A 72,089-nucleotide genomic window follows, 5' to 3' on the forward strand; every position below is an offset into this window, starting at 1 on the left:
ATCACACAGGTTTCGTGTACAAATGAGCTGAGACGTGGTTTGCAAAAAAACAGACAAGGCTTTATTATAATTGAAGGAAATGCATCTAGACAGAAAGGAATCCAGGCAGTTACGAATTTAAATTAACTAAACTCAGAAAAAGGAAAACAAATTTATAAGTAATCTACCAAGACCAAAAAGACACAAGGGGGGGGAAGCACCGTTCGACACAAACAACGTACGAACAAGGGGGGGAAACTTAAACCATAAATATCAAAGCAAATGAGCGAATCAACTTCTGAAACTCAAAAAAAAAGGAAAGGATCTTCAAAATAAAGGAGGCCAATGATTCAAATAAGGGGGGAGAGATGGGTCAAACAAAAGCAGGACAGGCTGACACCACACGGGGAGGGGGGGGGGCAACAGAAACAAGACGACTCACGGGATGTGATGATGGTGTTCAGGGCTGAGGCCACCTAGATATAGCGGAGCAGGTTGGAATGGGACGGAAGCCCAAGGGAGTCACCCCAATCACACGTGCACATCCCAGTGCGCAGTCAAAATTGGGTGGCGACGACACAGAAAACTAAAACCCAAAAAAAAAAGAGGGATACCACCACCCGTCCACACCTGTCGACCTCAGCCTCTGAATCACAAAAGAAAAGAAAACAATTAGGAGGGATCACGAGCGCGTATGCGAACTCAATGGTTAAGCTCACACCACCACACACACACACACAAATCAGGATTAGATCGACATTTAAATAAACCAAAAATACAATTAAATCAACAATACAACAAACGAAAATTGAACAAACAAACAAAACAATTAGAAGTGGTTAGTGGCCACTACGCGCCGACTGTCACACGTCGAACGGCCGCGTATTTCAGGTCTTAATAGACGACGTGATCGGACACTTTCGGCGTCAGCAAAGCAGCAGTAAGTTGACTGGTTTTTAGAGGCTGTCAGTGCAGCGGCAAAGCCATGTTTCTTGGCGGTATCTACAAAAAAAACCAACGATGCCATTAAGTGGTTTGGTCAGCTGTTAGATGCTAGTGACGAAAACTAAAGAAAGTAAAAGACTCACCGGGAGTTGCAATAGGTGGTACATGCCGAAAGCGCCACGGCGCACTACATGTCAGACCCTAAAAATAAACCACAGTCTAAAACCAGTACTCCAAAACAATGAAAAACAAAGTCGGCAGAGGCAACCATACCTGAGGCAGACGCGGACAGGCGCACGGAAACGTGACGACGGCAACGGAAGTGACGTGACGGGGCGTCAAAGTGCAGTAATAGCCAACTGTTTCCACCCCTGTCTTTATAGCACCCCACCCCCTAATCATTGGTTGACGGGCCAGGCAATCAGTGCGTCGGGCGTGACTATGATGCCACATAATGATAGAGAATCACTCTATTTATACTGATGTGCAGAACCACTAGAGTGTCATTTCTTCACTGCTGTCAGCAACAAGCATTTGGTGTCACACTGGTGTACAACACTTATGGGCTAATTAATAAGAAATGACATATTTATGAATCACCCGCAATGCCCAGATTGTTGCTGCTTATCTGCTGATATGAGCCGTCAACTGTTGCAATATAGAACCACGGGCAGGAAATTACAATTAGTGTAGAGCGTATTATAATTTAAAAGTTTACTAACGGTAGTTCTTTAAAGAATTTAGCAGGGATGGAACAGGCTAACGTGACGACGTCACTTGTAAAACGGTAGGAGCTCAACCTGCTGTCACGGTGAAAACTCTGTGTTACGTTCCGTCCCCCACTCCCAAGGCTCATTAATTTCTCACGGCAGTTGGCGGTTTTCAACAAAAACATTTATGAATCAGTAAATGAAATAAACAAAACAACTTAACCGGTGGGCAGCAAAGGCTTCAGGGTGGGCCCAGGCCAAAATAATAAACCAAACTCCAACTAGCTCGCCTTAAGAACTAACTAAAGAAAGAAAGAGAACCCAAATACAGAAAGGCTAACCTCCCTACATACTTAATAAACAGGAGAAAAGAGGGGACAAAGAAAATGGCAGCCCACCCCTACGGCTGCGTGCTCTAACACCATTTCAGAAGTGACTAACTGCAGACTTGGGAGCGGAGGAGGGATGACCGTCAGGCTGGCTCGACTGCTCCTCCTTCTCAGCCGTGGCGCGTCCAATCAGCAGCCGACATCCAGGACCGCACCTGCAAGGCGTGATCCACTCTCACACACAGACACACACACACACACAGACACAAAGATAGAGGCACCTAGACCCACGTGTGGGTCATAACACCCCCTCCCTTAAGAACTAAACCCTATTAACATACCTACAAACAAAACTAAACAAGAAAAACCTCAGTTCCCCCGAAATTCTTTCGCAGCTAGTCCACATGTACACGTGATAATGCATCTGCCAACACAATATCAACCCCCCTTCTTGTGGCAAATCTGGAGGTTGAAGTCTTGCAGGAGCAGAGACCACCGCATGTACGGCTGGTTTGATTGCGCATCCTATCCAGGACCACGAGGGCATTATAGTCTGTAAAAACCTGACCTCAAATAAACATCAAGATGGGCACTGTCAGAAAGAGAGCCAAGGTTGCTTTCTCAACTCCAACATTGGCTCTATGTGCGTACTGCTTAGTTGTGACATGTCCCTCTACTTCTATGTCATGGTGCAAAACTGACGTACGGCGGGGGTGGTCAGAAAACAATAGTGGGTGGCTCTCAATTAATTTAACAATATCATGACGGGCTGATGCAGGCAAATGGGACAAAAACAAGCTTAAGTTATTCATAATTTCAGAGTTTCCCAGGCGCGCCGAAGGAACACCGTTTTTTTTTTTTTTCAATGAGCCCTCCCTCCGCCAATGGGCACAGAGGGGGCGGAGGCTCACCCCTGTTTTACACCAGAAGCGTTTGCAGAGCGTCAGCAGAGCGTCCGTGTCGACGCAGTGAAACGCGGCCACTAAAGTCAATGAGCAGGTTTACACCAGGCGCAGAGCGTCCGTGTTTCAGAAGCGTCCCAGAAGCAGTAAAACGCGACCCGCTGGAAAAGAACGCCAGAATTTATTCTTTGACGCTTGCTGCGTCAATCGCAGCAGGTAGGATCGTTCGGACAGGAAGTCAATGGTGTAAAAACACGGTGGATCCGGTTGATTTTCATCAAAACACAATGTGCTGGATTTTGTACTTATGTGCTGTACTTTACTGTGAAACATCAACGTGACGCATCGGCTTCAACGCTGTTCAGGTCGGCCGTCAAACAAAAACAGATTTCACTTTGAATCTCAAACTATGATGAACAAAATGCATCTATACTTTAAATACCTGCATTTTGTATGATGCCAGCAGTTCGCTTTATTATTATTTTTCTTTTTTACACACATCGATACTTCGAGACACTGTTGGGACAGTGTCTCGAAGTATCGATGTTTTGTTTCATTGTTGTTTTCTTTAAAAACACGCGAAAACTACCTGGGTTGTCGCGCGATCTTGCAATCCTCGCGTGAACTGATCGAGCCGCTGCACGAGACGCTCTGCTCGTAAAACGCGTCCTGTGTGGGAGGGTGCTGGAGCGTGAGCAGAGCGTCAACGCGGTCGCTCTGCAGACGCTCTGCAGACAGATACTTCGAGACACTGTTGGGACAGTGTCTCGAAGTATCGATGTGTGTAAAAAAGAAAAATAATAATAAACCGAACTGCTGGCATCATACAAAATGCAGGTATTTAAAGTATAGATGCATTTTGTTCATCATAGTTTGAGATTCAAAGTGAAATCTGTTTTTGTTTGACGGCCGACCTGAACAGCGATGAAGCCGATGCGTCACGTTGATGTTTCACAGTAAAGTACAGCACATATAAATACAAAATCCAGCACATTGTGTGTTATGATGAAAATCAACCGGATCCACCGTGTTTTTACACCATTGACTTCCTGTCCGAACGATCCCACCTGCTACGATTGACGCAGGCGGGACGCGGCAAGTGTCAAAGAATAAATTCTGGCGTTCTTTTCCAGCGGCTCGCGTTTTACTGCTTCTGGGACGCTTCTGAAACGCGGACGCTCTGCGCCTGGTGTAAACCTGCTCATTGACTTTAGTGGCCGCGTTTCACTGCGTCGACGCAGACGCTCTGCTGACACTCTGCAAACGCTTCTGGTGTAAAACAGGGGTAACTTTTCAACATTTTGACGTGGCAGACTGGCTGCTAATAGGAGTCAATACGCCAAGAGCCATGGAACCATGGAAGGTAATCAGCAGCCAGGGTAGTGGGCCTGCTGTGAAAACCTTGCTTGGATGGGTCATCAATGGGCCTCTCAGTGATGATGGGAATGATGGATCTCTGCAGTGTAACAGAATATCAATTGAAGAGCTGCTGGTTCAACAATACAACCAAGATTTTATTGAGCAACACTACGAAGAAAAAAAGAAAATGTCTATTGAAGACCTTGAGTTTATGAAAATAGCCTCAAGCTCCGCTGTTTTGAAAAATGGACATTACAGCCTAAGGCTGCCCTTTCGTAAAGCTGATGTACAACAAAGCTGTGGCCCAGCAAAGAGCACATCATCTTCTGAAAAGGTTCAAGAGGAAGGACAAGTTCTTCAGTGAGTACAAAGATTGCATGAAAGATGTTTTTGCAAAGAATTATGCAGAAATTGTGCCAATAGATGAATTGGATCATGAAAGTGGAAAGGTGTGGTTTATACCACACCATGGCGTCTATCACCCACGCAAAAAAAAACTTGCGTGTGGTATTTGACTGTACTGTCACCTACTGTGGAACATCATTAAATAAAGAGCTCCTGCAGGGTCCCAATTTGACAAGTACACTGCTAGGTGTGCTGCTTCGTTTTCGCCAAGGCCCTGTAGCATTCATGACTGACATTGAGGGAACGTTTCATCAAGTAAGAGTTTTCAACCAGGAGGTAAACTTCTTACGCTTCCTCTGGTGGCCAGATGGGGACATTACAAAGGACCTACAAGAGCACAGGATGCTAGTCCACATCTTTGGGGCAGTGTCATCTCCAAGCTGTGCTTCATTCGCCCTGCTGAAAGCAACCGACAACAATCAGCATGACTTCCCAGCCGAGGTTATAAACACTGTTCGTCAAAATTTCTATGTGGATGATTGTCTAAAGGCCGTCAGCACGGTGGAACAAGCAATACATCTGTACCAGCAGCTAACAGACCTGTGCGGTAGAGGTGGATTTAAGCTCAATAAGTGGGTGAGCAATCATCGCTCGGTGCTGGCCGCCATTCCTGAAGAGCAGAGAGCTAAAGAGGTAAAAACACTTAACCTTGACAGAGACCAGCTCCCTATGGAGAGGGCCCTTGGAGCTCAGTGGGATGTTCAGCAAGATACATTCACATTCAGCATCAGAACCAAGCTGGGATGGGATGAGGAAATCCCTCAGGTCATGGTACATCCCATATATAGTTTTTCAAGCGCCAAACTACAACAAAGGAACTCATCTATAACAAATCTACAACCTTGTAAGGGCAAAACCTACTTATTTTAATTCTGATTAATAAACTAAAGCTTATTCGATTTATTTGATTATCATTATGTTATTGTTTTTTTTAAACGCTCATACAAAACAAAAAAAGTGGAGGGAGAGTAGTCTGAATCATTGCTCCACCTTATCCATCGCACTCATTTGCCAGCCGCAAGCGATTCCAAGTTAGTTAGCGTCACATCCACTTGTAGTGCATCATTTCCGCCAGCAAGTTTCTCCGGTTACGACTGCCCACGCTGACCCATATTTTCCATATACTCACTCACCTGTATCAGGTACCCTGCAAGGGCAACGATTAGGCTCTTGTCTCAGACCTTCCCCGAGGTGATTGGTGGAGTGACGCGCAACCAGCACGTGACCTCTACGACGAGGTTCCTCCCACGGAAGTGCCATAGGAGGACACGGATTAAATAGTATGGCTTGTCCACCAGAAGGCTGTGTTGTGGTGTACATAATATAAAACTTCGGCCCAGTTCTGCTTGTATTGCAATGGGTGGTGTTCCTGAAGTTTCATTTTTTGTCCCTTTTTATTTTTTACATCCATGTTTGTGATGAAATAGTATTGTGAATCGCTAGCTCGCATTGCATGTGTAAAGGGTTATAATTGAAGAGTCATGTAATTGATCACAATACTGCGTTAATGTTAAAAAAGATGAAAAGTGTTAAAAAGAAATGTTAGAAATGGTTAAATTGAATAAGATTTAATTCATTCATTTAGTATTTTATCTTTTATATTTTTTTGTTGTTGGTGTTAAAAAGTAATGTTAACAGTGATCCGCACGGCGATCTGAATCCAGGAGTCTGTGATCGATTGTGTTTGCCTCCACACCGTACCCCACGGGAGTTGCAGTGTCTTCCTCATTGCAATAAACACTCTGATGAGGAAGCACTGTCGTCACCCTGTGTGATAACTTCTCCCTGTTTTCAGGTGTGTCGTGAGCAGGAAAGCAGTAAAGGGGGTGTGGGAATATTATAAAAATGTTTTGGACGCTAAGAGCGTGTTATGGAATATTTTCGGTTTGATCGAAAGTAATTTTGCTGCGTGCGCGTGTGCGTGCGTGTGTAAGCGATTAATAATAAATAAATAAATAAATCTCATTGCAATAAACACTCTGATGTGGAAGCACTGTCATCACCCTGTGTGATAACTTCTCCCTGCTTTCAGGGGCGCAAAATTTTGGAGGCACCGCTGGGATGAGCGCTACGTGGGCTAACTTTTATTACGAAACACGCCCCGTTGTCGTACAGCCTACCCAAATCACCCAGTCCAGCGACATCTGGTAGTGAAGTAACTGCAGTGAACTGCGGGATCCCTGATACAGCCTGCTTGCAATCTGAGGTACAATAAAGTTACCAGGAGAGCTGACGCCGCTAACTCGGAGCTAACGCTATCACGGCCAACTTATTACCTCGTCACTACGCGGAATATGGAGTCACCAGAGCTAGAGAAACTACAGCTTGAGGTAATACAAGGATTGTGCACACTGTCAAAGGACCACCTTGTGAACTTGTGTGATTTCTTGACAATCTCCGGTCCAGAATTTGAGCATGTAAGTGGCAAGAACAAAACATCACTGATTTCAATGATAAGCAACCATTTGCAACGAGAGGAGTTAAGAGAATTAGAGGATGATGGTATGGCTGAACTCCTCCCCCTAATGGATAAAATAATTCAGTGCCAGGCTGTTAGTGAGAAAACTCTAACTGGGAATGTATCTCAACCCACTGAACAAGTTAACATGTCTCAGAAACAAGATGAACGCCAGCAAAGTCAAGCAAATGAAAAAAATGAGGAACAGATGCGGTTGTCTAAGGGAATTGAGGCACTGCAACTTCGATCGTCGTTGATGAAGAGACAAAGTGAGTGTGAAAAACCATCAAGGGGAGTCACCACACACAACAGATTGTCAGCCCCCCATACCACCCTCTCTCAAGCTCCACATTCATGGCATAAAGATTTTAAAATATCTGGCCAAATTGGTGAGCCCGGACAGAAAGATCGCCTTACCTTTTCCAGTCTTGCACGCCAAATAGAGCATGGTTTGAGCAAGGGCTTCCCCGAGGTGGAGATATTGGATGCTGTGATAAGGGCTATTGCTCCTGGGATGCAACTCCGCAGTTATCTAGAGGGTAAAACTAATCTGACATTGCCCACACTGAGACGTATCCTCAGGTGCCACTATCAGGAGAAAAGTGCAACAGATCTTTACAAGCAGTTAAGTTCTGAGGTTCAAGGTGCTAAAGAGACCCCTCAAAATGTTGTTATTCGTGCATTGGACCTGAGACAAAAGATTTTATTTGCATCACAAGAATCTGAGTCTGGATTAAAATATGACCCTGGTCTTGTCCAAAACATGTTCCTGCACACAGTATTAACTGGTTTGCAAAGCGACAACATTAAACGTGATCTTCAACCATATCTTAAGCAGCCAAATGTTTCTGATGAGCTGCTATTGGAAAAATTAAACACTTCTTGTGCCTATGAAAATGAGAGACAGGACAAGAGGAGAATGCTAACGCCACACCGTTCTGCAGCCATCCATTCTGCACAGACCTGCGACAGTCCTGGAGAAAAGAAAGAGAAAACAACAGTCCAGCAGACCAGCAGTAAGATGCAACCAGACATCCTGTCTGAGCTCAAGGAAATGCGGTCCAACATGGCTCTTCTGAACGACCTGAAAGCAGAAGTTTCTGAAATCAAAGAGTTCATACAGAAACCTCAGTGCTCACCTTCGCCAAACACCAACCAAGTAGGAGGTCCACAAGATAATGTTATTCAGCAGATGACAGTCTCTTCCCCATCACAGATGCCACCGCCAGGACAATGGTCTCTGCCAGGCTATGGTCAACGAGGCAGTCACAATCGGTATAACCACATGGTCGTCCCCCAGCCCGCATTCCCAACGGCAGCCCCTCGACGCCGTAGGAGATGCTTCGCTTGTCAGCAAAACAACACTGAAGACTGTATGCATTGCTATGGCTGTGGCAGCAGCGAGCACTTCCTGGCCGGCTGCAGGATGAGGGAAGCAAGGCAGGTGAGGAGCAATCCTTTAAACGGAGTCGGGTCACTCCAGCGAGACAGGGAGTGACTCATCCAACAACATTGTCCCAGTTCTGTGTACACTGTGGCAGAAAGGGTAATAACATGAAACTCAGACAATGCACGTCATGCAAAAAAGTGCTGTACTGTTCCAAGTTCTGCCAGGCTGAAAACTGGACTGTTCATAAAAACCATTGTGCACAAACATCATGTGAGACGGTCCAAGCAAAGTCATCAAAGCAAAAGACACAAGTAAAAATGGCTCCACTAATTGGAAAAAAGTATCTGATCGACTGTTACATCCAAAACAAAATGACTAGAGCTCTATGGGATTCGGGGTCTCAGGTAACAATAATCGACGAGAAATGGAGGAGGGAAAACTTGCCAAATGTGGTGCCCAGAGACATTAATGAAATACTGGAAGCTGACAACAGCCTAGATATCACTGCAGCTAATGGAGAAAGTATGCCATATGTTGGCTGGGTTGAAATTACATTCAAGTTAGCTACTGATGGAGCTCCAGTGACAGAGGTTATCGTCCCCACACTTGTCATGAAAGGCACCAGTCTGGCCCGGCCCATCATCGGTTCCAATGTAATAGGGCTCATTGTTGACACTGAGTTAAAACAGTCTAACACAGCCAACAAGCATCAGTTGATTCAGTGTGTCGTGGCAGCATTTCCTGGATTTGAAACAAGTGGTGTTCAAACCTGTGTGGAACAAGTGAGCACAGAACAGACATATGAGTACATGGTAAAAACAACAAAAGAGAGACTAAATGTGCCTAAACACACTTCTATTAAGGTAGAATGCCGTGTACAAACATCTCCCTTTCAAGAGGAAATCACCCTCATATTTGAGCCTGATGTAAACCCACAGTGGGCAGAGGGGCTCGAGTTCTGCGACACCCTTGTGAAACTAAAAAAAGGAGTGAAGCCATTCATTATCATTGATGTACTGAACCCCACGGACCATGATATTGTGTTGGCTGGGAGAACAGTTGTAGGAACAGTGTAACCAATTCAAGCTGTTTACCCTGCCTCAGTCTTCGCAAATTTCCACCTGTCTCTACAGCCGTGGTGAGTCAAGTGGATGTGGAAAAGGATGAAGCCTCCAGTGATGCTTGGGACCCCCCAATTGACCTAAATCATCTTACTGAGCCTGAAAAAGCAGTGGTACAAAAAATGTTGAGAGATGAATCAGCTTCCTTCTCCAAATCAGAGAATGATATTGGGTGTATAGACAAGCTACAGCTCTCTATCTCATTAACAGACACTGAGCCTGTTGCAAAAACTTACCTGTCTGTTCCCCAGCCATTGTACAGAGAAATGAAGGACTATCTGCATGACCTGATTGCACAGGGATGGATAAGAAAATCGAACTCACCGTATGCATCTGCAGTCGTCTGTGTCCGCAAGAAGTGTGGTGGCTTGCGGTTGTGCATAGACTACCGTGAGCTTAACAAAAAGACAATCCCTGACCGCCAGCCAATTCCAAGAGTGCAAGACATCATGGATGGCCTGGGAGGCCACTCTTGGTTCTCCTTGTTAGATCAAGGTAAAGCATACCATCATGGCTTTATGGCTGAAAAGAGTAGACCTCACTGCTTTTGTGACCCCCTGGGGTCTGTATGAGTGGATCAGGATACCATTCGGCCTGATGAATGCACCCGCTGCCTTCCAGCGATGTATGGAGGACTGTCTGGAGGGTCTAAGGGATGAAATTTGTATCCCATATCTCGATGACACAATAGTGTTCAGCAAAGCATTTTTAGCCCACGTGGAGGATGTCAGAACAGTACTAAGGCGGCTCCGACACCATGGCATTAAATTGAAGCCCAGCAAATGTGAGCTCTTCAGGCGGGAAGTGCGCTACCTGGGACGCATAGTATCAGCAGAGGGCAGTAAAATGGATCCGGCTGACACTATTGCAGTGAGAGTCCTGAAAGAGAAAAGACCTCGCACAGTAGGAGAGCTTCGAACCATTATGGGCCTCCTTAGCTACTACAGACAGTATATTAGAGGCTTCTCCTGCATTGCCAGCCCCCTCTACAACCTCCTAAAAGCATCCCCAGATACGCAACAGTCTGAAAACAAACCAAGAGGCACAAAGAGAACACAGATGAAAGTAAAATGCAAAGGGGTTCCCTCAAATCAGCCCATTACATGGACTGACAAACATCAAGAACTACTGGAGAAGTTGATAGACTGTTTAGTAGAGCCACCCATTCTTGCATTTCCCGATTTTAGTAAACCTTTTGTTCTACACACAGATGCCTCCAATCAAGGACTCGGTGCAGTTTTATATCAAGAGCAAGCTGGAAAGATGCGAGTCATTGCATATGCATCACGCACACTTACCGAGTCTGAGAAGAACTATCATCTTCACTCAGGGAAACTGGAGTTCCTGGCTCTAAAGTGGTCTGTCTGTGAAAAATTCAGAGACTATTTGATCAGCTCCTCTTGCACTGTCTATACAGACAATAATCCGCTCACTTATGTGTTGTCAACAGCCAAACTGAATGCGACTGGATGTCGGTGGGTAGCTGAGCTGGCAGATTTTCACATCACTATCAAGTACCGTCCAGGCAGAGAGAATACAGATGCTGACACTCTTTCCAGGATGCCTGTTGATATTGAGACTCTGATGGAGGAGTGTACAGAGGAACTCTCATCTCGATCAGTACAAGCCACAGTACAGTCTGTTGAGGAGCAGGGCACCATTCTATGGCCTATGACCCTGTCAGCACAGTGTACAGCAATAGGTGACTCAGCGCATCAGCCTATCCCTCCTGAAGAGATCCGTCTGGCCCAAAGAGAGGATCAGCACATTGGCCCTGCGGTTGAGTCTATGATGTCTGGTATCAAGCCCACAATTCAACAGTTGAAGTCATTCAGTATGCAGTCTAAACGGCTGATGCGTGAATGGGAGAGGCTGATGCTGGATGATGATGGCATTCTGCGTCGCAAAACAGCTGTAAGAACACAAATGGTCCTTCCTGAAAAGTACAAAGACACAGTATTAAAAGCACTACATAATGAGATGGGACATCAAGGAGCAGAAAGAACAACCTCGTTGGTAAGAGACAGATTCTTCTGGCCACAGATGCAGAGAGAGATTGAACATTATGTGTCTTCAAGTTGCTCCTGTCTGAAAAGCAAGAAGCCCAGTAGAGAAACGAGAACACCTCTCACCAGCATTATCACTACTCAGCCTTTTGAATTAGTGTCTGTTGATTTCCTGCATCTAGATAGATGTTCGGGGGGATATGAGTATATATTGGTAATAATTGATCATTTTACAAGGTTTGCACAAGCCTACGCGACCACATCAAAGTCTGGCAAAACAGTAGCTGACAAAATATTTAACGACTATGCCCTGAAGTTCGGATTCCCCTTGAGAATACATCACGATCAAGGAGGCGAGTTCGAAAATCAACTGTTTGCTCAGTTGACGAAAAACTGTGGCATTGTAGGCTCAAGAACGACACCATATCATCCAGAAGGCAATGGTCAAGTTGAGCGCTTTAACAGAACGCTCCTACAGATGCTGAAAACGCTCACAGAGAGGGAGAAAGCTAACTGGAAGGAGTCATTAAACAAGCTCATCTACTCATACAACTGTACGAGGAGTGACGTCACGGGATTCTCCCCCTTCTATTTGTTGTTTGGAAGAGCTCCACGACTTCCTATTGACTTCCTATTTAGACTAACACCAGAGACTGGAACCTCAGACCACCAGCAATATATGAAAAAATGGAAGAGTGGGATGCAAGAAGCATATGAGATTGCCAGAGAAAGGGCACAAAAATCTGCAGATAGAGGAAAAAGGAATTACAACAAAGTCAGGAGCTCTGTGTTGGAAGAGGGTGACCACGTCCTTGTCAGAAACATGACTCCCAGGGGTGGGACAGGCAAACTCCGCAGTCACTGGGAAGACTGTATCTACAAAGTTGTGTGTCACGTAAACAAAGAGCTTCCAATCTACGAAGTTGTGCCTGAGCAAGGGAGAAAAAGAGACAGCAGGATCCTGCATCGGAACCTTCTTCTTCCCTGTAATTACTTACCATTGGAAATCCCACTTAAAGTTGTTAAACCGCCAAAGAAAAAGAGCATCAGTGATGACAAAGGTGACAACACAGTACAATCTGAAAATAGCAGTGACGATGAGGATGAGGATGATTGGTATTGCTACTTGCCAGTACAACCTCCACCAGCAATGCAGTCTCAGGCTGATGACAACACAGTCCTAACCGAAACCGAATCTGTGAATGATACTATGAACGCTGACTCCAGGGAGGAACCGATGGAACGGATAAATGACAATCAAAGTGAATCACACTTGCTGGATCAAAGCTGTGCACCAAACCAGGTAGAAATTGTCTGTCCAGAGGAGGTTCCTGCAGAGGACAGTACACCAGCACCTGCATCACCTGGTCCAAGTGGAAATCCCAGTGAGGCTCTGCAGCTTTCCAGAAGGCCGATGAGAGAGAGATAGGCACCAAGAGTCTTCACCTACAATGAACTGGGTAAACCAGTTTGTTACAGCGTCGGGCCACCAGCTCATCCTCAATATTTACACCAAGTTCTGCCTCATGAACGAGAAATAGCAGGGATGCAATGGAGGTATGCTGTGCCGGTTCCCCACCATCAACCGGTACTCCTACATGGGTACTGACCACAAAGCACTCACACTCATACATTTCATGGACTGTTGAGAACACAGAACACACACTCATACATTTCATGGACTGTTGAGAACACAGAACACACACTCATACATTTCATGGACTGTTATACACACACATGCACTCTCATGGACTTTTCCAGAAGCTGAGTGCTACCACATACATTCATGGACTGTGTAAAAGCCGAGTGTGACAAACACACACACACATCCCATACACGCATGGACTTTTGAGAAAGCAGAGTGTTAATACACACAAATACACTCACAATGGACTGTTGAAGCAGCTTGATCTGCGCTACACACATATTGCAAACACTTAAGGACTTGAAGTAGGCCAAATGTCTGCATACGAACTGTTTGAATATTTTGATTGGATGATATGCATCTGCCCTAATCGTTTCATGTCGAGGACGACATCTTTGTTGAGGGGGAGTGTGTAAAGGGTTATAATTGAAGAGTCATGTAATTGATCACAATACTGCGTTAATGTTAAAAAAGATGAAAAGTGTTAAAAAGAAATGTTAGAAATGGTTAAATTGAATAAGATTTAATTCATTCATTTAGTATTTTATCTTTTATATTTTTTTGTTGTTGGTGTTAAAAAGTGATGTTAACAGTGATCCGCACGGCGATCTGAATCCAGGAGTCTGTGATCGATTGTGTTTGCCTCCACACCGTACCCCACGGGAGTCGCGCAACACATGGTGGGAAACAGCGTCACTCAAGGAAGTTTTGGCTTCGCTGACACGGTCCTGAAGGGAAGTGGGTTTTCGTGCACTGGAACGGGATGAATGTGTTCAATCAAGCAGTACAAACCTGATTAATTGTCTTAATACTTCACTTGGAATGGCCATATTGTTTAGGATTAGAATTAGATGACAACTTCTTCACAATATTTGCAACTATTCAATTTGACCAGCAGGTGTCAGTAGAAGACGAAATTTCATGATGACTATTTCCTAATGGAAGTGCTCTCTTTACGTTGGATTTTTCTCATAATTATTTGAAGTGTAGGCCTGTAGTTGATGAGGAATCACGGTGTGCTAACGCTACTCAAACAGCTTAGATGAAAAAAGGGAGTGTGATTTGGGTTTGTGGTACATTATGACAATCTTGGACTTGCAAGACTGAGGCGACGGTTCAATTCCCATCAATGTGTATTATATATGTGTTATTTAGCTCATCTATTCTACATTTTAAATAGATCACATTTGACATCTGACACACTGAACACTTACTATTGAACATATTTTTAAACTATGGGCTATTTAGCCTTGTTTTAGGATATAATATAATTCATTGCACAAACTGTCAGGCTAAGTATAGAGCTATAGTCTACTACAATCAGTCGTGCCAAAAAAGAGACATTGTCTTTATTTTTCATTTTTATTTTAATTGTGTCAGCATTGAACCATACAAGCATGTAGTGTTGTCCAACAAGAATGCATGGCGAATCAAATCCCAAACAACCTATGAAACAATGAACACGTTTCCATTGCACTTCATTTTATTGAGCACTAGATGACCTCCTCGAGCACTGTGTCATTGAAGCCTCGAGTAATGAACCATTTTTTGACCTAGACCCACCCGTGGGTCATAACACTCCGTGTGGATCTTTTCACTCTGGCATTGAAAGGGGGTGCTAGCGCTAGCCGTTTGCTAAGCTATGTACAGACAGCACCATCGCTTGCCGAACCACATAGTCACACCGTTTATATACAACAACTCGTCATCAATATCTCTAAAGTAGAAGTCAAGAACTTCTTTCAAAAACGATAACTAACTCAAACTTTTTTGTGTGTTTATAAAAACAAACTAAAACAAACTTAAATTGAAGTCATATTTCACTTCGTTTACGTCTGTCAAATGAATATTTGCACAGGAAAATCTTTTAGTTTTACGCAGCAGCACCTAAATGCACCTCGCTTTCTGTGACGTCACTCCTCTTTCACAGCAGTATGTTGACGAGCGACTCGCGGCGGGAAAGTCCGATATGCCACTTTTTCCCAATACGACGAAGAGAGTGACAAAAGCCAATGTCTTGTGGTGGAAAGACACAATATGTGGCTTGCTTCTAAAAAGGGAAAAACCCCGACAAACCTCCATTTAAGAAGCTCGCACAAAGCAGTAGTGAACATTTTTATTGAGACTGGGAAGTAGACACGACAGTTTGACTCAGTTGACTCAAATATCCTGTGGCAATGAGAGTGGTTATGGCTATCTGATAAAGCAAGATTTAATATTGGGAATTTAACAAAATGAAAAGGAACCGACAACGCCACCCTGGGAATTTCACCCAGGGAGTTCGACTAAACACAAAACTAATAATTAGGCACACAGGTAAGTTCTACGAGGAAGGAGTAGGAGACGTGGTTCAGAATGTTTAAAATATCAAACCAACTTTTATTCAACATTTAAAAATAAAAGGAACAAACAGCCCAACACTTAAAACGGAGCTACTGAGCTCCTTATTCTTGGTGTAGAAACTGAGGCTTACCGATGAGGGGGCCAAACGGGGGAGGAACCAAAGAAAACAAGGAACACCCCACTCACACGTGACACACCTGCAAAGAAAGTGAAGTGCAAAAAAAGAAGAAGAAAACAACCACAATCCCGGGTCACAGCACTCGAAGGGGCCCACCACCCGGGACACCGCCACCACCAGCAGCTCTCAGCGACTACAAAAGAAAAGATAAACAGTTGGTTACTAAAAGTTCCCTAAAATCTGTCACATGTACTGAAATAGCAAGAAAAACAAACAAACAATGCAATCACACACACACACACACACGTTCCCACCAACCGCATACACGCACGCACACCACTGTAGCTGGACCGGCGACTTGATAGTGTAACGTCTGCTGTCTGAGGGTCAGCAGTGGCGACGTAAGCAAACGAAGAAAAACAACGCGAGAACGGAAAAACAACAAGTAAAACCAAGGCGGGACGGAAGCAACATGCACCGTCCACCGTCTGTACGGGGCGGCTAGCACAATCAAGTGCGGGCGAAGCAGCAGTGTTCCTGCACTTATCTTATAGGACCGAGTTTTGGGCCACAGGTCTTGATCATCAAGCGTCCTCCAGGTGAGGAGAACAACGAGGAGGCTCTGCGCAGCTTTGTGCTAGCAGGCGGCTGTAGTGTGCCGGTGAGGTGTTGAGGAAGCACTGTAAAAAGAACGGACAGGTGAGGTACTACGTACCTATGCTAATAAGCCATAATAATTTAAATGCTAAAATGTCCGCAACTGATCCTCTTAAAACTCGGGCACACAAAGCGGATGTTCAGTGTCCCATTGACCACAATGGACCACTAAACAAAGCTTTTAAGAAAAATGCGAAATGAAGCAACTGAGAGCTAAAACAACATGCAAACAATGCCACAGTGCATGACTCCAAGGTCTCTCACCCTGGCCAGCGAATTGGTGCGGATCGTTATAGAGCCAGCTCAAACTACTACAAGCCTGACTCCAGGAGACAAGGTGCAACATGGCCCAGCCTTTTCGATAGGTAGACCTTGGAGTCACGTCAATTTTCAAATCATTTTAATCAACTCTGTCTTCATTGATCAGAGGGTTTTTGCAGATTTGGAATTAAAAAAAATTTAACTGCAGGAATCATAAAATCGTCTCATCAGTGACGTTTATAGAGCCATTAAAAAATTAAATATGTGCTGAACAGACGAACGGAGGTGTAAGAGGCCTGTGTGACCAGCAGGGGGCAGCAGAGGACCGACAGCCGCAAGTTCCTCCTCAGAGAGGCCTGAGAAGGTTCTGCACCTTCAGCTCCTCCAGGAGGTCCTCAGCAAAGTGTCAGAGTTTGTTGGTTTTTTACCTCGGTCGGCAGAGTCACAGTATGAAGCTTGCAGCCAGGGGGCACTGCAGCTCACTCAACACCTACAAGGTTTGAAAAGGAAATTGAGTGGAATTCATCTGGAATGAAAAGACTACAGCAGAAAAACTGAACACAAAGACGCACAAAGTTTGAACTACACACTGATTTTCTTCTTCTGTTGATTCAAATGAATTTGACAGAAATAATATCTGAAAAAATAGAAACCAAATGTTAAATTTCGACATTTAAAAAATGGACAGATTCATTTACACCCAGTAAGATAAGAAGATATTTAGCTCTCAACCAATTAGAGCTGCTGCTCCTGTGTGTGTGTGTGTGTGTGTGTGTGTGTGTGTGTGTGTGTGTGTGTGTGTGTGTGTAGCTGCTCTCAGGGGTAGATCCTCAAAAAACTTACCTTGAGGCAATCAGATGTAAAACACAATATTTATGAGTGTTTTAACTTGTACATCAATCAGATTTGACCCAAACACGACAGGAAGGTGAAGAGGAGGTGAAAGTGAAAGTACAGCCACCACCAGTGGACACACAGACCTGGAGAGAATTCTTGGTCAACTCCACAGTGTTGTTCCTCCAACAATGATTCTCACCTGCTTTGTGGTGCTTCTTCCCTGGTTGTGCAGCTCAGCACCAAGTAAGTTTCTAATGGCTTCACAATGCTGTCCAATATTCCTGCCGTTTGGTACAATCTGCCACTTATCAGATTCACCCACTAATTATGTTTGAAGGCTCTTCTATGACAATAAACAACCTACTGCTGTGTAGAACCAATATATGAACGCAAGAAGGTGAAAATGAGGAGATGATGAGTGTGTGTGTGCGCGTGCGCTCTTGGTGTTAGCCACTCTGCTATATCAGCAGCTCCTCCAGTCACAGGGTGGATCAACATCAGCAGATCCACTTGTGGCTGCAGGTCTCCAAGAAAACAATGAGGGAAACATTGAGTGGTGACTTATAGCAGCAGGCTGTCAACACAGGGTTAACTCAGCTGCTTTGTGTTGGATGGTGAGTGCAGTGAAGCTGCTCCACTGGAGTCTAGGATGGAGATGAAGATGTGACAGTGGCAGAATGAGGAGCTTTGTTCAGTGTGAATGATTCATGCAGACAGTCAATCAACACATTGAACACACAAACACATCACATCCTTCCTTCATTTGGCAGCAGACAATAAAACAGCAGTTGGATCAAAGATGCACTGGAGTCCGAAGAGACGCCAGTGAAGGATCTCTGATCCAGTGGAGCTCCAAGCTGCAGTGACTTTACACACAACTAAGCATCATGTTGAGTTGAAGCAGCAGATCAGAGCAGCACTGTCAGTCACAACAGGACATGTTGACACTCAGTGGCTGGAACACACTGGAGTGTGAAGCTGCACTGAGGACACTGTAGTGGAGACACTGAGGACCTGGGGCTTCATTTACAAAAACGTACATGGATTTCATCCTGAAACAAAAAAATCTGGATGTTCAAAATGTTGCGAACGCACAAACGCACACCCATTTCCTTTGAGCGTCCCAATCCTCGTGGAATTGATCGCACATGAGCACGAGCCCTGCTCCTCCCTCGGAACATCTCCACATACAAAGCGTTGTCCCCCCTTGTTGGAAATCCAACATGCTGGTGGACTTTTGGAAGGACAGTCTTGAGGTCAGCATGACTAAAATCTCCAGTGAGGATGGTAAAGCTTTTGGGTTTGCTGTCTGTTGATCACTGATGGCCTGGTACAGTTCATTGAGTGCAGCGTTCCTCTCACTGCTGTTGTTGGTGGGAGGGATGTAAACTGCAACTAGCAAAATGGCAGTAAACTGCCAGGGCAGATAGAATGGACGGCACTTTATGATCATCAACTGTGCCAGTGGTGAACAGTGTTTGCATACCACTGCAGTGTCCCGGCACCACGCACCACAGATGTAAACACATGCTGCACCACCGCGGGACTTCCCTCCATTTACATGGTGATGGTGATGATGATGATGATGATGATCAGACATTAATGAGTCTTGATTCACTTTCACTGTCTGTAGAATCTCACATGTCGACCACAACTTCTCTCTCTGCTCTCCTTCATCCAGTGAACTCTCAGAGCTTCAGTGTGCAGACACTTGGACCTGAGTTGGAACCACCTTCAGGATTCAACAGTGAAGGAGCTTGTAACGAGACTCTGATGACTGAAAACAGCCACAAGCACACAAAGGACTCACTGATTATTTTCCATCTTGCTGATTGGCTGCACACTGACTGACACACTGCTGTTGTTATTGTGTTGACAACCCACTGGCACAATGACTCCTTTGAGGGAATGACTCAGTGATCCCAACAGCTACACATCTGGATCATCAACAGGGAGAAATGACTCTGAATATGACATTTGCACCATGGAAGAAATCAAATATTGATTCTTTATTCAGGCTGGAGAACTGCTGGTTGACAAAGCTCAGCTGTGATTGGCTGCTCTCAGCTCTGAAGTCCAACCCCTCCCACCTCAGAGAGCTGAACCTGAGTTGGAACCACCTTAAGGATTCATCAGTGAAGGAGCTGAGTGGTTTTCTGCAGAGTCCAGACTGTAAACTGGAGACTCTTGAGGTCAGTTCACCCTCTTCACTCTACAACTTCTATCACTCTTGTTGTTGTTGTCATGATTTTCACTTCACTGCTGTTGGAAATTCAATTTGCAGTCATTTTTTTTTTGATAATGAATGAAAGGGCGTGTTTTCATTGCCTCACCTCGCCTCGCCACGGTATGGTGTTAGGGTGTTTGCACTGGCTGCTACACAGTTGTAGGGGGCGCTGTTTTGGTACCTCAATCCCCCAGGGTCCGAGCAAGACGAAGCGAGTTTAGTGGTGACGTAGTGACGAGCAGGGCCCTGGATTGGCTCCGTGTCCGCGTCGATGTTCCCGGTCAGAGCGGACATCCACGCCAACTCCTTTGACACAAAACTTCCGTGTCAGGTACATTTTACCGTGAATACAAGTAGCTACTATTGGTGTTGTACAAATACATTTATGTGTATACAGTTTTTGAAAACAGCTTTTTCAATACATGTTTACTTTTGTCTTTTGGGGAGAGGCAGGCGAACCGGGAATGCCCTCGACGTCGCGAGTGTGTTCAACCATATTTGCGAAAACGACAAAGGGCAAATGGCGAAGCGCTCGGTAAAGAAAACAAATCGAGTTGCTCCTGCGTGAGGCGCGGTAAGCTAGGGAACCCCAGGAGTCTTGAGGAGAGAAGAAATACTGATTCGTCGAGAGGACGTGGCTCTTGGCCGCGAGGAAGCCTCAAACACCGCGGCATATAACAAAGTCGTCCTTGGCTCGCGAGGGCAGCTATTTCAAATAAGGAGGCGTGTTTACTGTCTGTTTTTCTGTTTGTTTGTTTTTAAATAAACGCTATTTCCCGTTGTATGCGTCTCGTGTTTACTTTTGGTGAAAATATGAAGGTTGAACTACACATTTGCTCGCATGGAAAACGAAACAATAAATTATAAATGTTGCTGCATAAACGATCAACTGTGACTTCAGTGAGGGAAAGTGTTCTTTCTTGAACAGAAAAGCAACCACAGACAGAGCAGCAGGTATGAAACAACTTCTACTTTGTCCATCGCTGCGCTGTTGTGTATCGCACAGAAGTGATGCTGGGGAAAACATTGTCCCGCTTTACCGTGTCGACTCCGCCCACGGTCTCGTAATCACAGAGCCAATGAAAACGCAATCGTACCGAGGCGAACCGTGTTGAGGCGAGGCAATGAAAACACGCCCTAAACTGGGCTTGAAGGTACAGTGGGTAAAATCCTCCCATCTAGTGGTCAGATTGCAGACTGCTTTTGTTGCAGATTCTGAAGTCGACGTTTCACTTTGATGTTCAGAGTGATGACACCCTGGAAAAACTCCATCGTTATAAACTCTCCATCATTTCTTCTCTATTCTCTATTCAGGTTGGAGTACTGCTGGTTGTCAAAGCTCAGCTGTGATTGGCTGCTCTCAGCTCTGAAATCCAACCCCTCCCACCTCAGACACCTGGACCTGAGTCAGAACCAGCTGCAGGATTCATGAGTGAAGGTTCATAGTGGTTTTCTGCAGAGTCCAGATTGTAAACTGGAGACTCTGAGGTCAGTTCACCCTCTTCACTCTACAACTTCTATCACTCTTGTTGTTGTCGTCATGATTTGCACTTGACTGCTGTTGGAAATTCAATTTGCAGACACTGGTTTGTGTTTGAAATGAGTGGAACTGGGTTTGAAGCAGGGGTGTCCATTAGGTCAATCGTGTGGAGTCCTCGTCACTTCCAGCAGGTAGAATGGTTCAGGCAGGAACTCAGTGATCTTGGTCATAATGTACGATGTGCTGGATTTTGTTTTTATATGTGCTGGATTTTACAGTCAAAGGTAAATGAGACGAATCGGCTTCTGCACCGCTCAGATCAAATAAAGGAGACATAAAGCAGATTTCATTTTAAATCTGAAACTATAATAATTGTTAAAATCAATGTATACTTCAGATACCTGCATTCTGTATGAGAGCAGACAGGGACAGCAAAAAGAGTTTGGCTGTTGTTTTCTTTAAATACACGCCAAACTACCGGGCTTGTCGCGTGAGCCTGCAATCCTGGCGTAAACTGATGGAGACGCCTCGCTCGCAAAATACGCTTCAAAGTCACGCACAGCAGAAGCACCGGAGATCCTGGGAGATGCTGCTAGCAAAACATCTGCGTTCCACACACACACACACACACACACACACACACACACACACACACACACACACCGATTGTATAGTAGGTAGATCTTTTTGACTTGGTCATTTTAAAAGTAGCTTGCATGTTGAAAAAGTGTGAGCACCCCTGGTTTAAAGGTACAGAGTGTAAAATCCTGCCATCTGGTGGTCAGATTTCAGATTGCAGCGCTCATTCACTCACCCTCTCTCCTTTGTTGAGTGTCAGATTCTAAAGTCGACATTTGACTTTGATTCTAAACTCTCCCATCATTTCTTCTCTATTCAGGTTGGAGGGCTGCAGGTTGTCAGAGCTCAGCTGTGATTGGCTGCTCTCAGCTCTGAAGTCCAACGACTCCCACCTCAGACACCTGGACCTGGGTCAGAACCAACTGCAGGATTCATCAGTGAAGGAGCTGAGTGGTTTTCTGCAGAGTCCAGACTGTAAACTGGAGACTCTGAGGTCAGTTCACCCTCTTCACTCTACAACTTCTATCACTCTTGTTATTGTTGTCATGATTTTCACTTCACTGCTGTTAGAAATTCAATTTGCAGTCACTGGTTTGTGTTTGAAATGAGTGAAACTGGGTTTGAAACAGGGGTGCCCATTAGGTCGAAGAGAGAGAGAGAGGGAGAGAGAGAGAGAGAGAGAGAGAGTGAGAGAGAGAGAGAGAGTGAGAGAGAGAGAGAGCTTTAAGAGTGGAGTCCTCGTCAATTACAGCAGGTAGAATGGTTCAGGCAGGAAGTCAATGATTAGAAAACACGGTGGTTGTGGTTGATCTTGGGGTGAATTCCAATTCCTCCCTTAACCCTCAATCTCAACCCTCAATCTCAAAAATGCGCGCTCTCTGCTAGGTGCAAATGCTGTCCCGATTCTAAGAACGTCCAGTTGAGGGAGGAGATTAAGGGCTGTATCGCCCTCAATATTGAGATTCTCCGGGACCACCCTTGGCAGTGAGGGCTACCCAGAAGGCATTGTGTATTTTCGCCAAGACATCTTCGAAAAAGATGGCGACGAAAAAGCGAGCTACAAATGGAAGTATTTTCTTAGTTAATAAAGATATAAATATTACGAAACCATTTTATTGTCTTAGTTTAAGAGTTTTTTATGGATTATTGACATCGTTGTTGCGTAACATTTTTATTTTTTTTACTTTACGATGTTTGTCAGCCGGACCGGCGGTCCCGGCTTCACGTTACTTGTGTACCTCGTTGTGTAGCGACGGAGGACTTCTTCTTTTTCATTGTCTTTTTCTTCTTCTCCTTCTTCTTCGTCGTTGTCGTCTTCTTGACAGACTGGACTTAGCTTTGGCGTAAGGCAGCCCCCCACAGTCTGAAGACGTAACTGCACTTAAGGGGTGTCCCATTTCTAAGCCCTTACACTTATTTTTGAGGGCCAAGATTGAGGGCAAAAGATTGAGGGTTAAGGGCGAGGGTTGAGATTGAGGAGTTAAGGGAGGAATTGGAATTGGCCCTTGGTCATAATGTCCGATGTGCTGAATTTTGTTTTGACGCCTCGCTCGGAAAATACGCTTCAAAGTCACGCACAGCAGAAGCACCGGAGATCCTGGGAGATGCTGCTAGCAAAACATGTGCGTTACACACACACACACACACACACACACACACACACACACACACACACCGATTGTATAGTAGGTAGATCTTTTTGACTTGGTCATTTTAAAAGTAGCTCGCATGTTGAAAAAGTGTGAGCACCCCTGGTTTAAAGGTACAGAGTGTAAAATCCTGCCATCTGGTGGTCAGATTTCAGCGCTCATTCACTCACCCTCTCTCCTTTGTTGAGTGTCAGATTCTAAAGTCGACTTTTGACTTCGATTCTCAGAGTGATGACACCCTGGAAAAACTCTCCATCATTATAAACTCTCCTTCATTTCTTCTTTATTCAGGTTGTGGAGGTGCAGTTTGTCAAAGCTCAGCTGTGATTGGCTGCTCTCAGCTCTGAAGTCCAACCCCTCCCACCTCAGACACTTGGACCTGAGTTGGAACCACCTTCAGGATTCAACAGTGAAGGAGCTGAGTGGTTTTCTGCAGGGTCCAGACTGTAAACTGGAGACTCTGAGGTCAGTTCACCCTCTTCACTCTACAACTTCTATCACTCTTGTTGTTGTTGTCATGATTTTCACTTCACTGCTGTTGGAAATTCAATTTGCAGTCACTGCTTTGTGTTTGAAGCATATGAAATTGGGTGGAAAGGTACAGTGTGTAAAATCCTACCATCTAGTGGTCAGATTTCAGATTGCTTTAGTGTCAGATTCTGAAGTCAACATTTCACTTTCATTTTCAGAGTGATGACACCCTGGAAAAACTCTCCATCATTTCTTCTCTATTCAGGTTGTGGAGATGTAGTTTGTTAGAGCTCAGCTGTGATTGGCTGCTCTCAGCTCTGAAGTCCAACCCCTCCCAACTCAGACACCTGGAGCTGAGTTGGAACTGCCTTCTGGATTCAACAGTGAAGGTGCTGAGTGGTTTTCTGCAGAGTCCAGACTGTAAACTGGAGGCTCTGAGGTCAGTTCACCCTCTTCACTCTACAACTGCTGCAGTTATTGTTGTCATGACTTTGAATTGAGTTTGTTGGAATTCACTTTGATTCCATTAGAAATGTGTAAAACTGGTTTTAAATTACACACACACACACACACACACGTATGCGCACATACGCACTCACGCACGCACACACACACACGCGCGGATGCGCGCGCACACCCAACTGTGAATGACACTCTCCATCATTTATTCCGTATTCAGGTTGGAGAGGTGCAGGTTGTCATAGATCAGCTGTGATTGGCTGCTCTCAGCTCTGAAGTCCAACCCCTCCCACCTCAGAGAGCTGGACCTGGCTGAGAACTATCTTCAGGATTCATCAGTTAAGGAGCTGAGTGGTTTTCTGCAGAGTCCAGACTGTAAACTGGAGACTCTGAGGTCAGTTCACCCTCTTCACTCTACAACTTCTATCACTCTTGTTGTTGTCGTCATGATTTTCACTTCACTGCTGTTGGAAATTCAATTTGCAGACACTGGTTTGTGATAGTAATGAATGAAACTGTGCTTGAAGGTACAGTGGGTAAAATCCTCTCATCTAGTGGTCAGATTGCAGATTGCAGATGCTGAAGTGGACATTTCACTTTGATTTTCAGAGTGATGACACCCAGGAAAAACTCTCTATCATTATAAACTCCATCATTTATTCTCTGTTCAGGTTGTGGGGCTGCAATTTGTCAGAGCTCAGCTGTGATTGGCTGCTCTCAGCTCTGAAGTCCAACCCCTCCCACCTCAGAGAGCTGGACCTGAATATGAACCCCCTGAAGGAGTCATCAGTGAAGGAGCCACTGATGGATCTTGTCTACAGCAGTGACCATCAACTGAAGAGTGTGAGGTTAGTACTGGTTTGGAACCAGTGGATGATGGTTCCAGCACCAAAGCCAGTTGATCCCACAGCAGAGGTCCAGTGTTCCCAGTCACAGTGTGAGAGGAGGATGGTGACGTCCAGCTGCTCCTCATTCATCCAACATCTGCTGCCAAACTGCTTCTTCTCTCAGTTCACCACTCAATTATTGATCAGTTCATCTTCATCAGGCCTCAGTATCAGTCCAACACTCCATGGTCACATGACCTTCTGATGTTCCACACTTGACATGTGACTGAGAGTCTGCTTCTTCTCACCAGTCACTCCATCATCTCCATCAACAGTCAACGTCTCTGTGATGATGCGTTCAAGGACCGTGAGTCCTGACTCCTGCAGTCTCTTCTTATCTTTGCAGGTGGTGGTGAGGATGAGGAGAGTGAAGAGGAGCGCTCCATCTACTGGTGGCTGACAGAACTACAACCAGTGGAGCTAAACAGCAAGCTGCACGCACCAACGCTGTGTGGGCGTGTCACGACCTTTGACCCCAGTGCAGCCTGGTGGCTGGCGGACTGCTTCTCCCTACAAGCTGCTGTGGTTACTGGGAGAGACGTCCCAGAAGCCACTGGTGGAGCTGAATCCTCAGTGGAAGAAGCAGGACTTGGAGAAGCTGCTCAGTGAAGGCAGCAGCAACACAACCACTGCTTCTGCTCTCATCATCCACGGCTGGAACATTTCAGCATGAAGGTTCCACACATCAACAACACACTGCTCTGCTCTCACTTCAGACTTCTATAACATCTTCATTTTGGAGGTGAAAAATACTTTTCAAGAGACTTTATTTCTGCTTCATGATCTTAAATAAGGAAATCATGTGGAAAAGATAAAGTGATTCACAACACCTGTGATGGGAACTCAAATCATAATTGAATTATAAGTAAGACAAAAGAAGTTTCCCTCAAAATAATTCATGGTTTTGATGCTTGCCAGATGTTTGTGTGGAGATTTCAGAAGGACGTCAATGAATCAGAAGGAAACCAGATCATTTATTTTATGTGATTATGTTATATCATCCTAACTTTGTTCAGCTCAAACATTATATTTCAATGATTCAATATTCTGACAATAGAAGCCATCACAACCTCTGACCTGTGTGACCTTGACCTCAATTGACGTTTCATTTCTGCTGCTTTAACACTTTGATTATATATCTCCTGAAGTCCTGCCATGGGGATTCTCCATATCTGAATAACTTGTGTACTCAAACCTTCTGTAGGCCATACCCACTTCTCCACTCGGTCTCAACATAAACCACATGAATCAATGAAAATAAATCTCACTTTTAAAAACAAATCCAATTCAGTTCAAATATAATTTAAATAAAATAAATGATACATTATAATTAATCACCAAAAGATAAATCAATGCTGGATATGAGGTGGTTTGCCCTCTCTGGGTCGGTGGGGAGGCCCTGCCTCAGAGGGAGGAGTTCCAGCATCTCGGGGTCTTGTTTGGGACGCCTCCCTGGGGAGGTGTCCAGGCATGTCCCACCAGGAGGAGACCCTGCTGGAGGGACCAGGTCTCTGGGCTGGACTGGGAAGCCTTGGGGTCCCACTGGAGGAGCTGGAGGAGGTGACTGGGTCCAGGGAAGTCTGGGGGTCTCTGCTGAGGCTGCTGCCCCCGAGACCTGACTCCGGATACGGCAGTAGAAGATGGATGGATGGATGGATGCCAGGTGATAGAACATTTCATAAAAACAGACTCTGCATTATAACTTCTATTACACTAAAAATAACTCACTCCAATATAACTGCACTCGTCCTTCTCTCACATTACATTGGATCACAATGACCAAACAACACAACAAAGACAATGATCCAACTGTACTGCCACGTCCAGACTCAGTGTAGGTCTGTAGGCCTCTTGGACCTTCATGTGAACCACTGCGTGTTGACTGGAGGTGAAACATGGCTGACTGCTGTCCTCCTACCTGGACAATGCAATCTCACTTTCAATCTCACAGCCACTAAAAAACCTGATTGTGATTGAGAGGTCCTCAGCAGCCAATCACTGTTGGGAGTCCAGCCTTCAAACACTCCTCCTGAATCCACAGTCACATCTGTGAGCATCTGGAACTTTGGCCCTGATCCTCCACACCACACAACTTGGGATGACAGCGCCACCTACCTGTATCCTTTCAGCAGCCAGTCCATGCTCTGACCCGTTTCCACTGTGGCCTGTTGTGTCATCTGGACCGGAGTCTGGATCATCAGTGTCCAGGTTCATGGAATCTGTCAGAGTGCCGCCGTCCTGTCATGTAATGATAGAGAATCACTCTATTTATACTAATGTGCAGAACCACTAGAGTGTCATTTCTTCACTGCTGTCAGCAACAAGCATTTGGTGCCACACTGGTGTACAACACTTATGGGCTAATTAATAAGAAATGACATATTTATGAATCACCCGCAATGCCCAGATTGTTGCTGCTTATCTGCTGATATGAGCCGTCAACTGTTGCAATATAGAACCACGGGCAGGAAATTACAATTAGTGTAGAGTGTATTATAATTTAAAAGTTTACTAACGGTAGTTCTTTAAAGAATTTAGCAGGGATGGAACAGGCTAACGTGACGACGTCACCTCTAAAACGGTAGGAGCTCAACCTGCTGTCACGGTGAAAACTCCGTGTTACGTCCCGTCTCGGGGGACCGAGACGCAACATGTGGGACACCTTCCCCCACTCCCAAGCCTCATTAATTTCTCACGGCAGTTGGCGGTTTTCAACAAAAACATTTATGAATCAGTAAATGAAATAAACAAAACAACTTAACCGGTGGGCAGCAAAGGCTTCAGGGTGGGCCCAGGCCAAAATAATAAACCAAACTCCAACTAGCTCGCATTAAGAACTAACTAAAGAAAGAAAGAGAAGCCAAATACAGAAAGGCTAACCTCCCTACATCCTTAATAAACAGGAGAAAAGAGGGGACAAAGAAAATGGCAGCCCACCCCTACGGCTGCGTGCTCTAACACCATTTCAGAAGTGACTAACTGCAGACTTGGGAGTGGAGGAGGGATGACCGTCAGGCTGGCTCGACTGCTCCTCCTTCTCAGCCATGGCGCGTCCAATCAGCAGCCAACATCCAGGACCGCACCTGCAAGGCATCATCCACTCTCTCACACACACACAGACACAAACATAGAGGCACCTAGACCCACCCGTGGGTCATAACACCCCCTCCCTTAAGAACCAAACCCTATTAACATACCGACAAACAAAACTAAACAAGAAAAACCTCAGTTCCCCCGAAATAAGAATTTCGCAGCTAGTCCACATGTACACGTGATAATGCATCTGCCAACACAATATCAAGATCCCTAGATAGTAAGTTTGATAGATGGATAGAAATAGATAAGTTAGTTAAAGTTACACACACCATATATATATATATATATATATATATATATATATATATATATATATATATATATATATATGTATACATTATATTTTTATATATATATATATATATATATATATATGTATATATATATATATATATATATATATATATATATATATATATATATATATATATATATATATATATATACATATATATATATATATATATATATACACACACATATATATATATACATACATATACATATATATATAATATATATATCTGCAATTTATATTTTAACAGTTTATATAGACCCCTCAGGCTCCATTCAAAATGGGTGTTATTGTAGGAGAGTTGCAGTCAACTGAGATTTGGAGAGAGTTTGGATTACTAGATTTTTGATAGCGTTTATAGTTTGGAGTGTTTGAGACTAGATAGCGTTTAGTTTGGAGATAGTTTTGAGAGCTTAGTGAGGAGAGGAGAGGTGATAGGATGGAGCCCCCTGTCCTGTACATCAATGTCCATGTTACACAAGCATCTATGCCAGGGGTGCCCATTACGTCCATCGCGATCTACTGGTCAATTGCGAAGGGAGTTTGGGTGATCGCATGGAGAGAGAGAGGGAGAGAGAGAGTGAGTGTGTGTGTGTGTGTGAGAGAGAGAGAGAGAGAGAGAGAGAGAGAGAGAGAGAGAGAGAGAGAGAGAGAGAGATCCGCGTCAATTACAGCAGGTAGAATCGTTCAGGCAGGATTAGAAAACACGGTGGATCTGGTTGATTTTGGTCATAATGTACGATGTGCTGGATTTTGTTCTTATATGTGCTGTGCTTTACAGTGAAACGTAAATGTGACGTACCGGCTTCGGCACTATTCAGATCAAATAAAGACCAGACAGGGACAGGAAAAAGAGTTTCGCTGTTGTTTTACACGCAAAACTAACGGGGTTGTCGCGTGAGCTTGCAATCCTGGCGTAAACTGATGGAGACGCCTCGCTCGGAAAATGCGCTTCAAAGTGCGCACGCACTGCAGACGCGCCGGAGATCCTGGGAGATGCTGCTGGCAAAACGTCTGCATCACACACACACACACACACACACACACACACACACACACACACACACCAATTATCCCTAACCTATGCGCTGGAAAACACAAAAATATACAGCAAAACATCTTAACGTAAACACACTTTTATTGATAAAATCAAACATAGGCAGATATCACCTAAACAATTTTAAACCATGAGTTTTCTGTGCAATGATGAGCATAAATGCACATGGGAACATGTTGACCCATTTAATCCTCTTTCTTTCTTTATCATTGGACTACAAATATATTTCTGAATGAATATGTTTTCCTGTTTTATAGGAAGTGGATCTTTTTGACTTGCTCATTTTAAAAGTAGCTTGCATGTTGAAAAAGTGTGAGCACCCCTGATCTATGCCCTTTTCCAAGTCCCACAATCACTTTCACTGTCATCTGCCTGATTACACCCATGCCATTTTCAGAAAAAAATTGCACAAACAGAATACATTCAAAAAATGTATCATACACATAGTTATCAAGTCAAGTTATTTATTTATTGTCATTGTTGAACAAAGTTAACAACAAAATTATTTTGGAGCATCCCCATAACCACTGGCATCAGTACCGATAAAATAATCATAAATAAGTGAGAAAAAAAAATATATATATATATATAATTTATGTACAGAAATTATTTGGTCATTCATTTTTTGCAATTCATAGTCATTCCCAACAGACATAACAGACACAAAAATTCAATGCATCACACGTGGTTCAGACACAGCTTGCCTGTGATTGTACATTTGGCCAGTAGGTGGTTTCGTGTGCACATGAAACTTCGAGAAATGAACCGTTTCTCGAACCAGTTGGCTCAAGTGGTTCAATGCCTCATGAGGCTTCACCTCACCATCACTACAGTCACTGCATCCTGAATCAGTCACACTCAAAGTCGCACACCACCTCTGCTTTGTTCTGGACTGTGGAATGGGCAATATTAATTTAATCTAATTACATTCTGTTTCATTACTTTATGTCTATTTTAATGCTCTTTATTGGTGCTGAATGGAAGTGTGGTTGTTGTTTTATGAGCTAATGGATAGACAAGTGGCCTATAACATAAGACATAAGACGCTTAAATGAAGTGAATAGGATATGTCCACAATGTCAAGAAAGGAAGCAGGGTGTCTTTAAAATCGATAACATTTGAATAAGTATTAAAAGTTGAGTTGATGTTATACTTTTGAGTAATTTATACAACTTTTCCCAGGAACTTTTCCCAATGATGAGGTTGAGGGCCCATCATCTGCAATTCAGCATTCTGCAGGTAGTCAACACCAAAACAAGCGTATTCAGCTGTCATAATCCTGTTTGTAAATAATACATATAAACTGTGTACTTGTAATATAAGTCAAACTTTGGTAACTTGAATATAATTCTCACAAAGGGATTTTTCATGTGTATGCACTTTGTATCTGTTATGAATTAAAAAAAAAAAAACATTCATAACTAAACTCAGTTGTTGGTTTCCATCTCTATAAGTTAACAAAGATACATAGATACCTATGAAACACTTGTTTATCTTGCTGAAACTAATACTAGGTTACTAGTACTAGATACACCAGTATACTCTCCCGGAGCACAGATCAACCCACTCAAACAAACAAAAAGCATTTTACTCAGTCAGATAAGATTACTAAATGCTGGATGATACACTGTTTTGTGCATTATTTGGGTAAATAAAATAGTTATATTATTCATACCTCCGCCTACCATTTATTATTACCTAAGGCATAGGGCATTTAAAAAAACAAAACAAATGTCATTCTGGTGTGCCACCCGTCTGTGCCCCGAGCTTGCCCCCCCAAGAAAAAAATTCTAGGACCGCCCCTGTTTCCAACACTGTGGATGCTCGGTTGTTTATTGCAGCAGACAGATAAACAATTAAACGGCTAAAGCCATCTATTCCACCGTGAATGACAAATCTCCAGCTTTTGGTAAAAAAGGGAGAGAAGATGGAAAGAGAAATCTAAAATATATAAGGCATCAGATAGCTAATTGAAAAAGGTTCATGCACAGCTTATTTGACACAAAAAAGGTATGGTACAAAGATGAAAAGATTTGGAGTGGGTAGAAAATCTCAATGTTTCATTTGTTCAAGTATTTAAAAACAGTTTTGAAAAATACCGTATTAATTTGTGGTTTCCATCTATGTGCCACATTGCATTTGGTGCAGGAACAGAATACTGCCTCTGTCTTAGTGTGCGATTGGCCAAGGCTCGCACTTCAGTCCCAATTGGGTCCACTCTTCTTAAGGAATCACGTACTCTTTGAACTACAACAACAGCAAAAAAAAAAAAAAGAAAGACAAACTACATAAAATATTAAAGGCACAAATCCGTGTTAACACAGATAATGCTGACAAAAGGTATGATTTCATTTATTAAATACCCCCACTTTCTTTTTTTAAATATACCGCCATTCTTTTTTTAATCATCCATGTAAGCACTTTTAGCTACATTTTGTACGGAAAGCGTTATACAAATAAAGCTAATTATATTTGTTTGTTTCGGTTAAACTGATGCACAATACAGATTACTGAATACATTCATGTGGGGATCAACTTCATATCAAACTTACTTTGCACTCGTAATCCCCTGGCATGAAGGAATGCTCTCATCATTCTGTACCCTGTGTTTGGGTGACTGAGTTGGATTTCTGCAATGACGGCATCCAGCTCTTCATCACAAAGCGCTGAATACATGTCCGACATTCTAAACAAACAAAGAATAATTCCTGAAATTTTACTTGGCAAGAGCCAAAACATATATGATTAAAAGCGTCCATTTTCACTGCAACCATTTTGACGTGTATTTGTTGTATCATTAATGTTATTAGGTACAAGTGTTGCTGCGTTCATTGCAAGGTTAACGTCATTTGCGTCAATAGATATGGAAAACAACTACACTTAAGTTTAAAAAAAATGTGCACGTTTTGTAAATGGCAATTTCTTCTTCTTCTTCTTCTCCTTCTTCTTCTTCTTCTTCTTCTTCTTCTTCTTATTATTATTATTATTATTATTATTATTATTATTATTATTATTACTATTATTATTAGTGTTCTGTTAAGGTGAAACAACAAAGAAGCCTTTAAGTCTAAATTGTTTAATAAATAGGTTAAGAACAGTTGGTGTAAGTATGAAAGTCGTTTCATTTATTTGTTGCGTTAAGAGAAGCATTTATAGAGCGTCGTTGCCACCTACTGGCATCTTTCGGTAATATTTCTGTTGTAATTTTGAAGCGAACTTTATACCGGAAGTAAGACACGGGAAACACACTGCCAGCGTTTTCTGATACGCACCCGTTCCTGTAAACCAGTGTTTGTGTGCCGTGAGATATTGTCAGGTGTACCGTGGGAAATTATCCCATTTGTGTGCCTGTGCAGTCTTAGCGCCTGGCAGAGTAATCGTGTAGTACTCTTCCATACCAGTAGGTGGCAGCAGCAGGTAGCTAATTGCCTTGCGCCTGGAGACAAGCGAATTAGTGACGCATGGATGCAGCGACAGGTGTGTGGATTGTGGATAGCGGGACGACGGTTGAAAGTGATGGATAAGTTTTTGAAGAGGAAAAATGCTGACTCTGAACTGGACCCTGGACAAAATCCGGACCCAGATGAAGGGCCTAGTATGAGTGGAGGCAAAGACGGTGACTTCGAGCAAAGTTTCTGGCGTGAGGCAATACAATGAAAGCTATCTTTCATTTGGATTTACTTTTACCGGAGATGCAACGGCACCGACTCCGTTGTGCTTGGTATGTGGTGAAAAGCTCTCCAACAGTGCTATGGTCCCAAGTAAGCTTAAACGCCATCTCCAAACGAAACAGCCCTCAGTTCAAAAGAAAAATGTGGAGTATTTTGTTCGCCTGCGTGAACACACGGAGAAACAGGCAACTTTCATGAGAAAAACCGCAAAAGTAAACGAGAGAGCCCTTAAATCAAGTCTGTCGACGGGGGGGGGGGTCACCGAAATATACGGGACACAAAGTGAAGTGCGTCCTGTATCAGTTCATTACGGGACAGGTTTTTTAGTTGCCAAGTACGGGACAATCGCGTATTTTACGGGAGTAGACCACAGGCAGAAATCAAATGAGGTTTTGTCATTTCCCCTTAAAAACGGGACAAATTGTGTCCCGGGAGAGATTTTATTTTTCCCGGGACAGGTGGTGAAAAAAGAGAACAATTCTGGGAAAAACGGGACGGGTGGCAACACTACGCTGAACTTGTGGCTAAATCAAAAAAGTCCCACACTGTGGCAGAGCAATTAATACTTCCCGCCTGCAAAGCCATTGTAAATGAGACGCTCGGACCCGAAGCGGCTAAAGAAATAGCCAAAGCCCCTCTCTCAGATAACACAATCTCCAGACGTATTAATGAGATGTCTGCAGACATCGAAAGTGTGGTTTTGGACAAGATCCCTATCAGTAAGAAATTTGCCTTGCAACTTGATGAGTCTACTGATATAAGTGTTGTTGCAGATTCTGAAGTCGACATTTCACTTTGATTTTCAGAGTGATGACACCCTGGAAAAACTCTCCATCATTATAAACTCTCCATCATTTATGCTCTCTTCAGGTTGGAGTATTGCAGGTTGTCAAAGCTCTGAAGTCCAACCCCTCCCACCTCAGAGAGCTGCACCTGAGTGAGAACCTGCTGCAGGATTCAGCAGTGAAGGAGCTGAGTGGTTTTCTGCAGAGTCCAGACTGTAAACTGGAGACTCTGAGGTCAGTTCACCCTCTTCACTCTACAACTTCTATCACTCTTGTTGTTGTTGTCATGATTTGCACTTGACTGCTGTTGGAAATTCAATTTGCAGACACTGGTTTGTGTTTGAAATGAGTGAAACTGGGTTTGAAGCAGGGGTGCCCATTAGGTCGAGGGGGTGGGGGGGGTAGAGAGACGAACCGCTCTCTCAGTCATTAGAAAACACGGTGGTTGTGGTTGATCTTGGTCATAATGTACGATGTGCTGGAGTTTGTTTCTATATGTGCTGTGTTTTACAGTCAAAGGTAAATGTGATGAATCGGCTTCTGCACTGCTCAGATCAAATAAAGGAGATATAAAGCAGGTTTCATTTTAAATCTGCAACTATAATGAACAAAATCAAGGTATACTTCAGATACCTGCATTCTGTTTGAGAGCAGACAGGGACAGCAAAAAGAGTTTGGCTGTTGTTTTCTTTAACTACACGCCAAACTACCGGGGTTGTTGCGTGAGCTTGCAATCCTGGCGTAAACTGACGGAGACGCCTCGCTCGCAAAATACGCTTCAAAGTCACGCACAGCAGAAGCACTGGACATCCTGGGAGATGCTGCTAGCAAAACATCTGCGTTCCACACACACACACACACACACACACACACACACACACACACCGATTGTATAGTAGGTAGATCTTTTTGACTTGCTCATTTTAAAAGTAGCTCGCATGTTGAAATAGTGTGAGCACCCCTGGTTTAAAGGTGCAGTGTGTAAAATCCTGCCATCTGGTGGTCAGATTTCAGATTGCAGCGCTCATTCACTCACCCTCTCTCCTTTGATGAGTGTCAGATTCTAAAGTCGACTTTTGACTTTGATTCTCAGAGTGAAGACACCCTGGAAAAACTCTCCATCATTTCTTCTCTATTCAGGTTGTAGAGGTGCAGGTTGTCAAAGCTCAGCTGTGATTGGCTGCTCTCAGCTCTGAAGTCCAACCCCTCCCAACTCAGACACCTGGAGCTGAGTTGGAACTGCCTTCTGGATTCAACAGTGAAGGTGCTGAGTGGTTTTCTGCAGAGTCCAGACTGTAAACTGGAGACTCTGAGGTCAGTTCACCCTCTTCACTCTACAACTTCTATCACTCTTGTTATTGTTGTCATGATTTTCACTTGACTGCTGTTGGAAATTCAATTTGCAGACACTGGTTTGTGTTTGAAATGAATGAAACTGGGTTTAAAGGTACAGTGTGTAAAATCCTCCCATCTAGTGGTCAGCTTTCAGATTACAGATCCTGAAGTGGACATTTCACTTTGATTTTCAGAGTGATGATACCCAGGAAAAACTCGATCATTATAAACTCCATCATTTATTCTCTGTTCAGGTTGTGGGGCTGCAATTTGTCAGAGCTCAGCTGTGATTGGCTGCTCTCAGCTCTGAAGTCCAACCCCTCCCACCTCAGAGAGCTGGACCTGAATATGAACCCCCTGAAGGAGTCATCAGTGAAGGAGCCACTGGTGGATCTTGTCTACAGCAGTGACCATCAACTGAAGAGTGTGAGGTTAGTACTGGTTAGGAACCAGTGGATGATGGTTCCAGCACCAAAGCCAGTTGATCCCACAGCAGAGGTCCAGTGTTCCCAGTCACAGTGTGAGAGGAGGATGGTGTCGTCCAGCTGCTCCTCATTCATCCAACATCTGCTGCCAAACTGCTTCTTCTCTCAGTTCACCACCCAATTATTGATCAGTTCATCTTCATCAGGCCTCAGTATCAGTCCAACACTCCATGGTCACATGACCTTCACATGTTCCACACTAGACATGTGACTGAGAGTCTGCTTCTTCTCACCAGTCACTCCACCATCTCCATCAACAGTCAGCGTCTCTGTGATGATGCGTTCAAGGACCGTGAGTCCTGACTCCTGCTGTCTCTTCTTCTCTCTACAGGTGGAGGTGAGGGAGGATGAGGAGGAGAGTGAAGAGGAGCGCTCCATCTAGTGGTGGCTGACAGAACTACAACAAGTGGAGCCAAACAGCAAGCTGTGTGTCATGACTAGTGATGGTGAGGTGAAACCTCATGAGGCATTGAACCGCTTGAGCCAAATGGTTCGAGAAACGGAAACCACCTACTGGCCAAATGTACAATCACAGGCAAGCTGTGTCTGAACCACGTGTGATGCATTGAATTTTTGTGTCTGTTATGTCTGTTGGGAATGACTATGAATTGCAAAAAATGAATGACCAAATAATTTCTGTACATAAATTATATATATATATATTTTTGGTTTTTTTTCTCACTTATTTATGATTGTTTTTATTGGTACTGATGCCAGTGGTTATGGGGATGCTCCAAACAAATTTTGTTGTTAACTTTGTTCAACAATGACAATAAATAAATAACTTGACTTGATAACTATGTGTATGATACATTTTTTGAATGTATTCTGTTTGTGCAATTTTTTTCTGAAAATGGCATGGGTGTAATCAGGCAGATGACAGTGAAAGTGATTGTGGGACTTGGAAAAGGGCATAGATCAGGGGTGCTCACACTTTTTCAACATGCAAGCTACTTTTAAAATGAGCAAGTCAAAAAGATCCACCTACTATAAAACAGGAAAAGTCATTCAGCAATATATTTGTAGTCCAATGATAAAGAAAGAAAGGATTAAATGGGTCAACATGTTCCCATGTGCATTTATGCTCATCATTGCACAGAAAACTCATGGTTTAAAATTGTTTAGGTTATATCTGCTTATGTTTGATTTTATCAATAAAAGTGTGTTTACGTTAAGATGTTTTGCTGTATAGTTTTGTGTTTTCCAGCGCATAGGTTAGGGATAATTGGTGTGTGTGTGTGTGTGTGTGTGTGTGTGTGTGATGCAGACGTTCTGCCAGCAGCATCTGAAACGGGGCGTGGTGTGAACCCAAATGCAGCACAAACAGCGTAGTAGAAATTGCAATGAGGGGGTAGGTGTTGGATCAGTAGCAAGCCCGAACCAACAAGGGCCAGGGAACAGGCAGACAGACACCAGAGACGCAGAGGTTGTAGACGTGGTCGGGGGCAGAAGGCTGGTCGGGTTGCCGGGGAGCTGGCGGACGAGGCAGGTCGGGGACTGAAGGCTGGTCGGGTTGCTGGGAGGCAGGACGTCAGGGAAAAACGGGGTCGGAACCGAGAAGGCAGGAGGCGGATTACCAAGAGCGGAAGCGGGCAGGTCAGAACACCAGGGAAATCCAAGCTGGATCGGGTCAGGGACAGGCTCGGTCGACACCGGGTGATCAGGCAGAGAACCGCTGGAAGGTCTTGCATGGGGACAAAGAACAATCTGGCAAAGAATGGGTGTGGAGCAGGAGCATATATACTGAGCTGATTGCAGATGAAGAGCAGCTGTGAGCACAGGTGAGTGGAGTGGCTGATGAGGTGGGAGTGGCTGGCATGCTGAATGGAAAAGTACTGTGACAGAACCCCCCCCTCAAGGGACGGCCCCTGACGTCCCAAAAAACAAAAACAAAAAAACAGAAAACATAACAAAAACAGCTAGCCGGGCACAAGGGAGAACCCCTACAACTCTTCAGAGCTGGACCACGTCACATGTCCAGCCGGGCGGGAGGAGGGGGCCTGGGGGAGGAAACCCTCGTCAGAAGAGGAATCCCCTGAGACAGAAAGGGAGCCGTCCACATCTGGAGAAGGGGGCACAGGATCAGGGGGGAGAGGATCAGGGGGGACACCATGTTGGGAGTCCCTGGAGGAGACAGACGCCTTGGTGGGTTGGTCCGGGTGTTGCCGATGGAAATCAGCAATGAGTTGGGGATCAAGGATGAATCTGGCAGGAACCCACTGCCTCTCCTCTGGACCGTACCCCTCCCAGTCGACCAAATATTGGAGACCTCGTCCACGACGCCGGGAACGGAGTAGACGCCGCACGGTGTAGATGGGGTCCCCATCCAGCAAACGAGGAGGTGGTGGCGGAGGAATGGCAGGGACCAAGGGACTCTCCCGGACTGGCTTGACCTTGGACACATGGAATGTGGGATGGACCTTCATGGAACGCGGTAGCTTGAGCCGGACTGCTGCTGGGTTGACAACACTTTGGACTTCAAAGGGCCCAATAAACTTGGGCGCCAGTTTCTTGGATTCGACACGTAGAGGGAGATCCTGGGTTGACAACCAAACCCTTTGGCCGACTTGATAGGTGGGAGCCCTACTGCGTCGGCGATTGGCAGTTGATGTGTAGCGGCTCACAGACCTCAGGAGAATGGTACGGGCCCGGGCCCAGGTGCGGCGACAGTGACGTACAAAGGCCTGGACGGAGGGGCAGGAAACATCTTTCTCTAGGTCAGGAAACAGAGGAGGCTGGTACCCATAAGCGCATTGGAAGGGAGAGAGTCCGGTGGAGGAGCTTATCAGGGTGTTATGGGCGTATTCCACCCATAACAGCTGCTGCGACCATGACGAAGGATGGCTGGAGGTTATGCAGCGAAGCGCTACCTCCATCTGCTGGTTCTTCTTCTCTGTCTGGCCGTTGGACTGGGGGTGAAACCCGGAAGACAGGCTGGCTGAAGCCCCGATGAGTGTGCAGAATTCCCTCCAAAAAACAGATGTGAACTGAGGACCTCGATCAGACACCACATCGACAGGAAGGCCATGGAGACGAAAGACGTGTTGAAGGACTAGTTCTGCAGTCTCCTTAGCTGAGGGGAGCTTGGTCAAGGGAACAAAGTGAGCCATCTTGCTGAATCTGTCCACAACGGTCAGGATGGTGGTATGGCCCAGAGAGAGTGGAAGGCCTGAAACAAAGTCCAAGGAGATGTGGGACCAAGGACGGTGAGGCACTGGGAGGGGTCTTAGGAGACCAGCAGGAGCTTGGTGTGATGTCTTATGCTGGCTACAGACAGGGCAAGCATTGACAAACTCCCGTGTGTCCTGGTCCAGGGATGCCCACCAGTACCTCCGTTGCAGAAACTCCTTCGTACGTTGGACCCCAGGATGGCAGGTGAGGTGTGTGCTATGGGCCCACTGGAGAACCTCCGAGCGCATAGCAGCGGGGACAAAGAGCCGGTCGGGGGGACAGGCACTGGGCCCAGGTTGGTTCTCCAGGGCAGCCTTAACTCTCTCCTCCACTCCCCAGGTCAAAGCAGCGAGCATGTGGGCAGGTTGAAGGATGGTATCTGTACCTGGGGCTGCCGCGTCATCCTCCCCCTTCTGGAACAGGCGGGACAGGGCATCCGGCTTCACGTTACGGGTCCCTGGGCGGTAGGAGAGAGTGAAGTTGAATCGAGTGAGGAACAAGGACCACCGAGCCTGCCTTGAGTTCAACCTCCGGGCCGAACGGATGTACTCTAAGTTCTTGTGGTCGGTCCAGACAAGAAAAGGCTGCTTGGTCCCCTCCAGCCAATGACGCCACTCCTCCAACGCCAGTTTGACCGCCAGTAACTCTCTGTTACCAATGTCATAGTTCATCTCAGCTGGGGAGAGCCGCCGAGAGAAGAAGGCGCAGGGGTGGAGCTTTTGATCGTCAACCGACCGCTGGGAGAGGATCGCCCCCACCCCGACGTCCGAGGCGTCGACCTCCACCACATACTGTCTGTCAGGGTCTGGCATGCGGAGGATGGGGGCAGAGGTGAAGCGAGTCTTGAGGGCTTGGAAAGCAGCGTCAGCAGCAGTAGTCCAGCAGAAGGGCACCTTTGAGGAGGTAAGCGCGGTGAGAGGGGCTGCCACCGTGCTGTACCCTCGGATGAAGCGTCTGTAGAAGTTGGCGAAGCCCAGGAACCTCTGCAACTGCTTCCGGGACTCGGGGATGGGCCAGGCGGTGACGGCAGAGACTTTGGCCGGGTCCATCTCGATGCTTCCCTGGCCAATGATGTACCCCAGGAAGGCTACAGAAGAAACATGAAACTCAGATTTTTCTGCCTTTACAAAGAGGGAGTTCTCCAGAAGCCGTTGCAGGACCGCCTGGACGTGGTGGATATGGTCCTCCTTGGTGCGAGAATAGCTGAGGATATCGTCCAGGTAGACAAATACATGTTTGTTGAGCATGTCACGAAGTACATCATTGACCAGGGCTTGGAATACTGCCGGGGCATTGGTTAAACCAAAAGGCATGACCAGGTATTCATAATGCCCAGTGGGTGTGTTGAAGGCCGTCTTCCATTCATCCCCTTCACGGATACGGACCAAGTGGTAGGCGTTACGGAGATCCAGCTTGGTGAAGAACGTGGCACCTTCCAGGAGCTCGAAAGCTGACGAGATGAGAGGGAGAGGATACCGGTTCTTCACTGTAATGTCATTAAGGCCCCGATAGTCTATGCATGGCCTCAAGGTGGTGTCCTTCACCACAAAGAAGAATCCTGCGCCAGCAGGTGAAGAGGACGGGTGGATGATTCCAGCAGCCAAGGAGTCATTAATGTAGGTCTCCATAGCCTCTCTTTCAGGAGCAGATAGAGAGTAAAGACGGCCACGAGGGGGGCTGGTGCCAGGAAGAAGGTCGATGGCGCAGTCATACGGACGAGGCGGAGGCAGGGAGGTAGCCTTGGCCTTGCTGAAGACCTCTTGGAAGTCTGGGCATGATTTGAGGGGCTGAGGCTTGCTTCAGGCAGACTTTGTGACATGCAGAGCTCCACCCCAGGATGGACCCTGTCGTCCAATCAACATGTGGGTTATGGCGACGGAGCCAGGGATATCCAAGGATGAGAGGAACACGAGGTGAACTCAGGATATGAAAACGAATAGTCTCATGATGGTTCCCAGAGATGAGCATCTGTACTGGAATGGTCTGATGGGTGACAGTCCCCAAGAGATGGCCGTCCAGGGCACTGGCAGGAACTGGCTGAGAAAGTGGAACCCGGTCGATGTCCAACTGCCTTGCCAGATTATCATCAATGAGGGAGACATCAGCCCCAGAGTCTATGAAGGTAGCCAGGGTGTGTGACCCCCTTGCCAGCAGAAGACGAGCCTGGCAGAGGGGGCGCCTCCTAGGGAACAGTTCAGTAGTTTGACTCACCAGTACGTCCCTCTCTACTGGTGGGTCCGGGCTTTTTGCTGGACAACGGGCAACAAAGTGACCAGCTTGACCACAATACAGGCAAAGGTTCCCCTGGCGGCGACGCTGGCGTTCCACTGGTGTAAGGCTGGTTCTACCGACCTGCATGGGCTCAGGATCATGTCCCTGTGATGCAGCCATGGGAGCTGAAGGGGGCTGAGGCTGGCCTGGAAGACGTCTGCTACGCCACTCTCGCTGTCTCTCATCCTGTCGGACCTGGATACGACGATCCAAACGCGTTGTTAGCTCAATGAGCTCATCCAGTGTTGTGGGAAGTTCATAAGAGACCAGCTCATCCTTAATGTAGCTCTCCAGGCCCAAGAGGTAAGCATCACACTGGGCAGCACCATTCCAACTGCTATGGCGGGCCCGCGTTCGAAAGTCAATAGAGTAGTCTGCCACAGTCCGACCCCCCTGGCGAAGATTCAGAAGATCTCCTGCAGAATCAGGACCCTGGGAAGCCACTCCAAAAACCTTTCGAAGTTCAGCAGAAAAGGCTTGGAAGGAGATGCAGGCTGGAGTCTGGCGCTCCCATTCAGCAGTTCCCCACAGGCGAGCCCTTCCGGTGAGGTGGTTAATAGTAAAAGCCACCTTGGCCGCCTCAGAAGCAAAGGTGTGAGGCTGCAGGGCAAACAGGATGGAGCAGTTTGTGAGGAAAGGATTACAGGATTCCGGATCCCCTGAGTAGCGTTCCGGTGCCCCGACACGTGGTTCAGAAACGGGCCCAGGAATAACTGGTGGAGGTGTGGCAGAGGTTGCTGTAGGAGCAGCTGGAGCAATCATCTGTGAGAGGGTAGTGGATAGCAGCTGGACCTGTGCGGCTAACACAGCTAGCCCCTGCTCCTGGCTTGTAGCTGCCTGTTGCTGGGTGGCAGCAGCCTGACGCACCTCCGCTGAAGTAGAGGCAAGCAGAGTCTCATGCCGCTGAAGAACACTCTCCATCCACTCCAGGCGTGAGTCTGGTGACGCTGCGTGCGCTGGGTCCATGTTTTGGCCAGATTGTACTGAAACGGGGCGTGGTGTGAACCCAAATGCAGCACAAACAGCGTAGTAGAAATTGCAATGAGGGGGTAGGTGTTGGATCAGTAGCAAGCCCGAACCAACAAGGGCCAGGGAACAGGCAGACAGACACCAGAGACGCAGAGGTTGTAGACGTGGTCGGGGGCAGAAGGCTGGTCGGGTTGCCGGGGAGCTGGCGGACGAGGCAGGTCGGGGACTGAAGGCTGGTCGGGTTGCTGGGAGGCAGGACGTCAGGGAAAAACGGGGTCGGAACCGAGAAGGCAGGAGGCGGATTACCAAGAGCGGAAGCGGGCAGGTCAGAACACCAGGGAAATCCAAGCTGGATCGGGTCAGGGACAGGCTCGGTCGACACCGGGTGATCAGGCAGAGAACCGCTGGAAGGTCTTGCATGGGGACAAAGAACAATCTGGCAAAGAATGGGTGTGGAGCAGGAGCATATATACTGAGCTGATTGCAGATGAAGAGCAGCTGTGAGCACAGGTGAGTGGAGTGGCTGATGAGGTGGGAGTGGCTGGCATGCTGAATGGAAAAGTACTGTGACAGCATCTCCCAGGATCTCCGGCGCGTCTGCAGTGCATGCGCACTTTGAAGCGCATTTTCCGAGCGAGGCGTCTCCATCAGTTTACGCCAGGATTGCAAGCTCACGCGACAACCCCGGTAGTTTTGCGTGTAAAACAACAGCGAAACTCTTTTTCCTGTCCCTGTCTGGTCTTTATTTGATCTGAATAGTGCCGAAGCCGATCCGTCGCATTTACGTTTCACTGTAAAGCACAGCACCTATAAGAACAAAATCCAGCACATCGTACATTATGACCAAAATCATCCAGATCCACCGTGTTTTCTAATCCTGCCTGAACGATTCTACCTGCTGGAATTGACGCGGATCTCTCTCTCTCTCTCTCTCTCACACTCACTCCCTCTCTCCCTCTCTCTCTCCATGCGATAGACCCAAACTCCCTTCGCAATTGACCAGTAGATCGCGATGGACGTAATGGGCACCCCTGGCATAGATGCTTGTGTAACATGGACATTGATGTACAGGACAGGGGGCTCCATCCTATCACCTCTCCTCTCCTCACTCTCTCCATAAGCTCTCAAAACTATCTCCAAACTAAACGCTATCTAGTCTCAAACACTCCAAACTATAAACACTATCCAAAATCTAGTAATCCAAACTCTCTCCAAATCTCAGTTGACTGCAACTCTCCTACAATAACCCCCATTTTGAATGGAGCCTGAGGGGTCTATATAAACCGTTAAAATATGAAATGCAGATATATATATATATATCTGCATTTCATCACATATTTCATCACATATATATATATATATATGTATACATATATATATATATACATATATATATATACACACACATATATACACATATGGGTCCACTTTTCTGCTGCAGATGGCCATTTTCCTTTTACACCGTCCAAATTTACAGCTCAGGGCGCTGGGACGAATTGCAAATTGTGTGCAGATACAGGCTTACACTTCAAATAATTATGACAAAAATCCAACGTCAAGAGAGCACTTCCATTAGGAAATAGTCAACATGAAATTTCGTCTTCTACTGACACCTGCTGGTCAAATTGAATAGTTGCAAATATTGTGAAGAAGTTGTCATCTAATTCTAATCCTAAACAATATGGCCATTCGAAGTGAAGTATTAAGACAATTAATCAGGTTTGTAGTGCTTGATTAAACACATTCATCCCGTTCCAGTGCACTAAAACCCACTCCCTTCAGGACCGTGTCAGCGAAGCCAAAACTTCCTTGAGTGACGCTGTTTCCCTGCAAGCAATGCGAGCTAGCGATTCACAATACTATTTCATCACAAACATGGATGTAAAAAATAAAAAGGGACGAAAAATGAAACTTCAGGAACACCAACCAATACATTGCAATACAAACAGAACTGGGCCGAAGTTTTATATTATGTACACCATAATACAGCCTTCTGGTGGACAAGCCATACTATTTAATCCGTGTCCTCCTATGGCACTTCCATGGGAGGAAGCTCATCGTAGAGGTCACGTGCTGGTTGCACGTCACTCCACCAATCACTTCGGGGAAGGTCCAAGCCAATCGGTTGAGTGAGTGAGTTTCACTGAACCCAATTCAGACTACTCACCCTCCACTTTTTTTGTTTTGTATGAGCATTTATAAAAAACAACAACATAATAATAATATGGATTTTGACCATGTATGTTTTGGAGTTCATTGAAAGAGGTTAATAAAAAAAAAAAAAATATGCATATATATGTATATATGTATATATATATATATATATATATATATGTATAAATATATGTACATATATGTGCGTGTGTGTGTGTGTGTGTAACTTTAACTAACTTATCTATTTCTATATTTCTATCCATCTATCAAACTTACTATCTAGGGATCTTGATATTGTGTTGGCAGATGCATTATCAAGTGTACATGTGGACTAGCTGCGAAATTCTTATTTCGCGGGGAACTGAGGGTTTTCTTGTTTAGTTTTGTTTGTCGGTATGTTAATAGGGTTTGGTTCTTAAGGGAGGGGGTTTTATGACCCACGGGTGGGTCTAGGTGCCTCTATGATTGTGTCTGTGTGTGTGTGTGTGTGAGAGTGGATGACGCCTTGCAGGTGCGGTCCTGGATGTCGGCTGCTGATTGGACGCGCCACGGCTGAGAAGGAGGAGCAGTCGAGCCAGCCTGACGGTCATCCCTCCTCCGCTCCCAAGTCTGCATTTAGTCACTTCTGAAATGGTGTTAGAGCACGCAGCCGTAGGGGTGGGCTGCCATTTTCTTTGTCCCCTCTTTTCTCCTGTATGTAGGGAGGTTAGCCTTTCTGTATTTGGGTTCTCTTTCTTTCTTTAGTTAGTTCTTAAGGCGAGGTAGTTGGAGTTTGGTTTATTATTTTGGCCTGGGCCCACCCTGAAACCTTTGCTGCCCACCGGTTAAGTTGTTTTGTTTATTTCATTTACTGATCAATAAATGTTTTTGTTGAAAACCGCCAACTGCCGTGAGAAATTAATGAGGCTTGGGAGTGGGGAAAGGTGTCCCACACGTTGCATCTCGGTCCCCCGAGACGGGACGTAACACAGAGTTTTCACCGTGACAGCAGGTTGAGCTCCTACCGTTTTACAAGTGACGTCGTCACGTTAGGCTGTTCCATCCCTGCTAAATTCTTTAAAGAACTACCGTTAGTAAACTTTTAAATTATAATACACTCTACACTAATTGTAATTTCCTGCCCGTGGTTCTATATTGCAACAGTTGACGGCTCATATCAGCAGATAAGCAGCAACAATCTGGGCATTGCGGGTGATTCATAAATATGTCATTTCTTATTAATTAGCCCATAAGTGTTGTCCACCAGTGTGACACCAAATTCTTGTTACTGACAGCAGTGAAGAAATGACACTCTAGTGGTTCTGCACACGAGTATAAATAGAGTGATTCTCTATCATTACATCACAGGACGGCGGCACTCTGACAGATTCCATGAACCTGGACACTGATGATCCAGACTCCGGTCCAGATGAGCCAACAGGCCACAGTGGAAACGGGTCAGAGCATGGACTGGCTGCTGAAAGGATCCAGGTAGGTGGCGCTGTCATCCCAAGGTGTGTGGTGTGGAGGATCAGGGCCAAAGTTCCAGATGCTCACAGATGTGACTGTGGATTCAGGAGGAGTGTTTGAAGGCTGGACTCCCAACAGTGATTGGCTGCTGAGGACCTCTCAATCACAATCAGGTTTTTTAGTGGCTGTGAGATTGAAAGTGAGATTGCATTGTCCAGGTAGGAGGACAGCAGTCAGCCATGTTTCACCTCCAGTCAACACGCAGTGGTTCACATGAAGGTCCAAGAGGCCTACAGACCTATACTGAGTCTGGAAGTGGCAGTACAGTTGGATCATTGTCTTTGTTGTGTTGTTTGGTCATTGTGATCCAATGTAATGTGAGAGAAGGACGAGTGCAGTTATATTGGAGTGAGTTATTTAGAGTGTAATAGAAGTTATAATGCAGGGTCTGTTTTTATGAAATGTTCTATCACCTGGCAACCATCCACCCATCCATCCATCCATCCATCCATCTTCTACTGCCGTATCCGGAGTCAGGTCTCGGGGGCAGCAGCCTCAGCAGAGACCCCCAGACTTCCCTGGACCCAGTCACCTCCTCCAGCTCCTCCAGTGGGACCCCAAGGCTTCCCAGTCCAGCCCAGAGACCTGGTCCCTCCAGCAGGGTCTCCTCCTGGTGGGACATGCCTGGAACACCTCCCCAGGGAGGCGTCCCAAACAAGACCCCGAGATGCTGGAACTCCTCCCCCTGAGGCAGGGCCTCACAACCGACCCAGAGAGGGCAAACCACCTCATATCCAGCATTGATTTATCTGTTGGTGATTAATTATAATGTATCATTTATTTTATTTAAATTATATTTGAACTGAATTGGATTTGTTTGTAAAAGTGAGATTTATTTTCATTGATTCATGTGGTTTATGTTGAGACCGAGTGGAGAAGTGGGTATGGCCTACAGAAGGTTTGAGTACACAAGTTATTCAGATATGGAGAATCCCCATGGCAGGACTTCAGGAGATATATAATCAAAGTGTTAAAGCAGCAGAAATGAAACGTCAGTTGAGGTCAAGGTCACACAGGTTGTGATGGCTTTTATTGTCAGAATATTGAATCATTGAAATATAATGTTTGAGCTTGTAACAAAGTTTGGATGATGTAACATAATCACATAAAATAAATGATCTGGTTTCCTTCTGATTCATTGACGTCCTTCTGAAATCTCCACACAAACATCTGGCAAGCATCAAAACCATGAATTATTTTGAGGGAAACTTCTTTTGTCTTACTTATGATTCAATAATGATTTGAGTTCCCATCACAGGTGTTGTGAATCACTTTATCTTTTCCACATGATTTCCTTATTTAAGATCATGAAGCAGAAATAAAGTCTCTTGAAAAGTATTTTTCACCTCCAAAATGAAGATGTTATAGAACTCTGAAGTGAGAGCAGAGCAGTGTGTTGTTGATGTGTGGAACCTTCATGCTGAAATGTTCCAGCCGTGGATGATGAGAGCAGAAGCAGTGGTTGTGTTGCTGCTGCCTTCACTGAGCAGCTGCTCCAAGTCCTGCTTCTTCCACTGAGGATTCAGCTCCACCAGTGGCTTCTGGGACGTCTCTCCCAGTAACCACAGCAGCAGAAGCAGTCCGCCAGCCACCAGGCTGCACTGGGGTCAAAGGTCGTGACACGCCCACACAGTGTTGGTGCGTGCAGCTTGCTGTTTGGCTCCACTTGTTGTAGTTCTGTCAGCCACCAGTAGATGGAGCTCTCCTCTTCACTCTCCTCATCCTCACCTCCACCTGCAAAGATAAGAAGAGACAGCAGGAGTCAGGACTCACGGTCCTTGAACGCATCATCACAGAGACGTTGACTGTTGATGGAGATGATGGAGTGACTGGTGAGAAGAAGCAGACTCTCAGTCACATGTCAAGTGTGGAACATCAGAAGGTCATGTGACCATGGAGTGTTGGACTGATACTGAGGCCTTATGAAGATGAACTGATCAATAATTGAGTGGTGAACTGAGAGAAGAAGCAGTTTGGCAGCAGATGTTGGATGAATGAGGAGCAGCTGGACGTCACCATCCTCCTCTCACACTGTGACTGGGAACACTGGACCTCTGCTGTGGGATCAACTGGCTTTGGTGCTGGAACCATCATCCAATGGTTCCAAACCAGTACTAACCTCACACTCTCCAGTTGATGGTCACTGCTGTAGACAAGATCCATCAGCGGCTTCACTGATGACTCCTTCAGGGGGTTCATATTCAGGTGCAGCTCTCTGAGGTGGGAGGGGTTGGACTTCAGAGCTGAGAGCAGCCAATCAGAACTGAGCTCTGACAAACTGCAGCACCACAACCTGAATAGAGAATAAATGATGAAGAGTTTATAATGATGGAGAGTTTTTCCAGGGTGTCATCACTCTGAAAGTCAAAGTGAAACGTCGACTTCAGGATCTGACACTACAGAAAATGTCACCTTGAAATTAAATCCTCAGTCCAAAACTAATGTGTGTTGAAATGATGTTTGGTCACATGACCACTGATGACCTGTTTTTCCTTTTCCTTTTCCTTTTTTTTTTTTTTTTTTTTTACTTCAAACATGAACAGAATGAAGTTTTCATATTTCTGGATGTCATTTTGATATGAATCAACCTTCAGTTCAATGTTTATTCAACATGTGTGATGAAGTGTGTTTGGTGCTGAAACCATCATCCACTGGTTCCAAACCAGTACTGACCTCAGAGTTTACAGTTTACAGTCTGGACTCTGCAGAAAACCACTCAGCTCCTTCACTGATGAATCCTGCAGCTGGTTCCAACTCAGGTGCAGCTCTCTGAGGTGGGAGGGGTTGGACTTCAGAGCTGAGAGCAGCCAATCACAGCTGAGCTTTGACAACCTGCAATACTCCAACCTGAATAGAAAATAAATGATGGAGAGTTTATAATGATGGATGAGTTTTTCCAGGTTGTCATCACTCTGAAAATCAAAGTGTAATCGACTTCAGAATCTGACACTACAGAATAAAATGGGAGAGGGAGGGCGAGCGAACGAGTGCTGCACTGTGGAGTCCATTACTGGCTCTTGATGATGTTGCTGTCTGGGCCCCCTTGCACCAAAGTAGGATTGCGTCATCCAAGATGAGTCACTAAGCCTTCAGCGTTCAACCAATCCACAACACGTGTGTCCAGGCTTCATGGGTCGCACTAAAAGCCATCCAGGATGAGAAGACACGGATTCATCAAGCCAGGTGAAAGCTATCCTGGATCAGTGCGCAATGCTCACGGCTTCCTTCCATAGACCCCGGTTATGGAGCTGGGATTGACGGATTGGCCATCTTTGACCTCCTCAGAAGCCTCCATGAGGATTTGCGCCTGGGACGGGGATTCAGACTCTCTACCGTCCAGTGTCACAACAACAACTTCATGTTACTCTTTGATGTGTCTTCATGTTTCTATAATAATAATAATAACAATAAACTTTATTTATATAGCACTGCTCATACACAACATGTGCAACCCACAGTGCTAAACAAAATAAAACAAAACAAAACAAAGAAAGGTAATAATAATAATAAGAAGAACAACAATCATAATAATAACAATGAGAAAAAATAAAAAGCTCCACTGCCCCTCCCCCCACCCCATACGGACCCACCCCTCCCCACCAACGCACACAGACAAACGCCCACCCCCATATTCACACAGACATTAGATAACACGGCTTGGCACTGAAGAATCTGATGAGGAAAGGCCACTATGGGGAGCCATCCACACAAGGGGGCACCATGGCCTGCAGCGCCCCTATGGGCAGACCAGGCGTAGCTCCCACCATGAAGGGCCCCCCATGAGGAAACACTGGCACTAAAAGTATAAAAGGGAGAATAATCATAATGAGAAATAAACCAAATACATAAAAATAAAGTGTGAAACAGTGGCATAAAAATGGGTAACCATTATAAAAGTATAAAAATCAATTGAAGGTAATAAAAGGCATACAAATAGTAAAACGGCATAAAATTAGTGGAGTAAGAGAGAGAAGAGTAAAAGAAGTCAGTTAAACGGCAGGTTAAAAAGGTACATCTTGAGCCTCCCATTAAAAATATCAACAGTCTCTGCGGCCCTGAGGCTCTCTGGCAGGCTGTTCCACCGAGTAGGGCCGTAATGGCTGAAAGCAGCCTCACCATGGGTTTTTTTTTGACTCGGGGAACAGTTAACAGGCCAGTGCCAGAAGACCTAGGATATGATGAAAGCAGGTCAGTTAGATAAGATGGGCCAAGACCGTTGAGACATTTAAAAACTAATAAGAGAACCTTAAAATCAATCCTGAAGCGGACGGGGAGCCAATGCAGCGACTTTAAAAGCGGTGTAATGTGTTCCCTTCCTCTGGTCCGAGTCAGCACACGTGCGACTGAGTTTTGTAGTATTTGTAGACTGTAAACACTCTTTTTGGGAAGACCAGAGAGCAGGGCATTGCAATAATCTAGTCTACAAGAAATAAAAGCATGCATTAGCACCTCCGTGTTGGCCTGAGAGAGAAACGGGCGGATTCTGGCTATTTTCTTTAGATGATAAAAGCTCAATAAAAAGAAGCTGAAACTAAAACTATCCAGTGTCCAATACATGGGACATATTCTCACCACAGAGGGCCTTCGCCCTGACCCAGAGAAGGTGGCAGCGTTTCAACACATGCAAACACCCACTGATGTTAAATCGCTACAGAGATTCCTGGGGTTTGTAAATTATCTTGCCAAATTTCTTCCTCATCTCTCAGATGTGTGCGAGCCTCTCCAACGCCTGACAGATAAGGACGTGGAGTGGACATGGCTATCACAACATGAATCTGCCGTTGACACTGTGAAGCAATTAATCACATGCCACCCAGTACTCAAGTACTACAACCTGCAGGAATAAGTCACACTACAGTGTGACGCCAGTGAGACAGGCCTAGGTGCAGCTCTTCTACAGAATGGGCAACCTGTTGCATTCGCCGACTGAACAGAGATATGCGCAAAGGTGGTGTACAAGCAAGGGAAGGATCTTCATGTGGCAGATTTTCTGTCGAGGACTTAACAGCCAAACACACAGCATGCCCACATGCAAACACCTGCCACCATCTATGCCATGGGCCTCACCACCGAAGACCTACAACGAGTCGACCACCTCGCAGACACGAATATTTCAACAGCTACACTGGAGTCCATTAGAACTGCCACAATCAAAGATCCACTATGTTGTGCACTCCAGACTTACATATTGAAAGGGTGGCCCACAGCTACACAAGCAGTAGCTCCAGAACTGCGACCTTTCTACTACTCTGACGACTGGGAACTAGATGAACTTTCAGACACAACTAGTGATGTTCTCTCTGACACAGGGCTTCGAACCACGCCCCACAACTCGGTAGGGTTTTTTTCTGAAGCACTGCTCCGGAGCTTGCTTCAAATCACGTGACTGATGACGTTTGAACCACTTCACTGCTTCATTCAGACTGAATCAGCTGGCTGGTTTGGTTCAGTGGGCGAGGCTTTGAAAGACTGGCAGGTCTCAGTTGAGTTTAAAATGGATGAAACGGCGCAATGCGTTGCCTATCTGGTCGATACCTTTTGGATTGATTTGATCAGCTTTCGTATTGCTTTCGGTTTGCTTTCTTATTGCTCTGCAACGGAACCAACCAGGAAGAGATCTCAAGTCTGGGAGCATTTTGAAATCGTGCCGCCGAACAAGGTCATTTGTTACAAGCGTATTACTCAACTTATTCATACAATAACAAATAAAAGCCCTGAAAATGCTGAGTCAGCTGTGCGCCGGTTAAAATCTGAGTGTGCGGCATTGTTGCGGAATGTACCGCATGAAGAGGAGCCGCCATCTACTTCGAGAGCACAGCCAGAACCAGCTGCATCTTCCCAAGGTACAAAAATTATAGAATTTGGATCAATAGACTTTATTTGCATTTTTTCATGTACAGACTAAACTTTATCTAATGTTTCATTTTCAGCCATTGACCTGTGGAAGCTGTTGGACCGGGACGCTGAAGAAGCGAGGGCATCCAGCAATGCTACTGCTGATGCCATAGTGGAGGTGCAGTGTTATCACAGGACCCTCTGGTGTACTGGATGACACACAAAGCTGTATACCCAAACCTATACAAGCTAGCAAATGAGTACCTGCCTGGCAACACCAGCATCCTCTGTGCCCTGCGAGAGGGTGTTTTCGAAAGCTGGGGAAATAGTTTCCGAAAAGAGAAACACCCAAGCACCTTAAGCCCATACACCCCATCTGTACATAAAATATATAGAAAAAAGAAAAAGGAAAAAATGTATGTATATATATATATATATATATATATATATATATATATATATATATATATATATACATAGTGTACAGTGTGTGTGTGTGTGTGTGTGTGTGTGTGTGTGTATGTGTGTGTGTGTATGTGCCAGATAAATATCAGCTGTTTCCCACATTGACTGATGTGCTTTTGAAACTTGATCTTGTCTTCATGGTGTTGACTTTCTAAATGTCTGTGGTGAATACATGGAGATCTTGACAGAAGAGAAATCTACCAACAAGCAGAGACTTTATCTGGATTGTCTTGTTGCTTTATTGCTTCAATTCAACACTTGATCATTGACTTGACATTGTTATGCAGTATAGACTGATGGCATATTTCATGACTTATTGATTGACTGTTGTCACATTGAGCCAACAAGCAGAATCAAAAGACAAAATTCTCTCACAATATTTACATGCATTCATCTGATTGTTGACAAACGGATCAACAGTCAGAAGGTTGATCAGATGGATGAGTTGTTGAAAGGTCAAAGGTCAGGGCGGAAAGGTCCAGAGTGGAAACAGACCTCAGCTGTGTTTCCACAGTAATAAAGTTGTCATGTGGACTAATGACACATTATTAATCTGCGGGATGAATGGGCTGCAGAGGAAGAGAAACAACGTGGCACAAACATCCAGCAGGTGGACAACAGTCACCAGGAGCACCAACAGGAAGTGGCGTCCAGGCCCCGCCCACCCTGTGATTGACAGCCGGAGACACTGGGTAACAAACGTCAAGACAGAAGAAGAATCAAAGGTGAGAATTCAGCTCAGAGTCTCTCTGACGACTTCAGTCACACTTTCATCAACTCAGCTGAAGAACCTGAAGGAACATAAAGTCCAACATGTAGCAGCTGAGTGAAGGAGGTCTGGACTCTGTGGAGGAGCTCCATGGTTCCAGAGACGCTGTAGAAGGACAGAAGACCTGCTCTGTGGTCCAGGTACACTCGCACTCTGGAGGACCAGAGACACGAGTACTCATGTTGTTGTGACGAAACCAATATTCACCTGGGTAACAATATAAACTCCAGGATTTGTCATTTGCTGTGTCTCAATTCAGGTTCTGCACCCTTGAGGCCGAGTGTCCTCCGTCTGAAGGAAGCGTTCTTAGAGTTCCCAGCCTAGAAGGACGGACCAAACCCCGCCTCCCCGGTAACCACTCGGGACGGTCTAGCCTTCGGCGTATTTCCTCGTTTCGTCACCGCCGTTCCCTCTGTCTGGCCAACCCCGGAAGTGACGTTTCTATAGTATCACGCTAACCATTGGTTTGCCATCTAACGATGCCGTTGAATGTTCAAATAAATAAAATCCTACGTTAAAAACTGGATACTTTATGTGAAACGTCAATATTTAGATTTATATGTCGTGTCTTAACCAGTACATGCTGGTAATTTCAGCTGACTTCCCAGGATCCCACGATGCTTTGCAGCAGCACGCAAAGCATCATGGGATACCCAAGTACGCAAAAGATAGTAGCGGTGTATCCTTGGAATTGGCTAAAACGAGTGCGTATTTACGAGTGCGCATTTTGAGCGTCCTAAACACCCTCGGGAATTGGGACAAGCCTTCGCACAGTGTGATGACGCAACTTCCTTTCAAAATGCGCACTTCAAGGATGCAGAACCTGAATTGAGACACAGCAATTGAATCCAAATCTACTTTCCTCTGACCTTCCTGCTCTGCTGATGTTCCTGTAGGCCACTGCTACACCAACCCCCTAAAATAAACCACAGAAGTCCCTCCCCCTTCTCCACTCAACCTCCCAGTAACATCGTCCAGTCAGACCTTCTCTACTCAGGACCTGCTTCTTGTCAGTGAATCTGTCTGGATGATCACAATAAGACTGAACTTCCTCCATGAATGTCACTTTTCTGTTCTCCTCAGATAATAACAGACGTTGCACTGTGCAGAACTTGCTGTATTTCATCTCTCAACTTGGTCCAGCTGCTGCCACGTCCTCAAAGTATCTCAGAGGACGGATCTCCAGGCTGGAGGAGTCTGGAGACGGACTGAGTGCTGGCAGTGAGGAGAACCTGTGGAGAAACTGGCTGTGGTCCAGTGTGTGTGAGATCTTCTCCAGCTCAGTGTCTCTCCTCTTCAGCTCCATCATCTCCTGCTCCAGCTTCTTCTCAAGCTCTTTGACTCCACTCACTGCTGCCCCCTGTGTGGATCTGACCTGCTGCTGCACCTCAGAGCGTCTTTTCTCCAGCAGACGGATCATCTGGGTGAGGATCTTCTCGCTGTCCTTCACTGCTTTATCAGCAGAGCCGTTGATGGACTCCACCCCCTTCAGGTCTTCCTCTGTGTGCTGGATCTTCTGCTGGATCTTCTGCCTGGTCTCCTCCAGCTCTCTCTGCCTCCCAGGCCTCTGTACTGCTGCTGACACTGTCTGATGACCTTTATGTTCATCCATACAGCATAAAGCACAGATGATCTTCTGATCAGTGCGGCAGAACATCTTCATCACCTCATCATGACGAGGACAGATGTTCTCCTGGAGCTGCTGGCTGGGTTCCACCAGCTTGTGTCTCTGTAGGGGAGCAGCATCACGATGAGGCTGGAGGTGAGAGTCACAGTAGGAGGCCCGACAGACCAGACAGGACTTGAGGGCCTTCAGTTTCCTCCCAGTGCAGACATCACAGCCCACATCTCCAGCTCCAGCATAGCAGTGATCAGCAGGAGCATCTTGGAGTCCAGTCCCCCGCCCCCCGCAAAGAAACTTGGCACGTTAACTTTGCCGACACGTTGGCGTAGCGCGACAGCGATAGCGTGCTTCCCCCCCCCCCCGTCAACGTTAGCGCAATTTCCAACCAGCACTGCAGAGAGAAAGGCAATATCCAGGTGGAGTGAAAATACATCCCAGTGCCCACCATCACAGGCATATAGACGTAGATAAGATAAATTTACATAAAATACCAGAATGTTTGTCAATTTTTCATTAAAACATATTTTATTTATTTAGTTAGATAAAAATGTTTCCTCCCAGCACAATATGTATTTGTTAATTTAACTCACATTCCTGCCATCATCTTAACACAATTCAGTGTCACTTTTAAGTTGGAAAAGCATAATAATTAAATTACTTAAATGGCACATTTCAAGTAAAACAGTTGCTATTTAGTCTATTTGTGGTGGTATGTGAGTTATACTTCCCATAAAAAGACTTCCTTTTACATCAAGAATATTTAAATTTTTCATAGATGACTCCCAAAGAGATAGACATATTCTGTCAAGTTCTAACCTGAGGACCACTCTGTCTGGTCCAAAAAGAATTATATTGAATTGAGAGCAGCTGTTCTTATTTTCTCTTTTTTGAGAGAGATTTGCTCAGATTTTCAGTTGACCTGTTGATTTGATTTCTCTGATTAAAATTAAAACAAAGTCTGATATTTGGCAGCTTGTTTAATTCTTATACATAGGTATAAAATACATTTTTTATAATAACATTCACGAGTTTTCGTTGTAAAAGTCATCATTTTCATATACACAAGTTGGACATCTAAAAGTATCGGTATCTGTATTGGTATCGGGATACTAGCCTTGGTATCACCTGGTATCGTATCAAAAGGAAAAATAGTGGTATCGCACATCCCTACTTCCACACACACACACACACACACTATACTGTAAATGGCTGCAGTTTCCTTTACAAAAGTGCTACAGACGTCATTCAAACATCCATGTGTTTGTCTCATCAAGACCTATATTTTACATTTGACAGCCACTTAAAAAAAATGCAGGTCAAAAATATGCATCATTTGCATACACAGGCATATGATGATTAGACCTCTTCTCCCTCTTTGTCAACACACAAATGCCTGCAGTTTCCTTTAGAAAAGTGCTACAGACGTCATTCAAATACCTATGTGTTTGTCTCATCAAGGCCAATATTTTACATTTGACAGCATCCTCCAAAAAAAAAAAATGGAGGTGAGAAATCTGCATCATTTGCATAGACTTCTTTCAGCAGATGTCGCCGGGCGTCGGCAGAGGACGGGGGTCAATTGCGGGCGTCGACAGGGGTCAGGCGTCATCGGGGGTCACCGGGCATCGCGTCGGCCACGGCGGCTCAGTCCCGCAAACGCTGCTTGCAGCTTTAATTTATTGTTTTGATTTAATTTAATTTATTAGTGTTAATGGCTGCTGAAAAAAGGGGATGAATAGTTCAAATTCGAGTTGAAAGTAAAATATACAAATGTTGGTAGTACTAGTAATCATTACTAAGTACAGTTATGCCCATCTGTTATCTTTGTTGGGCTTGAGTTTATGATTATTTTTTTTACCCTGTGCATCTTTTGTTTTGTTAGTAGTACTTGTCATTGCTCCAACACGAGTAAACATGTTGCGTCCCACTAGATGGCGCATTTGCCTTATTTACAAGCACCACGGTCATCGGAGCTGATCGCTGCCACTCTCAGCAGCGTGCGTCTACTAAGGTCTACTAAGATTCCACAATCTATTACACCTCGTGAGCAAAACAGGCTACAGGTAAAATTAAACATCTTCAGTTGAGCAACTCAGGCAAGTTAAACTGATTTAAAAACAAACAAACACTATAATACTAGGAAAAGAATCGTCTATATGTCAATAAATACAACAGATTGAGTATTCATAAAAAAAAATGCTTACTTTAAATAAGAAAATCCAACAAACCAACAAGTGCAACACTAAAACGCAAACCAACAATCAAAATAATGCTTAATTGCCTTAGTTTCGTCCCACACTTATCAGCTTAGCTACTAAGAATAACACACATTATTCACCTGGACAGAAGGAGGTTCTGAGGAACGTGTTGGTCCTGGAGCTTCCTGGTCAGGATGTTCGGGAGATCCCTCGGGCTCAATGTCTGCAGCGCCAACATATTTTAGAATTGGTCCTGCAGAGACAAAGCTCACTAGATCATCAAGCAAAACAGATCAGAAGCACATTTTCCTATTTTATTATTACAGTGATGTTGCAGTAATATAGGAAAATTAAAAAAAAAAAAAAATGTTTTTAAATTAAACATTATGATTGCAGTGTCCCTTTAAAGCTTTTACCCAATTACAAAACTGTCACTTTTAAGAGTTTTTGGCATTACTTTACACACTGTACTAGTTAAAGTAATAAAACTAAGATAAATGACCCACTGCCACAATAGTCTAAAATAGTCAACACCATGCCAAAAAAAGTATTTCCATAAAATATTTCTTTGAATTATAAAACAGTAGCACATTTCTAATTCAGGGCCTACAAAATACAAACTAAGCTTAGTAAATTTAAGGCTAAAATAACATTAAGAGTCAAATATGTGAGAGACAACTTCCACTGAACAATAACAGGGGACTGACTACAACAACAACTACAACATGCCCTCCCTCCCTCCCTCCCTGTTAGAATGTGAATGAACGGGTGTGGAGTCAATCAGTCATTCCCATGGCAGGATAGGCCAACTTGACAGGATATGGTCAACTTTCATAAAACAAACAAAAACGCTGATTCATGACGAACAAATATTAGCCAGCCAGCTAATATTTATCCGACGCTAGGTAAATAGGCAAATAAACAAACTTGGGGGGGGGGCAACAGCGTTTCCCCTCCACCTCTCCAGCCCACATCACAAACAAATAACTTACCTTTCCCCTTTGCAAGTTTTTCTTGATCAGTTTTCTTTTCCTTCTGTTTTTCCGCACCGCTGGGATAAGTCCATTTTGATGCCATTATGGTGTCTGTTTGTTTTTAATCCTCTCGCTAACGGGAACGAATGATAGCTGTCAATCATTCACATCATACCTGTCGGCGTCGCCGGCCCACTACGTCACAACCTGCGTGACAGTGCGGCAAGCCCCCAGAGTCCAAGATGGCGTCCCATTCCTTTCAATGAAGTTGCTCACCCAGCGCATGGCTCCCAAAAACCTTTTGACTTCCGCATTGATGGGATAATAGAGCATGCGCAGTTGTGTCAGTGTGGAGATCGTCACTGACAGATGTGCGCGCTCACGAACCGTACAAAATTCAACATGGAAATGAATGTATTTTTTACGGAACAACTGACGATTGTTGTTTCAAAATTTTATCAATAATAATGATTATCATTATTATTATTATTATTATTATTATTATTATTATTATTATTATTATTATTATATTAATAAAATAGTATTATTATTATAATAATATACTATTATTTGTGTATTAAACAAGTGAGCAATGTGCCACTGAATAATAAATGATAATTCTTTGAAGCAACTCTCTATGGACCATAACAGCACTGCCACACATATTTTTTTTTTAATTAATAAGCTCTTTGGAAAGCAGACAAAGTAATAAAATGATTGGTCTATTTATTTCATCAGAACTAAAAAAATAAAAAATAAAAACTCAACGATCTTGAAAGTTCCTCCCTGAAAGTTCCTCCCTTTCTCTTGCACCTGTCGATGTGTGTAGCTAACACAAATTTGCAAATATTTTGTCGTCCTCATGGAATTAAACAGTATACCATGTTAATTTATCAGCGAGTGCTCTCTCTTTTCATGCAATTCATCACTCTTAACATGTAATGCTGAATCATGAAAGCTATGGAGCAAAAAATAATAATTACATAAACCACGAGTGAAATAAAATGTGTCATTCATTCAATAAAGATTTCATTCATTCATTCATTCATCTTCTATACCCGCTTATTCCTATTCAGGGTCACGGGGGTCTGCTGGAGCCTATCCCAGCTGTCTTAGGGCGAAGGCAGGGTGACACCCTGGACAAGTCGCCAGTTCATCGCAGGGCCACATAGAGACAAACAACCATTCACACTCACATGCACACCTACGGACAATTTAGAACGTTCAATTGACCTCACATGCATGTTTTTGGAGTGTGGGAGGAAGCCGGAGAACCCGGAGAGAACTCACGCAGACACAGGGAGAACATGCAAACTCCACACAGAAAGGTCCCAGGTCCAGGCCCCGGAATCGAACCCACGACCTTCTTGCTGTGAGGCAGCAGCGCTTTTATTTCATTTAACAAAGCATATCATTATTTCATCATGCATTTAATTGTTTTGTGGTCCTGTGTTTTAGTGCTTCATAATTGTATTCTGTTGTCAAATTTGCCCATCAAAGTCAGATTAGTAATCCTGTACATCAGTTTAAGGAAAACCAATTCTAGGTAATGGATTACAGATCTGATAGTGACCTGTTACAATGGAAAGAAATGTATACATAATAAGTACGTCTGTGTGCCCGATATTTTAGCTAACACTAAACTTTCTGCACAACTGTCTGCATTGTGTTTAAGTTTAAATGAGTTAAATATGTTTGCATACCCAATTTTAAGTAAAATTACACCAAAAAAAATATTGTACATTTATTTTTGGAATGTTTTGCTTTTTACAGCTTTCCTTTTGGGGACAGAAAAAGGTTGCACAAATGGGTGGAAAATGTGAGAAGAAAAAACTGGACACCCAATGACAACTCCAGGCTGTGTGCTCTTCACTTTGAGGAGAAATCTTTCATTTTGCGTGGTGAGAGAAAGTGCCTAACTTCAACAGCTGTCCCAACCATTTTTAGTTTCTTCAAATCAGGTAAGAGCATGTCTACCAAACAAAAGGTAAGTGAGTCACACACACACCCACACACACACGTGATTTTGATCAAATCTTTGACCACATATATTCTAAAAAATGTAAAGAGGTGTCAGAGATCTTGGAAGAAGACAGTTTTCTCGTGATTCAGGAACCATGTGACAGTCATACTGTGTCTGATGTAGATGTAGAGGTCACAAATGATGTACAGATCACCAATGATGAAGAGATCACAAATGATGAAGAGGTCAGAGCAACAATGAAGGGATTTTACATTGACTGTTCAGTTAACATGTTCAATGTTAAAATATTCACATGAAAAAAACTTGAAAATCGTTACGGCAGACGTAAAAAAAAAATTGTAAGAAAGTGTTGAAAGTTATCTTGAAATCATTTATGAGGATACTCATTATAATATTGATGAAGTGTTATTTCATGTTTTGTTGGCTGTTTCAAGGGTTTATTTAGTTTGTTGTGACACAATCTAAGGTTCAATTTGTAAAGAAATAAAAGTTCTTGTGAAAAAAGATAGTGGTCAAAGTGATATTAGTGTTATTTGTGTTTGTGTTTTTTGTAGTCGTGTCTGGATTTGTCCTGTTCGTTTCTGGTCTGTGTTTGTGTTCCCACTCTTGGCCTGCATCTTGTCGTGGTGAGTGGGCTTTTAACTAAGACAGGACAATTATATATATTGTGTGAAGCCAGCAAAACAGTCATTATTATGAGAATTATAACTGAAGCACACTAAATAATACACCATCAGTCACATTTTGCTTTTCTGTTATTAATCTAATGTGTGTTATGTCAAGCCTCCACAGTGGCGTGCTGCAGTCAGGATGAGACGAACAAGGTGAATGGATGGACGGATTGATGAGCCCAGTGAGCCTCCACCAGCCACAGACAAGCCAGTCCCATTTTCCACCCAGAAGGATGTCTCTTCCATCTATCTTTGCCTGCCAGGGAAATGCAACCAAACATAGTAATTACAGATGGTGTTGTCTCTGTTAAAGTGACACATGAAAAAAAAAAAATACATATATATATATATATATATATATATATATATATATATATATATATGTTTTGTGATTCATGTTCATGACAATAACAATCGAACAGATTTTCTTCATTCTTCCAATGAGTTTCGCAAACAAACATGGAATTTTCCCTGGATCATACTAATACGTTTGTAGATTATATAAAGAAAATTATAAAACACATTTTTTGCGGTTTTATATTAAAGCAGATAGTCAAACGTAAATGTAGCGTGGTAATGTTGCGAAGACACATTTATTTTTGTTTTTCTTTGTTTCTTTAGAAGCTTTTATTTTGGTTTTCTGTGGAAGCACAACAGACAACACACATGTTAACGTCCGCTACTACGGTTCGCTCCGTATAGGTCTCACGAGCCACTTGAGAGACTTCCTCTCGAGCGTTATCTACTTTTTACATTTCAAAACACAGATCCATACCCGACTTCGACTTGAACTTATTAATCATGTCGTTTCCCACATTCAATCTTACTCGTATACATTTAAATATTCACATTTCTACTGAATAAACATCCCATAACGTTAAACGAACACTAACGTAACCGAGCGTCAACCCCCCCTCCTGGTAACCTAGCAACGGGCTAGCCGTTGTTTCCTCTTCGCTAGGTAATCACTCGGAGACGATACATTCAAAACGTAAATTTAACTCACATACCCTCGATCTCAGACTTCAATTACGAAACAGCCACACATACATTTGCTCTTATTTTCAACCATTTCCCCTTCTCACCTGTGGAAGCACAACAGATAACACACACGTTAACGTCCACTACGACGGTTCGCTCCACATAGGTCTCACGAGCCACTTGAGAGACCTCTCTAGCGTTATTCCCCGGGGCGAACACGACCTCCACTGGTAGAAGTGGGTAACTGCACCCTGCTCACTGATCACTCTCACACACGCCACAAACCACAACAAAAGCAGGAACAGTGCTTTGCCACAATTATGCTACATAAACACGTCCTGGTCCCCTCTGGATCCTCTTTTCCGGTCCTCGCGATCACTCTCTTGGCTGCGGTGGGCATGGTTCTGCCCGCGGTGTCTTCCTTTGTCAGGGCATTCTCTGGCCCAGTGACCCATGCGGCCGCAGATGTGGCACGCCCCTTTTCGCCTCTGTCTCCGCTAGTCGCCCTTCGTCGGTTGTCGTTGTTCCTGTAGGGCCGTCTCGCCGTGTCACTGAGGTGCTTCATCATGGTGAGGGAGGCACGCTTTATCTTCTTGTCCTCTGCATCGCTGGCCTCCTGCAGAAGCCTCTCAGCGTGCACTGCATGACGTCGGACCTCTGTCAGCCGGGCATCTTCAATCCCCACGCAGCAGCTTCTGTTAACTGCTTTGGCGATCTGGGGTAGCAGCCCTTGTCTGAAAGCAGTGATGAGGCTGGCCGTTTGGTTGACGGCAGTCCTGATGAACGTGGCGACGCTGCGGCGTCGGTGCTGGAGTGCGCAGGGTTGTACGGTGGTAGCGTTGGATGAGGGCAGGCGGGAGGAGGGAAGACAGGCATGTCCAGGAGAGGGTCCCTCGGGCCTGTAAGAGAAGGATACAGACGATTTGGTGCATTTGAATGCTCGTGTGTGAGTGGCTCCTTTTCTCCCTCCTCTGGGGAGTGTGTGTGAGTGTGTGCACCCTCTGCCGTTATCTCTGTCACCCCTGTGCTCCAGCGCCCAGCGCTGTTCACACGTTTCTTTACTTGTTTCCTGTCCCTGACCTCTGCTTCAGGTTTCCAGAATGAAAAACACCTTTCATGATCTTTGATGATTTGAATCTCCCACCTGTTTGGGTTTTTCTTTTTTGTAACCTTTCCCTCGGCTATATTCAGTTTATCCCGGAGGTTTCTCAATTCCTCCATACTCAGTGATCCCCCCTCTGGGAAACCATACTTTTCAACCCAAACATCCGACATATCAAGACAATCTGGACCGTATTTTTTCCGAATGTCGTCCACAATTTGTCCCCCCTGAGGAACTGCAGCAGCCACTTTGCTCTGGTTCTTCCCCATCCCTGTCTAGACTTATTACTTGTAGCTGCACAGGCGTCCCTGTGCCCCCTTTTTTTACTCAGGCGCAAAAAGGTAGAGAAAAAATTCACCCCTTTGGTACTTAGTCACCAAAGGTTTTGCCCGCTCAGCCCTCACCAACCTTCTTGGATATCTGGTGAGCGGGACAGGCCCGCGATATGACCTTGACTGGCGCGATATTATGATTTAGCGTACGTTACGCTCAACGTCATTCCGTGCGGCAGGTAAAAAAAAAAGGTGGTGTTGTCCCGGGTGCCCCAATTCCATCGCAAGCCGATCGGAGCCAATTATCACCCGGGTCGTTTGTCGGGTTGGTTGACCCGTTTTGTCGTGCAACAGCTGCAACTGCAAACTGCAGGCTTCAATTTACCGACGCCTTACACATGTGATGGCATGGAGACTGTGCATTGTAGCAACATCAGTCCCCTCAGAGAGAATCTTCTCCAAAACAGGGCAGATATTTACAGAGAGAAGAAACAGGATCAGCCGCACAAAGATGAGGCTCTTGGTTTTTCTCATTGTCAATCTTCACTAAAGGACAAAACTGTTATCTGAATGCTGATTTTTTTTTTCTTTTTGTTTTACATATTTTAATTCATATTTTGTTGTGTGAGTTTCTGTAAGCGTATGTTGTTTTACATTTGTGTAGTAGTAAAAAACTAAACGTTTAAAATTGGTAATAGTTATTTAGATAGAGGCACCTAGACCCACCTGTGGGTCATAACACCCCCTCTCTTAAGAACTAAACCCTATTAACATACCTACAAACAAAACTAAACAAGAAAAACCTCAGTTCCCCTGAAATAAGAATTCCGCAGCTAGTCCACATGTACACGTGATAACGCATCTGCCAACACATTATCAACCCCCCTTCCTGTGGCAAATCTGGAGATTGAAGTCTTGCAGGAGCAGAGACCACCGCATCTACGGCTGGTTTGATTGCGCATCCTATCCAGGACCACGAGGGCATTATAGTCTGTAAAAACCTGACCCCAAATTAACATCAAGATGGGCACTGTCAGAAGGAGAGCCAAAGCTTCTTTCTTAACTTCCCAGAATGAACTCTGTGTGCGTGCTGCTTACTTGTGGCATGTCCCTCTACTTCTATGTCATGGTGCAAAACTGACGTATGGCGGGGGTGGTCAGAAAACAGTAGTGGGTGGCTCTCAATTAATTTAACAATATCATGACGGGCTGATGCAGGCAAATGGGACAAAAACGAGCTTAAGTTATTCATAATTTCAGAGTTTCCCAGGCGCGCCGAAGGAACACCGATTTCTTTTTTTCAATGAGCCCTCCCTCCGCCAATGGGCATGGAGGGGGCGGAGGCTCAGGCGACACATTTTTCCTAGCGATGTAACGCCCGGTTCACACTGGACGCGGAAGCGCCACGAAGCGCCGCAAAGCGCCGAGCTCTTCCATTCGGCGCCCATATTAATCAATGTAGTAGTTCACACCAGACGTGAACAGGCGCGCGGCTCCCCTCGCGGATCGCGCCATGCATTTAACGTCAGTTCACTGGACGTGGAAGCGAAGCGCCGCCGAGCGCTTCCATTCGGCGCCGACGTTAATCAATGTGGTGGTTGCGCGGCTCGCGGCATGCATTTGTTGTTTCGGCGTCTGCTCTATTTCGTGCGCGAGCCGCGAGCGGTCCTCGTCAATAGTACAGGAAGTCGCTCAATAAAAACGAGAAAATCCGGTGAATTTTCAAAATAAACTAATTTCAAAATTAAAAACCCAATGACAAATTCGATCATATATCATATTTGTATGTTATATTTGTCAGTACATTGTATCAGAGTGCGAGAGAGATTAAACACACACACACACACACACACACACACAGAAAGACTTGATCAAAATACGTCTGTTTGATCCTAGAGATGCCGGTCAATGATCATTATGAAAGAGGTCTTGTCTTGAGATGGACACCTGAGTGCGTGTTTCTATTTATTTACACACACACGCACAAAAGTGAGCTATGGAGCGGGCTGGCTACGGGGCGAGGGGGGGCGATGACGAAAATGATTTTTTTTATTTTATTTTTTTTAAAGAAAAAAAAAGAAGTGAAAAAGTGGGAGTGAAAAAAAGAGTGCAGCTGAGCAGAAGCGCTTGTCGACCGTCGCGGAGCTGTTCGCGTCTGGTGTGAACCAGTTGGAGCCTCGCTCGCGAAATTCGTTGGCGCGGCGCTTCCGCTTCCATTGAAATGAATGGCACGAGCCGTTCGCCTGTTCGCGTCTGGTCTGAACCACTACATTCAGTGCGTTTACATGGCACTAGAGAAAATCGAATTAATGCCTTAGTCCGATTATGATCGGAGAACTCACGTGCATGTAAACACCTTACTCCGATTATGATTGGAGTTTGAGAACTCCGATTGGAATCGGAGAACTCCGACTGAGACACCCAGATAATGCGATTGGAATTCAAATTTCTCTGCCATGTATACGCCTTAATCGGACTATTAACTGGACAATGCGAGTGCGCATGCGCCACGCCTCGCTCTCGCAACTCATGACCGCACAACTACGTCGTCTAACAAAACAGACGGCGCGAAACAACCTGGCAAACGCGAATAAGAATGTTGACATTTGGAGAGAGGATGAGACCGGGGCGATGCTTTCTCTTCTAAAAGAGATGGACATATTAAAATAACGCGCAACGGAGACCTTTTTAAAAAGGGTAGCGCAGCAAATGCATGGCTCCGGCTTTGCGCACCCATGAACAAATACGTATTCCTTCGTATTTATATTTCTACCTTTTCGTTCACATTTTTTGTAAGTTAGAAGAATTTTAACTTTGTAAATAAAAGCACAGCAAAGACATGTTTTCCTGATTTGTTTTTATTTGGGTAATTTCGCTGTTATTCTGCTGGAAACGGCGTGCAGCGGCACCAGCTTCCTCCACGGTCGGCACTTTAATGAGCGTGTGTATAACTGAAGACACCGTTCCTTTGCAAAACCTGTACACAAACTCTCCCACCAGTCTGCTCCGAACCCGAATCCAACAAGAACGAGAGTTTGGGGTCCGTAGCGACGGCACAAAGCGTAGCATCGAAGTGTTGTTGTAGCCCTCCAACAGCAAACAACGTTCTTGTCTGCCTTTTAAAATAACCAGGAGCACAAGAAATAGGGTACACCTTATCTGCAAAGCAAGTAACACGTACATTATGAACTATCGTTCCATATCATAATAGATTTAATATGTCAACCGAAAGCAGCTGACCGGCTGAAAAGACTCACTCCACCCCCTAGTGTTGGGAGGAGGATCCGTCAATAATTTGAATTTCTCAGCTGCATGTATACGGGGACCAAGGTGAGAACTCCGATTGGACGAGAAAACCGAATGATTGCTTAGTCCGATTAAGCTCTGCATGTAAACGCACTGATTGATTAACATGGGCGCTGAATGGAAGCGCTGGTCAAAATCCATATTATTATTATGTTGTTGTTTTTTTTAAATGCTCATACAAAACAAGAAAAAAGTGTCACATCCACTTGTAGTGCATTATTTTTGCCAGCAAGTTTCTCTTGTTACGACTGACCACATTGACCCATATTTTCCACATACTCACCTGAATCAGGTACCCTGCAAGGGCAACGACCTTCCCCGAGGTGATCGGTGGAGTGACGTGCAACCAGCACGTGACCTCTACGACGAGCTTCCACCCACGGAAGTGCCATAGGAGGACACGGATTAAATAGTATGGCTTGTCCACCAGAAGGCTGTATTATGGTGTACATAATATAAAACTTCTGCCCAGTTCTGCTTGTATTGCAATGGTTGGTGTTCCTGAAGTTTCATTTTTCGTCCCTTTTTATTTTTTACATCCATGTTTGTGATGAAATAGTATTGTGAATCGCTAGCTCGCATTGCATGCTGGGAAACAGCGTCACTCAAGGAAGTTTTGGCTTCGCTGACACTGTCCTGAAAGGAAGTGGGTTTTAGTGCACTGGAACGGGATGAATGTGTTTAATCAAGCAGTACAAACCTGATTAATTGTCTTAATACTTCACTTCGAATGGCCATATTGTTTAGGATTAGAATTATATGACAACTTCTTCACAATATTTGCAACTATTCAATTTGACCAGCAGGTGTCAGTAGAAGACGAAATTTCATGTTGACTATTTCCTAATGGAAGTGCTCTCTTTACGTTGGGTTTTTCTCATAATTATTTGAAGTGTAGGCCTGTAGTTGATGAGGAATCACGGTGTGCTAACGCTACTCAAACAGCTTCAATGAAAAAAGGGAGTGTGATTTGGGTTTGTGGTACATTATGACAATCTTGGACTTGCAAGACTGAGGCGACGGTTCAATTCCCATCAACGTGTATTATATATGTGTTATTTAGCTCATCTATTCTACATTTTAAATAGATCACATTTGACATCTCACCCACTGAACACTTACTATTGAACATATTTTTAAACTATGGGCTATTTAGTCTTGTTTTAGGATATAATATAATTCATTGCACAAACTGTCAGGCTAAGTATAGAGCTATAGTCTACTACAATCAGTCGTGCCAAAAAAGAGACATTGTCTTTATTTTTCATTTTTATTTTATTGTGTCAGCATTGAACCATACAAGCATGTAGTGTTGTCCAACAAGAATGCATGGCGAATCAAATCCCAAACAACCTATGAAACAATGAACACGTTTCTATTGCACTTCATTTTATTGAGCACTAGATGACCTCCTCGAGCACTGTGTCATTGAAGCCTCGAGTAATGAACCATTTTTTGAAACAAGTGTCGAAGCTTCAACAAAGCCTCCATCGGCCATCACTACCTACGGCTGCGTGCTCTAACACCATTTCAGAAGTGACTTGGGAGCGGAGGAGGGATGACAGTCAGGCTGGCTCGACTGCTCCTCCTTTTCAGCCGTGGCGCGTCCAATCAGCAGCCGACATCCAGGACCGCACCTGCAAGGTGTCATCCACTCTCTCTCTCACACACACACACAAAATAAATTGTGTTCAATCATGTTAAACTTGGTTGGGGCACAGCCATGGCTCTTTATATTTTATTTTTATTTTATTTTGTATTTTATTTTGAAGTTAGCGCTTTGCATTCTGGGCGATCCTCGCTACAGAGGAAGCCCATGAAGCAGGTGAGACGGTCTCCTCCCTGCTGAGACAGAAATTAATGCAATAAGTTGAGCTATGCTTCATGTAACTGTGTTTCAGTGTTTAAATGTGTGCTGGTGTCTTTCATTTAATTTTTTTTTTTTTTTTTTTAGAAAAGTTCGTTTTTTTTTTTAATTGCTATTAAAAACGATTAGCATGCTAGCATGTCCATTAGCAGCACACAGCTCTCATACGGAGCACGTTGTCTCTGCAGGAGGTGACCAAGTTTCACGGAGCAAGTTATGGTTGTGTCCCATTCTGTTTCAGGTATGTGTGTGTAACTGGAAGAATGTTACAGTGTATAAAAATGGAGCTTTAGGGAGCAAATTATTGAAATTGCGAATGTAATTTTTTGGTATTTTGTAGAAAAATGTATTTTATTTTTAATATTATTTGTATTGTAGAAACAACAACTATACGATCGCTACTTCATTACAGAGGAAGCCCATGAAGCAGGAGGTGACCAAGTTTCACGGAGCAAGTTATGGTTGTGTCCCATTCTGTTTCAGAGAATAAACTGCTGCTCCACACCTGACTTCTGCAAGTCTTCATTATACAGCAAGCAGGACAGAATAGGAGAGGTCACATTGGTGCCGTGACTCGAGACTCTTTTGTTGTGCTACCGATGCTGCAGAGCGACCCGGGGACTGTTCTGCTGCTGCTGTTCATCTGCGGTCACTGAAGTCGGTCAGATGTGTTGCTTTTGTGCAGTGTTAGACATCAGATAGAGGGTTTATGTACTTTTATTTGATTTTTTTTCTTTTTTTTTTTTCTTTTTTCTTTTTTTTTCAGTTTCCAGCCTAGGCCTTTTGTGGTTTCATCCTTTTGTTTTGTGGTATTGTGTTTTGTTAACTTTTTGGAAAGATGAGTAATCCTCAGGGTAATGTTTTTGTAACTCCTTTTGGAGCTGGCAGAGGGAGGGGTTTTATGCATCCTTCAAGTTTACTGTTTGAGAGTCCTGTTCAGGGGGGTGGTGTAGTGTTGGGTAATCAGTGTACACCTGGGCGCCCCTTGCTCAGTACTGGTGTTATCCCTCCCCCCAACTCGGATGCAAACCCTCGCTAGCCAGGGCACGCATTCCCCTGTCCCGGACAGGCACAGCATGTGTTCCCCTGCACCTACCCCTGATGTTATTGCTGCTAGTATTGTAGGTCAGATGGGTGATGCATTGATTCAACAGGTCAGCCAGTGGGTGGCACAGGACATTATCTCTCACCTCAGTGCATCTGTCACTACCCCTTTACTCAGTGCTGCCCCTTCACCTGCCCATGCTGATATGCTAGCCAGTTCCCCTTTACATAGTGCTACCCCTCGACCTAGCCATGCAAATGTGTCTGCCACAAATGCTTTTGACGTGTCCCATTTGCAATATGTCCCTCATCGAAAGCTGAAGGAGCCCCCCTGCTTCAGAGGAGACAACTCAGACTCTGTTTCCGTCCAGGAGTGGGAGGAGCTCATGAGGAGTTTCATTAAGAGGGGGAATCTGCAACCTGAGGAACAAGCGGAGGAGATCCTTGTTCATCTTGGTGGCAAAGCAAAGGATGTTGTCAGGTTTGGGACCAGGAACAGTGGTATTAACATCACCTGTAACCCCAATGCCATTTATGGTCTCTTGCGGAAGCACTTTGATTCTGTTCCGTGTTCACCACTCCCATTAGCAGACTTTTACACCACTCTTCCTGGGAAGGGTGAGGATGCCTTTGACTACTGGCTTAGACTGAACCGCGCTGTTGACTTGGCCATTGAACGTCTGAAGGGGCAAGGAAAGTCACTGGACAGCCCCAGCACTGAGGTGACTCGAATGTTCATAAAGAACTGCCCTTCTACTGAGCTCGCCATGACCTTCAGGTCGAAGACGATAGACAAGTGGACTGCTCGTGAAGTCCAAGACATTCTGAACGAATATCATTCTGAAATGATGTCAGTGAACAGAACTTCCAGAGAAAGGGGGTGAATGCTCTTGCTGCTGTCTCGCCACCTGCACCACCTGCTGAAGAACAGAGCCCACTGCAGCCACAGGCCACTGACCCTGATGCCCTGAACCACCTTATTAACATGCTGGAGAAGGTGCTCCTGCAAAGATCTTCCCCAGCTTCAAACAGTCCTGTTCATGGTCCGACTCGACGGCCTGGCCCAAGGCACCCCAGGATCGGTGGGTTGCACTTGGAGGAAATGTCTTCTTCTCCACCATGGACTTGACGTCTGGCTTCTACAATGTGCCACTCCATGAAGAGCACAAAAAATACACAGCTTTCTCTTCACCTTTTGGCCTCCACTAGTACAACAGAATGCCACGAGGTCTGTCCAACAGTCCTGCAACATTCATGCGAATGATGATGTCAATCTTCGGGGATGAAAACTTCACTAGTCTGCTCTGCTATCTTGATGACCTGATGGTCTTTGCCCCAACTGAACAGCAGGCACTTGAGCGTCTAGAGATGGTGTTCTCCCGTCTGAAAAGTCACAAACTCAAACTGGCCCCCAAGAAGTGTCATCTCTTGCGGAGGTCAGTAAGGTTCCTGGGACATGTCATTTGTGGGGACGGGGTGATGAAGGACCCTGACAAGATGAAAGCCATCATGGATGTGGGAGAGGCTGACCTGATGGAGAGTGATGGTGTGACCCCTTCCTGGAGGAAGATTAATTCTTTCCTGGGCCTAATCTTCTACTATCAGCACTTCATAGCTGACTGCTCTGCTAAAGCAAAACCCTTGTTCAGACTCCTTTCTGGAAGGCAGGTGCAGCATAAGGCCATGAGAGGCAGGAAGGTGAAAAAGCGATCATCTGCTCCACCAGCGCTTATGGCGAGCGACTGGACTGCTGCATACAAAGAATCGTTCCAGACCCTGAAGAATGAATTAGCTTGCAATGTCACCTTATCCCACCCCAACTTCAGTGAGCCCTTCGTTCTCGCTGTTGATGCGTCGTTTGATGGCATTGGCGCAGTCCTGTCTCAAGTGCCACCAGGTGAGACTGTTGCTCGACCTGTCGCTTTCGCCAGCAAGACACTGTCCCGATCACAAATTAACTATCCAGCGCACAGGTTGGAATTCCTGCCGTTAAAATGGGCCATTTGTGACAAGTTTGGTCATTGTCATTGCCCATTGTCCTACATCTTAACAAAGCCATGTTTGGATGCATGTGAACAAAGATGGGTTGCTAAGCTTGCCGCATTCGATTTCGATCTGAAGTATGTCCCTGGCGTTAAGAACGTTGTCGCTGATGCGCTAAGCCGCGAGCCATTCGTTCAGTCATGTATCAGTCAACGTCTGATGAAAGAGCCCTACGTTGCACTGCTGGACGAAGTTAATGGCGTCGTCAGGGGTACAGTGCAAGATGCCTTCCGGCTGACAACTGCCAAGTTCTTCAAGAAAGGGAACCAAGACCATCCGATTCTGATGCTGAAGCCGTTATTTTATTTTGAAAGGTGACCCGCAGCTATTTTAGGTCAAGAAAAAAAAATGGCCGAAATGTTTGTTTGATGGAAAGCGGGTCAAGCCGGAGTGGTTGGTGAGCCAAAAATTCTTTTGACCTCACGTTGTCTGTGTTGCCTCGACCCAAAAACTCAAGAAGGAAAATAAACGAGTTAAATGGAACCCACATCTCATCAATTTATGAATGATGTAGTGGTGCTGGTATGACGGACGGACATTGAAGACACCTGAGCGTCAAAGGTAAAGAGCGGCTACATGAATGAAAACTGTGGAACTACACAGTCAATCAACACATTCAACACACAAACACATCACATCCTTCCTTCATTTGGCAGCAGACAATAAAACAGCAGTTGGATCAAAGATGCAGTGGAGTCTGAAGAGACGCCAGTGAAGGATCTCTGATCCAGTGGAGCTCCAAGCTGCAGTGACTTTACACACAACTGAGCATCATGTTGAGTTGAAGCAGCAGATCAGAGCAACACTGTCAGTCACAACAGGACGTGTTGACACTCAGTGGCTGGAACACACTGGAGTTCGAAGCTGCACTGAGGACACTGTAGTGGAGACACTGAGGACCTGGGGCTTCATTTACAAAAACGTACATGGATTTCATCC

The sequence above is a fragment of the Nelusetta ayraudi genome, unplaced genomic scaffold, assembly GCF_046127955.1.
Source record: "Nelusetta ayraudi isolate G7.1 ecotype Tasmania unplaced genomic scaffold, CSIRO-AGI_Nayr_v1 ptg000085l, whole genome shotgun sequence".
NCBI classification, from domain to species: Eukaryota; Metazoa; Chordata; class Actinopteri; order Tetraodontiformes; family Monacanthidae; genus Nelusetta; species Nelusetta ayraudi.